We start from the raw sequence: 66,488 nt of genomic DNA, 5'->3' as shown, positions 1-66,488 counted from the left end.
TTGTTGTTGTTGTGGTTGTTGATAAGTAGCATCACTTTGATTCTCAACTGTTTTCCTCTTAGGATTGTGTGGTTTGGTGTCCACCATCTGGTTTCCCATCGGTGCCCACTACGAGGAAGTCGTCATGTCATTCGGCATCTCCCTCTACTCTGGTTGGATCGGGACTGTTTTCTGTCTGATTGGTGGCTTCATCCTCATGTGCTCATCAGACTCCTCCTCCTCCACCTCCTCTTCTCGCTCCTACCAGGAAAACAACCATTTTTACTACTCCAAACAAGGAGGTGGCAACCTGCCAGCTGCCACCTCCACCAATCACGCCAAAAGCGCCCACGTCTGAAACACGGAGAGGTTCTGAATGCTAGGGGGACGTGGAAGGGACTGTAGTTTTGTACATATGCACAAGAACGAACAAATTCTTCTTTTCATATCCAGTACAATTATATTATCATGCGAATCTATTCTGGAGGAGATGGAGTCACGCTCACATGTTAATTCTGGGTGGATTATGTGAAGGTTAATTACACGAAGTCTTGAATGAGCACACAGCACACATTTTTTTTTTAAATAAATCCTTGGGCTGAGGTTTGTTTTTGTCCGGAAGAGTTCACCTTGCAGCCACCTCGTGTCGGGTGTAGTGTGGACTCACCCTCCTATTACATCATTGTACAATCGTCTGAATAACAGCCGGCTGAGGTCCAGTGTCACACAAGGCCTTGATTACTGAGATATTTAATAATATTGCTATTTTTTTGTATCATGTACCAAAAGATAAAATCTTGTGAGCTTCTTTATTGATGAATATGTTTCTTTGTTTTTTTAAAAACCAAATAACATCATGTTTTATTGTTTTGATTTGAAGCAGGGTATGACAGTATTATACTTAGGTTTGTGTTCGCTATGTTTATATTGACTTTTGTAAAACTTTTGAGTGATAGACTTTTTACACTGCCCACAGATTGATGGGAGCATCAAAGGAAACATTGATTTCAGTAGAGTTTAAACCATCAGTCTTGTTTTCTGTTTTAGTGGCTCATGAATTGCTCAGTAGACTGTATAAAAAGAACTGGACGAACGCGCTGTGACATCATATCAGGTTTCCGGGGCTCTTGATGTCTCTATATTAGCAGGACGTGACTCAACCCAGCCCCGGTCAAGGGTTAGTCCCCTGGGAGAGTCCAGGCCAACCTGAAGAGAGCTGCGATGGGCTCAAGCAGATCCCTGTGACTCTGAATTATGATGTATGGATAATAGATAGATGGATGGATGATTATGCTCTTTTACCTCCGAAAATACAAAGCACAAAATAGATAAGATAAAGTGATGACAGCTGCAACATAGCTACCAACAAAAAGAGCACACAGTTAATTATGCATGAATTTGTGGTCTTATAGAAATTTTACCGGATGAGTTTGATATAAATTCACCCTCCTTACGGTTGTCATGAAAATTGAAGTTAAGCCATGTAGAACAAAACCCTTTTCTGAAACAGGCTATAAATATTGTTTTTCTTCCTGCTTTTAAGTTGGACATTTGAACATGGTTGTCACCGGACACTGACTTGTTTATAGAACCGTCCCCTATTGGTCAGTCCAGGAACTGCAACTATCCCGACTTCAACCCTGGCAACTGCTTTGAAACTGGATGTTACCGCTTGATTTGCACTGGAGCATCACATGGAGGAATTCAGATCTGTTGTCTGATATTCGTAGGCCAAAAATCAAAAATAACAATTTCTTTCAACTAACATCTGCTCTAGGTTTAAATGATTAACTGTATGACAACAAGAAAAAAAGGGAAAGAATTTTGCTGTTAGACAAACATCCTCTTATTGAATTGGTCTCAAAAATCAGGAGATTTATTAACTCAGACTCAGACCTGATGAGAACAGAAACAGCGTCAGCTATGAATATTTATTGTTTCACAGATGTCCTACTGTTTTATTTTCAACAATAAAGATGAATTAATTCACACTGGCCTTGTTTCAGCATCGTTTACCTTGATGGATTTATTTTCTTTTTGTCTTAGAAATGCAAAAAGGAAAATGACGTGGTTAATATCCGAGTAAATGGTAAACATTACCCCAGGACAAGCTCTGTGATGCGAATGACAAAACGAGTATGTTTCACAGTACATGTGGACATGAGTGTCTTTGTTAATGTGACTCTAAGCTGAAAACAGCAAGAAAACATGAGCTGTTGCAGAACTTGCATCTGTGACCTTGAAGCAGATAAGCACAGAAGACAGTGTCGCTAAGACTCATAAAGCCTCACAGTCTCCCTCGTCAACAGCACGTGCACAGCGTGCAACTGAGACAGAGATTGCTGTGCCCAACGTGTGCACTCCTCTGCAAAACCAAGGTCACTGAATCACACCGAAGATATTACAATTTGAAAAAAACAAAAAAAAACAAACAGTCTGTGCTACCTCGTTGTCCTCAGCTTATCTTCAAATAGACACAAAGACGCACAGTCATGCCGATCGTCACTCGGTTGCTGTATTTTCATACATCACTGTCACTTTCCGTGTTATATTCCTGGCGTGTTTGTGAGTGCAGGTGTGTAGTCGTGGCGGTGTGTGAATTCCCTGAAATGTGATGCTGTTCCAGGCACAGAGCCACGCAGTCCGCAGGAGGCCGGTGGGCGTGGAGCGAGCAAACAAGCTGCCCCATATTGATGAAAAGACTTGTACCGCTATGATACAGTATATAACATTATAACTTCTTTCATCTGGTTTGGGATGTTGTCATATACTGTAGACTAGCAACAATTCTATGATATTCAGTCTTTTCCAGCAATTATTATCTGATGAAACATTTCATTTTCAGTCCTAGAGTATCAACTGTCCGTCAGCCCGGTTTGTCTGTTTTCATTTCTACCCAGAATATCATTCAACACCACTCTGAGATCATCCATAAACATATTCCTCTATGTTGTTAAAAGAGAAAAAAAAGAAATGTAAATAATTTTACATCGATGCTTTGAGTTTAGAACGGAGAGTGAAAGTGATCAAAACACAGCTGTGACCCAGTTCTTTGAAATGATGTTGCCCCAGGAAGCGTTGCTTTGCTATTTCTGCCCTGCAGATTGTTGACTATACTTAGTGAAATATCAGCATGGGTTTTTTAATTAGATTAATTTAATATCTTAGACATTTTTAAGTGTTTTTTAGACTCCTCTTGGAGAGAGTGTAGTATATTTGCCAGAATAGAAAACAGCCAAAAGATGATTATCTTTAACAGGTCTCCTGGGGATCTGCTAATATAGCCAGTTCATGTCCACTAGTGGTCAGTTGAGGAACTGCAGCTTTCACAAGCATTGATTATTTTTGAATCAGTTATGAGTTGGATACATTTATAACAACATTCCTTTTTGTTTAAATGCAGCCATGAATAGATAATGGTTTGGTGTAAAAAGTGGCGTCTCTGTGGCGCTCTTCTGAGTACCGACTTATATAAGTGATTCAGGTGACAAAAATGATAAAACTAACAGCAATAAAAACACACCAGAGTTTAGAAATGGAGCAGGTAAACAATTTGGATGAATGGAAACATTTAGTTATAAATCGTGAGGGGTTTTGATTAGTTAACAGTCATTTGAACAAAAGCATGTTTTTTTTTATCATTTATTATATTTTTCCCCATCTCATAATCATTAATCATCTTTCACAACAAAATAGTACATTTTTTCATAAAAAAACAAACATAAAGGGTGAAACTAGCTAAATATAAATAAATTAATTAATAAATAAGGTCCCATTTGGCAAACCTCGACTCTTGACTTTTTGTGTCAGTAGTGTGTCATCATTTGCCCTGTGTCTATGCTTGCCTGCAAAGTGGATATTGCCATGGCAACCATCTCCAGCAAACGTGTTTGGAGTGTGACCAGATCCAGCTAAAGGTTTACAGCCCAAAAGATGCCCGCCCCCCCCCCAGTCCCCCTATAATTATAAGATCAGTGTTTATTTAGCTTAGCATTTTAGTGACTTAAATAGGTTTATGTTGAATTAAAATAATTCTATGGCTATGTCCCTCTACTGACGGAGGCGTTGCCACGGAGGAGCTTAATTGCCCACACACAGATTTGGCATGCACTTTATGCCGGATCCCCTCCACGATGCAACCCTAAAGCACATGGAGAGCCGGGACTTTCTGGCGCCGATAGCCACACTGCCGGAGCAGCCAATATGTTAATGGATCATGCCATGCAGTCAGAGAGGATATAGAAATCCTGCAAAAACAAACCAGAATAGCAAACAACCCCATCTTACATCTACTGCAAAGTCATTTGATGACATTACGTGTGAGGTGCACCTTCACAGCTTCTACACGACTGCATCCTTTAAACACATACAGTGTGATGCTACTGCAGGGTGCACTAGCCAAAACACCTGGGCACGGCTGAGACTTCACTAAAAGTCACCTCTGAACTTTTCCCATATCTATAACTATCTACCATATGATTTTAGCATGCCTTGCACTGTTAGGTCTGTATTTGCGGCTCACGAGTCAAGAAAGTGCTATGCGTTCAGTAGCTATATTGATGACAGATGGCTTTGGCGCTGCCAATGAATAAAAATTACACCCCTCTTTATATATTTACATGTTTTGGCTTTGTATGATTTTATCCGTGTAACGTTACAATTCCCTCCTGTGCAGCTGTCATTGATGTAAAATATCGGTATTGAGATCAAAACCATTTTTTAAACCAGGCTGTGAATGTTTGGATGTTTTTTCGCACAGACAAGAATAGACACACTTTTGGAACCCTGGTGGTTAGTTGAGGAACTGCAATAATCTAGCGTAACTCCCGATTTAACCTCAGACAAGCAAACCTGATAGGAGCCACGATAGGAGTCACTGCCCGATTACATTTGTCACCCCAGCATTAGATTCAACACCTGCTCGATGTTTAATGTTTGATTTAAGTGCAATTTCATGGAATTACCACGTTGAAGTAAAACTGCTTAGATGGTTTCAGTTTTGCTTCAGATAAGGGTGAAGCAGTTATTTACCAAAACTGACAGACTGCCCGAAAACCAGCCCAAATGTCACTCAACCGCCCAACTCTACTTTTACTGGGAAAATTAAGTTCCAAGCCGTCCACCTGGACTTGAATCCACCCAATCTGGCAACAACGTGTGTAAGTTTGTCGGTATGAGCGCAAATTTGCTTTATTGAAACTGAATGATCCACATTTTAATGTTATAAACAATAAATGTGAGCGGTGTACGTTGTAAACATTAAATGGTGAATTATCAGAACAACAGTGAAATGCTAGTAAAGTTTATCAAATCAACTGAAAAATGATTGTTTTTCAGCTCACATGCATTCTTATTCCTTAGATTTATATATTGCAGCCATAATTACCTTTTTTTTGTTGCTTTCGCCACCAAGGCCTCTTTCCTGAAATGATACATTTCATCTTTGCGTTTGACAATAATCTATGATGTTAACAGATGGAAAATATAAATATATAAAATATTTTTTTTGATAATGCCATTCCTGTTTTAATCCAGCCCCTTTGTATTAAACAAATCACTTGAAAATGTATTATTCATTTTTACTCCCCCCCATTACCTTATTATTTTTTAAATTTCTTGTTACTTGCAGCCCTATTCGTCCGAATTCCCAAATCATTACCCAAAATAAGAGCACTGCAGTCGCTATGCACTCAATTTATTAAACTAATTTACTCATCAGGCCAAAAACAAGCCATAAAATTACTTATCAACATTTTCACCATATCTTGTTAAAACTTAATAGGATCTGGGTGGGTAACAATACCATTATGTAACCGTGTATGCATGCGCTCACCAGTCTCAGACGTGAATAAATGCACAAGCCTTTGTTTGGTTTTGCAATAAATTACTTTCATTGTTGCATGGAAGCAATATCAACAACTCAGCAGAAAAAACAGTGCAACCAGGAGCAAAAAGAACCACACATATGGAAGAAACCTTTAAAAAACAAACAGATAAACCAACAATTTTACACAGCGTTGTGCCAAAATATACAGAAGAGAAAAGTGTTTGCAAGAGAAGCCAATCCCAACAAGTCCAACACACACCGACTGGACACTTGGCCACGGCGAACACACAGCACAGGAAGAACATGGCACGCTTTCTCAAAGATAAAATAAACAAATAGTAGCTGACTTTAAAAGCAATAGTGGCAATACTTGATTACATTTGCAGTCTAGCCTTTATAGAATTATAATAAAATAATTTTAGCATTTTTTTTTCTTTTCCTGTAGTGCTCCTAAACTTTCTAAATTCTCCCGGACATCTATGGCAACCATTTCAAACTCTTTCAAAGGAAAGGATTAAGGTTTATAAATCAGCTTTATCTTTGTAGAGAGACTAAGGTTGTTAAAAATATATTTTTAGGATTTTCTCCAGGCCTCCCACAGCTCATAAAGTGAAGACTAATAACCAGCTCAACAGAGCACATCCACCCAAGGAGGGTCTGCGGATGAAAAACAGCTGTAGAAAAATACTTCTCTTTAGTTCGTTCCTCCGTTAGTGCTTTTGACTGTCATGCGCAGGACAATTGCATCTGTATTCATGGGTCTAATACTTTCAGTTTTCAATGAAATACGAGCTTGGAAGTTTACTGAATGTTGACTCAAGTTACTCTAATAAAGGAAAATCTATCTTCTTGTGGTAGGGTAGCTTATTGACGGACCATCCCAAGAAAAACTGTTAGCGTCTTAAGTGCTCTTTTTGAAGAAACTACAGTCTTCTGCATGTGAGACGTAAACCAACATAGTGGACTTTGGCTTGCAGAGGTTGCGGTTGAGAGGATGGAAGCGAATTGTGGGTGTTTGAGGGAGGATGTGAGAGGAGTCGTTCCTCCTGTTTGGAATTGTGCTACATAGTCCTTTAAAGGGGAGCCCTGGCTCTCACACTTGAGTAAGGAGACTAATGAGGGAGAGAGACACAAAAACATTGAAATCAAAAACTCTTCTTCTAGTTCATATGATTCATTTTTTGTAAAATAACATTGTATCAAAGTGGAAGAAAAGCATTGGCTTAAAGGCAGGGTAAGTAATTTCAATTTCAGTCAAAGGAAGCACACTGGCCAGCACGAATCATCTGCAGTTCTTGGTACCGTATTATTATGTGTATTGGTCATTTATCTGGACGCCTTTGAGGAACATCTTTGAACTTTGAAGGTAGGTAATGCTTTGTTGAGGTGATTGAACTCTGAAGGGGTGGGGGTGGGGGGGACTAGGGACTAGGTTTAGCTTGGAACAGTTTTTCAGAATCAATGTGGTCAGGATTAATTTACGATAAATTTGGTTTAGTATTAGAGTCTGGGTTCATTAGGGCCAAGATGTAGGCTATAGGTTAACGGTGGGATAAGGAGATTAGATTTCTCTTGGTTATGTTTAGGCCTACCTCTTGGTTAAGGTTAGGACTAATATGATTACAACAAAAATTAATTTTATGGTTCTTTAGGGTGAATTGTAGTAGTTGTAGTGGTTGGGTTAAAAGTTTGGTCTGAGTAAAGCATAACGATGTTAGTTTTAAGCACACATCATGAGTAGCCCGCAGTAGGTTGATCAGATTGATTGATCAAGTCTCTGGATGGGGAGCCAGGGCCGGGTACCATTACCATGTTTCTTCCTTTTTATCTATTCACAATATACTGCAGGTAGCAGAAAGGAGGAGATGTTCAATGAATGTGACAAACAGCGTTCTGGGTTAAAAGTTACTTAGAATCGCTCACTCTATTTTGAAAAATCACAAACTGCAGCAATGTAGCAAACCAAGAACGTAGTCCTTGATATTTGGTATGGTTGAAGCTTAACAGTTGTAAAACATTTGTTACATCCTTCTAGAGCATAGAGGCCGAGACTCCCGGGTATAAGAACCAAGTCTGCATTTGGTTTTGGTTTAGTATCCATCATGTCCTGTTGCAATCAGTCACCACATGCAAGTGCCAACGTTTACAGTCAGGGGGCCTCGTGCATGACGGCATGCTACACATTAACCAGGCGGTCACATCGAAGCGCAGGTGTAGACCACAAGAACACATCAAAGCGCACACACCTGTACTGCACATGCATCCACGCTCTTTATTCATACACACGCACACACAGCGTCGTAAATGTATAAAATTGACTGTACAGTGGGGTTTCGCAGGCATAGTACTGATCTGAATCAGCCTTAAAGTTTTGGCTGAGCTGCGAATCCCAGGCATTTGAATATTTTGGCTGTTAGTAGGTGATATGGGTGAGTCAAGTATTTTAGCTGAGGATCACTAAATAGGACCTAAAGTGTGTGATGTACAATGTGCAAATGTTTTAGCACATGTGAATTCTGCAGAACCTCTCATCATGCTTAGTGCTGGCAGTTTTTAAAACATTTGTTAGGGTGATACTCATGTACAGCATTTATATTGTTAACTGGATTAATGACCAGTAGATAAAGCTGACTTACTGTAATTGGGCTAAAACACGATGTTGTCTATGAGCATCATATGTATTTTTATATTTTTCAAATGTAATTTTTGTAGGTGCTAGGGTCACTAGCATGCTATTCCGTGCTCTGACTTATCTTATCTCTAAGTCTTTCAAAATGCAACAATGAATTCTTGCCGATGTTGTTGAATTTCTTGGCAAAATAAACAAAGTGTTGCAAACTCTGCTGTGCACAACTTTATTTCAGGACTAAAACTAACTTTTTCATAAAGTGGGGATTGCCTTTATTAGTCAGGTTAAAAGGGACAGTGTTCATTCATGAGGACAGCTTTTGGCTACGTGTGATGATGTGTGAACTAATCCAAAGAAAACTGACGATGTAGCCAGTCTAGTGTTGAAGGTTGGGTAAAAGATTGTTTTTGTAAAACGTTCCTTTTCTTTTTGCTATATTACCTGAAATCCTCTTTACACACCTATAGCAAGCAATTCATTAAACGCTTGTAAGTCTAAACAAAAACTATCAATCACCTATGGACGTGATAAAAACATAGCCAATCATTATAAAGACCCATTTCTACTGAGCAGACTTGAAGTGGAAACGCTCACCTGAATTGAGTTGATCAATTCAGCTGAACTGTACCGGACCGCTCATTGGAAACGGGGCTTAAGTGACCCCAACAAAGTCCTTAAACCATTAGCTTGTCTGGCAAGCTCTTTTCTTCAGTGAACTGGTATTGTCCTTTGGTGTCATCTGGATGTATGGCTTTAGATCTTACTGTTTTTTCCCCTAACATCTCTACCCAGCCTTTAAGATACAGAAGTGGACACCTCGTTCGTTTTAAAAGGGAAAGTTTCTAACAGCACAAAAAGGAAAAAGGGATCACCTTTTGCTTCGTACAAACTGCTTTGGTTTTGTCTCCATCGTGTCTTGGAGGACAAGCGCATTCAGCTGTGATCGGGCAACAAACATTTCCCAGCTTCAGCTGGATTACTTTTACAAGTCACCCAAACAGAGACGTTGGCCTGTAATCTTAGTTGTTGCATTTCTTCCAGTTTAAGTTTTTCATAAAGCAAAGTGGATTCTAGCTTTACAGGAAGTTGTTTTATCGTATTTTCGTTATCATTCTTAAATTATTCAAAACTGTTTGGAGGAAGGTTGGACACAACGCTCCTGAAGAAGACCCTAGATAACTGAATACGGCCATCTGATGTCTACTTTAAGTTATTAAAAAAATGTAATTAAAATATTTAAAAAAACACCAAATTATATTTTCTGGTTGAGATTAGTTTGTTTTAAAAAGTCAAACTATAAGTAAAAAAAAAAAGAAGGAACATTTTGGCTCCTCCACAGCCTTTGATGTCGTCTCCAGCTTACGGTCATGAAAATCTGAGAACCTTCCAGATCACAAGAATGTTCCACCCAGTCGCCCAATATGAGCATAAACCCCTGTGACAAGAGGGAGTTGTATTAAGAGCGCGCATGCATGTCGCAAATAATTTTACTGAACCACACCAAAGGCGTCTTTTTTTTTTCCTTTTCTTTTTGTTGTAATGAGGATATTCTGGTAGGGGTAGAGGTACGTACAGTGGGAAGTTTGCGTGGCATCTTTAGATTTAGTGCATTAGACAAATAAGGCCTCCCTAGAGGGGACTGATGCAGCAACAGGGGGCACAAGGGAAACGTACAACAGCAACGATCAAGGTTAAAGCAGCACCAGAAGCTTTTAAAAAGGACCAACCCCTGACACTCAAACTTAAAAACGACATAATTGTGGGCTATTTGGTGTATGGAAAAATCCCATAGAGGTACCATGCACAATACCTTTTATGCCAAGAGGTTTCTATTACAAGTAAACTGTTGGCCCTGCATCAATAAAATGCAATCAATCCCACAGCTTCAGCAGGTTTACTTCACCACAACCACACATGCTCATGCTTCGATCTGAATGACTGTCACAAACACTTCAGGGTGCTGCAACAACTAGTAGCTACAAACAAGAAAACTGATGACACAGAGGGAAACCAAGGCTGCCGTGGGCCTGGGTGAGATATGAATGCTCTAGTTACGAATCAAAAAGGAGAGACAGAAGACACGCTTGGACGGATCGCTAGGTAGAGAGCAGATCGCTTTTAGAAATCCAGACTGAAAACCAATCCCTTGTCTATTACATGCGTCTCTGAGTGGCAACTCCATGACAAAATGACCCAATTGATGGGAAGAGGTGGGAGGTAGATGGCAAACGGATAAAAGGAAGAGTTAGCTTGGAAAAGCAAAAGGTGTGATCAAAGCCGAAAGAGATAAAGTGCAGAAAAATCAAAAGGAGTAAGAAAGGAGAACAATTGTACTATGAAAAAAATACATTTCCTTGAATGAACTGATAATAAAAATCAAATGAGACTCAAATATGACATTAAAACCCTGTAGGCTGTCAGCTGAAAGCTTAAATCTGTCCTGTTATCCGCTCTATTCCTCTATATCAGGGTACGCCAGTGAACATATATCAAATTGCACCACGAGTCGCTTTCCTGCAGGTGGACGGATTTTGGGCTTCATGCTGAGCAGAGTCGGGGAAATTTACGTATGCCTTATATACACATACAAAACAGTCTGAAGAACCCACTTTATACGCACAGAGACATAAGAATCAATGTAAATGTGGCGTTTGAGTGCACCTACAGTAGACCCCACCCCCCACCCCCATACACACACAGGCAAAACGAAAGTAGAAAACGGACAGAACCAGAAACCCACGTACATGTACAGTAGATGAAGGCACTATTGCAAGCAAAGTCCAAGTACTATTTGTCACAGAAAACACCAACATCCTTTTCCAAATCCACTTCTAAGTCCCTTGGGCTAGATGTTTAGATTGAAGAAAATCTTTTTAAATCTTTTTATTTATTTTATTTTTTTATGAAAAGATGTTTCACTGTGTTGCTCATAAAAAGATAGCAGAGAAAGTCAGACCCAGCAACGGGAAGTCATCTGGGTTTGGCATGCTGTCATCTAAGTTTCCCGTCTGTCTGTGTTGAAACAGGAAGACAGCTGTTGATCCATCTGGCCCATCATCGCCCTCATCACCCTCCTCTCTCCCGTGTAGCTATAAACAGTTAAAACGTTTCTCAGGACGTAATATCACTCGTTTCACAGCGCTACAATCCACAATTTATCTCTTGCTTCGTCTGCACTTTTCTAAGTGGCCTCTCTTTGCGTGGGATGTCAACGTGAGTGAACGGCAAGTGAATGTGTCGAGAAGCTCATGACCTTGATGACCGCGTTTGTGTGGGAGCGGCGTGCAGAGCTTTGTCGAATAAGGTAAAAAACAAGCTGTTCCCCTGCACAGAAACAATCTAGCCCAAGGGTTAGATACACGGACAAACACACACATGCAGGCATGCACACACACACAGTCATTCACACACTCACCCACACTGTTCCCCTCCCCTCCCCCAGGCAGCAGACAAGGCAGTACATTCAGGGTAACACAAAGTCCAGTCCCTTCAGAAATCCATCGGATCCTCCTCCGCAAGGCCATTGTTAGCTACGGTTCGGCGTCCACCCGTCGATGACATCCCATCACTTTCGGGTTTGGCCTTAGGGGGTGACGTCACCCCTGACTCCCCCGCCGGTGCAGCCCAGGTGTCGGTGGTGGGCGGGTAGAAATCGTCATCGAAGCCGCAGAAGCCCTCGTCCACACCCTGATCGTAGCGCTGGTAGGTGGAGGCGTGCACCTCGTTTTCTCTGGCGGTGATCTCCAAGGTACTGTGCCACATGCCGTAGCCGAAGTAGATGAGCACACCTGAGGAGACACACACCCATCAATCCACATACGCTCAGACATGCTCTATCTTGGTGTGGACACCGGTGTGAAGCGACCACAGCCCTAAAGACAAAAAAAACATTGCTGCTACTGAACTATGATTTCATTTGACATTTGTAGACTAGTTGTACTCAAAGAAAAAAGCAAGTGATCATGAAAAAGAAAGATGAGGAAAAAGGATTGACAGTGACCTTTTGTGGAGAAATGACTGACACCTCTGGACAGCTTCACTAGTTCAGTGGGTGCCACATGTGTGGAGCCCACGGTCCTTGTGTAACCGGCCCGAGTTAGTGTCCCAGCCTGTGGCCCTTTACTGTAGTCTTCCCCCTTCCCTCTCTTTGCATTACTGCAAAGATGTCTGCTATTTCCTGTCTCTCTTCTACCAATAGAGACAACTAGAGTCATGAAATATGAAAAAAAGCAAACAAAAGATTCATCGCAAAATGTAAAATGTGAGTTTTAAACCAAACACAATGAACTCCACATTGCCAACATTGTCCCAGCAACTCATGGTGCCTGTCCCAAGCCTGGGTAAATGGAGAGCATTGTGTTGAGGAGGGAAAATAATGTAAGACCTTTGCAAAATCAATACATTTAACACAACAATCAGTTGCGGTGACCCCACAATGGGAAAAACGCCAAGAAAGAAATATAAACTTAGAGTAAGAACCAAAAAAAGTTGCCTTTAAAGTAAAAAGTCAGTCTATTAATTTCTCACCAGAATATTACATTTTGTTTTATTTACACTATTTGATTATCGGATTTATATATTATAACAATGTAATAAGAACAATCTAACAAATAAAAGGCAACACTTCCAAAATAGAAGTTTTAAATGACACTGCATGATGCATTGCACATGTTTTATGCCATAGTAGTACCATTTTATAAATGCTCCCATTATTAAAAAAGCTCAAATGGGATTTCAGTTTAAAATAGAGAAGAGACCCTAGAAATTTTGCCACCACAGCTAAAACCAATATTAATCTTTTTTTTTTTTTTGTTTAGTCTTCATATATGCACCGAACAAAGAAGGAAGTAGAATTCTAAAGAGAAAGTCTTGTAATTTTTAACATTGGCATTATTTTCCTTTGTATTCAGGTGTAAAGTACTGTAATGCACATGGATCCTTGCAATAGGACCCTGCTGACCGAGAACGGCATAGACAGAAACTGATTTATTACTGTGTAGTATAATGGGACTGGCATTATAAGTGACAACACTGAGAAAATCCCCAAATGTTCCCTTAATGGCAAGATAAATACAGATGCACAGACAGATACTAGTCTGGCAGGAAAGACAATACTTCCTTTGTCTTCCACAACAAAAATAAGCTACGCAAGAATAATGAAATCAATCCCTCCATTACTCAACATAATCTGAGCCAAGTTATTGCTGGGTCTCACAACATGGGGCAGGTTTGCATAAGTGGGACTGCAGGATAAAATCTAAGAGGCTTCAGATGTTGAGTGCCCATTTACAGTGACTGTCCTGGTAGGATCCATTAAGTCTGATGCTACCACTATACAGTCCATTCCGTCCGGTGAAAGCAGTGTACCACTTTTGCAGTTTAATAACCAGTAATAAATAAAATAAAATGAAGACAGTAAGAGGACAAAAAAAATAAAGAAACATAAATTGCAACCCATCATCATAAGTAAAGGAGCTAAGAAAGATGCTGTGCATCCTTTTGCTGTTTCAATGCAATGCAATGCAATTCAATTCAATTCAATTGTATTTATATAGCGTTTATTACAACAGAAGTTGTCTCTAGGTGCTATCCAGAGACCCAGAACATGACCCCCGAGCAATTATTACATAAACATAACATAAACACTGACAGGTAAGAAACGCCCCTGCTGGGAGGAAAACCTTAAGCTAAACAGTGGCAAGGAAAAACTCCCCTTTAGGAGGGAAGAAACCTTGAGCAGGACCTGGCGCCATGATGGGGATGAAAGATAATAACACTCAAAGGGGACTACTACTCCCTCCAGCATATCCAGTCAGCTCTGAGTTAACACCACACCATCCCAGCAGTTTTTCAGGGCAAAATTGAAGTACTTACAGTAACTCAAGGCAGAGGCTTGTTTTGTCCCTGTAAAAGTTCTGAATAATTCTAATTGTGGGGCTGACTGACATCCTCTTAATGGTTGAAAATGTGACAGTTGAGTGTCCCACACCTTACACTACATAAGCAAGATTCAATTCAATTCAATTTTATTTATATAGCGTCTATTACAACAGAAATTGTCTCTAGGAGCTTTCCAGAGACCCAGAACATAAACCCCCGAGCAGTTATTACATAAACACTGGCAGGTAAAAACTCCCATAGTGGGAGAAAAACCTTAAGCCAAACAGTGGCAGGAAAACTTGTCAGTGGTTGACATTTCCCCCAGTTTGTGTTTCTGTTCTGCCCCGCCTGTCTTCCATCTGCCCTGATTGTTCACACCTGTGTCTCGTTACCCCCTTGTGTATATCTGGTCTTGTCTTTCCCTTGCGCCTTGTGGTTCCGTCCTGTTTCCTTCCTCCATATGTCGTGCCAAGTTTTCAGGTTTTGCGCTAGTGTTTTTAGTTAATCTTGCTCTGCAGCGTTTTTGGTTCTTGCCTTTTTTTTTTTAAATAAACCCTTTTTGCTTAACTCCTGCCTCTCGCTCTCCTGCATCTGGGTCCTCATCCAACCACTCCGTGACAAAACTCCCCTTTAGGAGTGAAGAAACCTTGAGAAGGACCTCGATCTTAAGGGGGGATCCTCCTGCTGTAGGCCAGAAGATGGTGACCATACTTAGAGCCAAAGTTTAAAGGTTCCTAGTAATGGAGACTTGCCACATTCAATGCCCTTTGAAATTATCCTGAATTCCCACATATGGTCAATTCAAATCCATCCAGAATGGCAAACATTCTATTCTGTAAGATAATATACTGAAACCTAGACATTTAGGGAAAGTGGTTACCTACCCACGAAGCACCAGACGGAAAATCGTATCCAGGTGATCACGGATAGCTTGAGCATGAGGTAGATATTGACCAGCATGGCGGAAGCAGGTACGAATGGCACGCAAGGTGCCATGTAGGGCAGCCGCTTTGGATTCTCAGGCTGTTGAATGATGATGATAACCAGAAGGGCAATGACGATGATGAAGAAGATTAATAGCAGCAACGCCCACCAACGACCTTCGCCTATACTGCTCGCTCCTGTGAAAAAAAGGAAGGAAGAATGAATGTATGAACTCATCATGCGATTAATCTGGAGTAAGGCTTTTCTGACTTGTTCTCACCAAAAATGATGAATGAGCAGAAAGCAAAGTTGAAGATGAAGAGCAGCAGCACACAAATAGTGACAGTTTTCCCTGTGGCTTGAGTTGGCCTGTCCATTTTTCCTGGGAGGCCCAGTCGAATCCTCAAGGTATAATAGCGTGGTCCAATCAGCTTCTTCAGCCGCCGGGACACCCCTCCCTCCGACTCCTCTGCTTCAATCCCAGTGGTCATATCTACCGTACCATAGTTGGGGTGGCTGGCAGTGTACGCGTTTTTATCTGGCTTTCCAATCAGCATTTCGTTGTCTCCCAGAGAAGGGAGGTTTTTGGCTCCGCAGGTGTTGGTGGGCGCGCCTCCGTACTCATCGGCTTCACTGGTTGGTGAGCAGGCGTCTTTCTCACACTCAGCCAGAACACCTTCCTTTCTCTTCTTGTTCTGCTCCTCAGAGAGGAAGTTCACGAAACCGTGGATGTCGCCTTCAGGTTGGTAACGCAAGAGTAGAACACACAGGCTGACCTGCAGAGCAGGACAGGAATGAGCATGACTTAGAAGCAGAAATACACCATCCTTCAATGCAAAAATATTTTTTTCTTTTGTTAATCTCACACCAAAAAATATATTTCAAGTCATACTGTAATACCTTAATTATTTAAGAAACGGGCCACATGTCATTACTTCCATAAGAGCTAATGATAATGAATCAGTTGCTAATGCTAATAAACTATTAGCTAATCACTTGTTTTTAATTTTCTAATCATTAGGGAAATGGTTAGGTATTTAAAAAAGGCGAAGAGCAACACAGGAATAGTGAGGAAAATTAACCATAGTAATGATAATTAATGATAAAAAAGAGCATTTAAAAAAAGAAGTTAATAATTTAATGAATCATTACACATTTAACTACTCAGGAAAATGCACTGCTTTGCTTGAAAAGGCACAAAATGTGGAAAAATTACCCAGGACAATATAGATAGCTATTCTTTTGTCCTATTGTTCAGCTTTTTCAGGGCTGATATGGAACCACTCATGAAAAAAGTGGTCATGACAATTAATTCACCGAAATCCAAAACTAGTCATCCCCTACTTAAAAAAATTAATCATTTTCTGCTCGTTATTAAAGTCAGTCTATGCAGCAGCACTTCTGACCACATGAAGGTTAAACCTGTCAACACCCCTGCGGTAAGACACAAGAAAGTACAACTGTAGTGGGAAAAAATGGTTATTGCAGCATGTTTTAGTTAGACCATTCCCATTTATTAACGCAGCATTAGCAGTTTGTCCTGTCAATCAGAATCAGCTTTATTTGCCAAGTACATGATCACATACATGGAATTCGTTGTCGGCCAATCGATAAACCACCATATAGTCCAAAAGGGGTAATGCTTAATAGTGTGGCTTTAATTCACCTCTAATTCATTCCTTGAGCCTTGGTCATTAGCAGTTTTCTAGGTTTTTTTTTTTTTTTTTTTTCCTTCACTTGGTTTGTAAACACTGATTATACTGTAGATCATTGTATTGCGCATATTGATTTGCTATTGGTTTTACTTCAAATGCTTTTATTGACAGAACTCTCTCCGTCTGTATATTTCAGCTAATTTTGTGGCCCTTATTTTAAAGGGCTTCTGTTAATTCACTACATAAGTGTATTCAATGTGTCTGGTGATTTGGCACTTGAGCAACCAGCTTGTTATTAAAGTCTGCACAAGTCCGTTAATGACTCATTCATTCGAATGGGGTTTGTTAGAGCAGAAACATTTGAAACATGCAAGGTACCCCAAGAACGGGGGGAGGGGGGAATTACGCACATGACCAAAATATATATGGGTTCACTTTGTTTGGGATTTACAATCAACAAAGTCAAATCTTGGCAGAAAGTCATGATAAAGAAGGTTTGCTATCGTAACTATGGAATTACTCAGATTTTAATCATGATATCAAATTTGGCTCCAGTCACAAGAACAAATGTCAACGTCCTCCTATTTGTACATAACAAAGTTATTTAGTCAAGTCATATTAAAAGGAGCATGAGGCTCCTTTTAAGAAATGAGACTCTCTAGCGCCACCCTTCACCACGACGGCCGTTGGGGGTACTGTAGCCAACAGCGAAACTGGCACGGGAGAACGGGGAGAACGCGCATGCAGCGTCATTTGATATCACATCCGCAGGACAGCGCGGGAAATTCGGCCCCACCATTGCAGCACATTTTGCAGCACACAGCCTGTTCAAGGCAACAGAGAGATACGCTAGAGGGCTCATTCTTTTTGGTTTGAAACGCTTCATCTGACATTATTACTAGAAAACTTAAAACGTATACGAATTTTTTTCATAAATCCTGCCTCAATCCTGCCTTATGCTCCTTTAAAGCCACGTCTGTGTTCGTGGCATAAACCCTTTAAGGGATGATTTAGGTCAACTAGCGTTTTGCTATGTTGGCTCGAACCATTTTTATTTAGTCTGAATTTTTTAATTTTATAATGTCAGTTTTATAATGATATATCTCTGGATATATCAACACATTCTGTAGTTCAGAAAAAGTCAGAGGATAACACTTTTATATAATTGTGCTTTCAAAGTTGAACAAAATTACAGTGACTAGATTGTTTTTTCCATTCTCTATCATCCTTTCTAGTAAAAGCACAAGGACAGTTTCAAATTGGGATAGAACTCATTCACATATAAAGAACATTGGTGCACCAGGTTTAATCCGACTGAAGTGTTCCACTTATATCACTGTTATGTGCCACTCACTAGTGTATAGGCCAGCAGGGTTCCTATGGACATCATCTCTATGAGGTCTCTGAGGCTGACCAGCAGGGACAGCAGGGCAGCCAGAAAGCCCGACACCACACAAGCTACAGCAGGGGTCTCTGTGTATGAAGACACATTGGCCAGGAACCTGAACACATGAAGATAAGATCAATGAAACATGTATTCCATTCATATAATATGACAAAACAAAAAGGAAACCGATTAGACTAACTTAAATAGAAGACCATCTCCTGCCATGGCATAGATGACCCTGGGCATGGGAAACAAGGACCCCAGGAGGGAAACAGTCAGTCCAGCAATGGACCCCACAGCCACGATATACTTGGCAAACATACAGCCATGTGCGGCGAACATCTCCATCAGTGGGGCATCGGCATCAATCTCATTGTATGGCACCATCAGGGTGAGTATGACAGAAACCTGGACAGGAGATGCATTTATTATTACATCTGCTTCTTAGCAATTTATATTTGCAAAAGTACTGTATTCAGCGTTCACAACAGGCTCATGAGTCATGTTTCTCCCAGCGTGTGTGTATTTTTTTATCCTTGCGTGAGAAACCATGCAGGGCCATCTGTCACAAATGCTGCGCTGCACCAGATTTGAATTGCATGACCATTACTTTGCTTTCACACACTGCATCTGCATTTTTGCTTGGTTTAAATTAATGGTGTAAGATATATCATATGTTAAGACCTTATCGTTTTATTTACTATGTCCTGGTGAATACCTCCTATGGCCACGTTAACAACTGGATTTGTTGATGACACAAGGGAGCTGACATCTGAACTTTTTGATTTAAAATGTTGATATTTTTATAATTGTTTTTTTTTTTTATTATTTATTTTGTACTAGTTGAATCCATAATCCTTTAATTCTGGTCCAAAATGTGTCCTATCAACTTATCTTCTTGTTGTCACATCATTCATCACACAGTCTTGACATACATGTGTACCCACGACAAGCTTCTCAGCCTATAAGCAGGTTGTCACCTGCTTGTATTGACAGAGCAGAGGGAAGATGAAGGGGGCGGATAACAACATGTCCAACACTTTCAGTCATGGGACTGCAGTTCAAGACCATAACACGTCAACACTTTCCTTACTTTTCTTGTTTCTTCTTATTCTTTCGTCTAGTACGCTTTTACCCTCTCTTACATTGATGTAGGATGTTTACTGTGTTTGCATGCGAACATTGAATTGTGGCGTAGCGTGTTCAGCTCAAGTTCTCAGCGTCTCCCTGCTGCTTTGCAGGATTCCTCTTTCATGACGCCAGCCAATTCCTTGTACTTTCATTGGCTGTAGCACATGCTAAAATTCCCCCATTGGCTCCAGATATTTGGCCTGTGAAGGTATCCGTCAGTAGTCCGAGATGATCCATTAGCGAGTTTCTTTGAGTACAAAATGGTAGCCAGTTTTTACCCACTGATTTGCCCCTCAGTCACTTGAGCTCAGCCTAAATGGCCCCTCTTGGCTTTACTGCCAACATGACTCACATGGAAGATGAATACCCCCTACAAAAGTGATTAATATCACCTCCAGTGGAACAAAGTGGTATTACAAGGCCTGTGAGATGTTCCCACTTTTTATAACAGTATTGTTAGAGGCTCTTTCTGTCACAGTTTCAGAGAATGCAGGACCCTGAGACTGAGGTGGCAGAAGTTTCGCGTTCTGTAAGTTTTGTAACTGCAATTTTAGTGTCTCTCACGGGGGATGATGTCCTTGTTAAGACTTGACGACATTGTTTTTTCTATAGATTATACATTCTAACTACATGAGTAATGTAACAGGAACATTTCTATTTAGTGTGTAACTTAGTGAGCTTTTCTTATTCAGTGTGTAGGCTTTAAGCTTTCATCGTTCTGTGTGACCTTTTTCTTGGTGCTGCAGTGTGCCCTGGAGCCTGGGAGACAGCTCCTTGTTGGGGGTATCCTTAGAGCAGGGCCCTTTTTCTGTTTTTAAAAGTACTCATTGTTTAGACTTTTTTGCTGAGTCTTCTCAAGTAAAAACAATCAACAGGAACAGTTAACTCAAAACTGTGACATCTTTAGATGTCTTTCTTGGAGTCTGGCTCGGGGCTGGAGACCCCCACTCATAGAAAAACAGAACTCCTCTTTTTGGGTATAAAAAGACTGCAGGAACAATTCTCAGTGTGCATTTTTTCTCTAACCTCTGTGGTCTCAGACAAATATACATTCATCAGAAAAATATTGTGCATGATATAATAAAGCTTGTATTGACATTCGATTCTGCTCTCTGGTTTTTCTCATGGTGCAGATAAAAGAACATGGAAATCTTTCATCCGTCAGCATGAAAAATCGGCCAAGCACAAGCGCCGGCTAGAGGCACAGAAACATGCACCGGTATAATCAGTCAGTGAATGCCACATAAGTGAAAATGAAAAATTAAAAGAAAATGTAAATGTTTCACTTGAAGACAATCAATGTGTATATAAACTGAAAATATGTAAAATAAATAAATGTGCTTTATTTTCCTTTTGTGTTTTCATTTAGGCTCTATTATAGAAATTACACTCATAGAAACATCCATTTCAGTGTCAACAAAAGTAGGTCTATCAGATTCTGAGCACCTAATTTTAGTTTGTAAGTGGTGACAGGTAGTTATTTTAGATTTTTTGCAAACCTTTCTTAAAATGTAAGGGATACTGGACCTCGGTTGGGCTGGTGGGACAGCTGGCAGCGACTGCTGAAAACATTCCCCTTATTTTTAAATCCAAAACTTGACAGGTATGCATGAAATGTGAACATGGAATCTAACTGCAGCAGGTAGAAGATCCTCACGGGAGCGGGAGAGTTATTCCAAGATGCCTATAGTGTGAGACTAATCAAAGAAAGATTCAGATGAAGAAAGCTTCAGAAAGTTTTGGAGCAGAAGTGAGCGACGATGAATGTGATGGAGAGAGACGGGGAAACAGTGACTTGGGTTTCAAAAAGAAGTTGCAGAGTTTGAAGTTGATGTAATGAATCTTCGCCACAGGCAATGCTGAGAAATCCCTCGTTGCTGATTGGTTGCTCTCACACAGCACCCATGGCAACAACCACCCAGCACACATTAAACAAACTTTAGGCTGTCTCTGCTGAATACATAAAGATCAGAGTTGAGATTCTAACCCACACAGTCAGATTGCAGAGGGAGGATTGTTATTTCTCTCTCACATTTGGGCCAGCTTCAGACTTTATGGTTCAGGGCCAAAGCTGAAGCTGAAGGCGTAATAATAATTGAAGTAACATTTTCCTATCACTGGAGTCATGGAGCCAAGTTAATATCTCATCTCACACCGTGCCAGATGATTTCTAAGAAAAATATTTGGTTTTTATACTGATACTCCTATGGCATCCATTATTCTACAGGGACAAAGATTATTTACATGCAGGGAACTTTCGAGATCCCAGCAAATTCATATCCAATGCTGACAGAAACTGTAGGCATTAAAGAAAAAAAAGTCTAAGTTACTGTACATCCCGCACTTTGGTCTTAGTAAGTGATTTTAGCATTGTTAGGAAATGTTTGTGACAATAAAATTATAAAATGACAGCCCACATGTATGGCTTGTTTGAAAGAGTGGCCAGGAGAAAAGGTCTCTCCAAAAACAGGACTTGTCTAATTTAGAAAGCAGACACGTTTGACTATAATGTAAAAGCAATGTTTGGTGGAAATCAAATAAAGCATATTAGCAGGAACACAAGATGCCACGTGCCAAGCACGGACGTGGAAGAATGATGATTTGCAATCACAGAACCTTGGGACCATGAGGATACTGAGTCCATTATGAACTCTTGTGTAAACAAAAGTATTCTAGAATAAAATATGTATTTATTTATGTATTTATTGTCATAAATGAACACAAACCACCTCTAGAATCGAATGCTTCTAAAGAAACACGTGTGAGGTTTCTGTGATTGAATATATCAAATATTTGTGCAGAGAAGGGTAACTCACGGAGACGTAGGCAGTGAGGCAGGTGATGAGAGAGGCAGTGATGGCATAGGGGATGGAGGTGTTGGGACTCTTGGCCTCTTCTCCTGTCGTTGCAATGATGTCAAACCCAATGAAGGCGTAGAAACAGGTGGCTGCTCCCTGCATCACCTGCAACGCATGAGATGCATGATTAATGGTGGCTCAAATATCACCACATTTGGGCTTTGATGTGTTTGGGTGTCTGTATTTACGCCTGCATACCCCTGACCAGCCGAAGGGCAAGAATCTCCCCTCATCCCAGTTCTCTCCACTAACAAAGAACAGTCCAGCGATCATCATGAACACCCACACGATGAGGTTGATGACGTTCAGCACATTGTTAAAGCCAACAGAGTTTTTGACTCCTAAAGCCACGATCACAGTCACCAGCAAGGCTATCAGAAGTGCCAGCAGATCTGGGTATGACTGCTCTCCTTTACCTAGAGAGGAAACAAACACATGCCCAAATATAGATAGACACACATATGTCTGTATGTGGAATATGTTTGCAGACGGTTGAGCCTAGAACGTTCATTATATTATAGTGATTATACTTTTAGCCCAGACAACATCAGTTTTTCAGTTTTTCACTGAACCTTGAGTTTATTTTTCTGAGTGTAACTCTGAGTGTAACTCTGAGTGTAACAATCTCAACTTCCAAGAATATGGATGAAAAAGTCTTTAGTTTGGACAAATTATTGCGACTTCTGGTAACGCTGTTGTGAAACTAGTCAAAAGACGACGAAGGCACCAGATGATCATTCAATGGATTATTTAAAGGCAAAGTCAATATGTAATGCAATTATGACTAAGTAGTCTTACAGTACAGCTACATCATGTTTATGAAGCCCAAACAGCTGGTAATTGATTTTGATGGCTTCGGATGATCGCCTATTTCACATCCAGTGATGCCAGAGGTGTACAAATGTGAAAAAGTGTTTTCATTACCCTTTTTTTTCGCTAAACTAGACTATCTAAAAAACCATCTGATGAAAGAATGAAAAGGTTTTTGCAATATTGGACAGTTTTTTTTTTTCATTCTAGGTGTTTCCATTACAGGCTTTTATTTGCAATATTTAGGTTTTTCTGCAACTCTAGTGGTAATGGAAACTCAACTAGCGAGATTTATTAGGCAAAATACCACAGATATAACAACAGCTTTTTTTTTTTTTTTACATATCATTGCTCTGTTCACACCAGGTCCTTCATCAGGTGGACTCAAACACACAAATTTAATCCACGCCTCTCTGCTGCTGCTATACACTACCTATTTCAGAGGAACAACTGGTGATGCATGATGTGAAGTTGGGGTGGTGGTAAAGCTGGGGAGATTGGAACATTTTAGACGATCTGCTGTGATCTCACTGTAGGTGTTTCCATTAAAGGGGGTTCCAGGTAGTTTGTCAGGAGCCAGATCATTGATGCGTGTCTCCATTACTAGGAACGGCCCTGCAAAAGAATCCTTCAGGAACCTCCGTTGAGCAAAGAATGTTCCTGTAGTTGGGGAGCTACTCAGATTGGCTTACAGGAACGGCCTGGCTAGGGTCTCTGTTGGTTTTCTACTAGCAGGAAATTATTTTCAGCCTTGCATTCTTCTTTTTCATCTTATTTTTATGCTACTTAGAGTTTAAAAACAGCAAAAAAAACTTTCAATAATGGAGAGGAAGTGGAAACACAGTTACAACTGCAACAAGAATGAACCCTTTTTTTGTCATTTGAAGTATGAAGTATTTCTAGAGACGTTTAACCCCACTTAATGCATTTGTTGCACCAGGACACAAACTGTGTATATTTGGAGACTAATGGGATATATTTTGAGCTAAATTCCACACTTTCGCTGAGGTGTGGGGGAACAATTCCACAGCAGGAAAAGGAAACATGAACTTTCCATGAGGACATGGAACAGCTGGCAAGCCATGTGACCATTAGTGCCCACGTTGTCAGGGCTCGGTGCTAGATTGGATCAGCTGGAAGGGCAGAGTCGGAGAGCGACACCCTGCTGTGATTGGTTGAGAAGTTTAGGGTACATTGGGTCATAAAGCAGAGCTGATCCTGTAATGCACCAACCGCCATCCGTGGCCAGCAGGAAGAATCTGACAAGGCAGTGTCACCCAGATGGACTCACTGTATACACGCATGTCAGCTATTACATTACACTATTAAAGCATTCTCTCCGTGACTGTGATGATGGGACGACTGCTGTTATTTTCAAATATGACTTCCAACATGAGCAGCAAAATGCGTCTAGTATGGTTTGGATAATTTCCCAGATAGTCTTCATATTTCATTGTCAATATTTTTATAATGCTCACCTTTCGAGACAAATACAAAGTCCTCTCTGTGATACGGCAGAGTGCATGTTTTCCACAATGAAAAATGTTAAATGGGCAGACGATTTTTGCACTCAAAGGCTAAAAGACAGGAAGAACAGAGTTTATTAACTCTGTTTTGGGTTTTTTGTTGAGTCAACAGATTTGAAGTTTTGTTATCCCACCTAAGAAACTCTGTCTGACTCTGACCTTTCTGATAAAAGTAAGCAAGGAAGAACACAGATGATATCTCTCCACAGGTCACTTGGGTGAATTTTTGCCTTATAATAATCTATCTTGACAACTGACCAGGATGCAAAAAACTGTAAAAAAAAAAAAAAAGAAAAAAAAAAAAAAAAAAAGAAAATTGAAATACCTCAATTACTTCAGATCATAATCCAGTGAAACCAAATCTAAGATTAAAGCAAATGGTTTAAAATACCAGTTCTTTCAAGGAGCTTGTCGGACCTCTGCAAAATTTTAGTTCTCCACTAGAGTCAAACCCATAAAAAATTCAAATCAGGACTTGTAAAAGTATTTCAGGCACTTACCAAAGCCCTTTAGTGTGCCGATGTGTGAAATCATGAAGTTGCTGATGCTGTGATTGGCCAGAGAGTCCGCCATGCTGCTGAGAGCCGACGCCCCTGCCGCAGTGCCAATTAGATACTCCAGAATTAAGTTCCAGCCGATGAAAAAAGCCACGCACTCGCCCACGGTCACGTAGCTGTATGTGTAGGCCGAACCTGTCGTCTTAGGCACGCGTACGCCAAACTCAGCATAGCACACTCCTTTGGGACAGAGAAGGAGACCAGAACAGTGTAGGCACACGTGCATAAAGAAACAATATTTTCCTATCAATACAGACTTATTCTTTTAAAAGACACTCTGTCTTAAATCCAGGTAAATGCAACCTCGGATGAACAGCATCTTATGGTATATTAGCCGGTGTGATTATTTATTTTGCAAAATCTAAGCCAAAATGCAGAAACATGATTATGAAAAACGGTTTACTTTTACTGCTTCTGTACAAACAGAGAGAATACGGAGCAGAGGACGCTGCTAATCAACTTGATTAACTGATTATCAGAATTCTGTAGAAGCTGATGTTCTTTTAGTACATTTCTGCTCTAGTGCATTCAGGTGTTTGTTAACAAAAATGCCAAGGATGAAGTGCATCAGCAATGATATCAGAGAAGCAAATGCTGCTTTCCATAATCCTGTTAAGAGTTAAAAGGCCATTTCCAACTAGTGTTGTATTCACAAAAGAAAACATTGAAGAAAGTTTTTTTCTAGGGGATAAGGTCAAATTTCATAGGACCCACCACATCAAGGATATCATAGAATTACTATTAAAACACTACATAGCATCATCAACGTCATTGCAACTCCTCAGCAAACATGGATTAAACATATGATAATTTTGAATGACCAATTCACATTATGAGGAACATATGAAAAATAAATCTCGAGTTGCTGAATGAAGTTCTGGTGTCATATAAAATGAGCCAGGATTTAAGCTAGGAACACTGATCAATGTCTGTTGTTGGTTTCACAGTAAAAACGTGTTGATCCAAGGTGTTATTTGTATTTCTGGGGCCAAATATTGATATGGCAATATACCGTTATACTTTCCCGGCCAATTCGATATCGATATTCAAAATTTGAATAGTGATTTTTTTTTTTTTTAAATAATATGTTATTTCAGACGGGTTGTAAATACAGTACAACTTTATTGTATACACGGGTTTAAATAATATTTTTAATGTTAATTTCATATTATGTAAATAATATGAAAAACACATGGAAATATCTTGGAGCTTTAGCTTGTATAGTTACAATAAAACGACATGGATAATTCAAATTACATTGTTTTGACTCAGTTTGTCCCATGAATTACCACTATAATCTGATATAGGTCAATCTTTTTACAGTTTTCAGTGAACTATGTATAAAATCACAATGCATTGCAAAATTTGGATATCGCAAAATCGTATCGCGACTGGGGTATTGTGATGTGTATCGTATCCTGCGGTTCTTGGCAATAACCACCCTTATCTTGGATGTTTTGAAAAGTCACTTATGAATCATCGTGTAAAGCACACCCCTGTCCAGCTGTGATTGGTTTGGTATGTTCTCTACCGTGGGAAATGACTGTGAATAGTAGGTTCTCTTTGGGCTTGATTTCCAACCATAGGATATGTGCACCTTGGGCTTATTGGGTCGACTACAAACTATTCTGTACACCAAAGGATCCTACAGTCAAATGTGGGAGCTTCTGTCTGAATGCACAGCAGCTAATCTACAGACTGGCAGACAATCAAACTAATCAATATGTTATAATGTTTCGCTTAGTCAGAGTCAAGACTTACACCTCAGGGAAATATTACGGATGATCATTAACAAAGCTATGTTGAAAAAAATAATCTATAGAATAAGAAGACTGTAAGGGACTAATTATGCCAATTATGTTTGTGCTAAAGGGTCTACAAACTCATGAATCATGGGGTGTACTTAACTTTTCACACTGCTTCTGCATTTTGTTAAATACTTAATGATGCTGTGTATTATGAGCCATGCTGTTATTCATCTGAGGTCGTATTTTACCGATTTTAATACGTAGTAACAATCAGTGTGAATTTAAGTATGTCTGGATGTAAAATATGAAAAAAATTAAGAGGGTGTAGTTGTTTTATTTCATTTTACTGCATCATTTATTGGAATGGTGTGTCCCAGTAGTAAGAGGCTGTGTTAAAGGTATCGATGGAAGCGTTGAGGTTACACTAAAATATCCTCTGAGTGCCTCTCTACTGCCTCTAAATTCATTGCCATGCCCGTATAATGTGTTTGCCCTTGTAATAATTGCACACTTATTAAAAAGCTCTTCATATAAATCACATTTTGTAATGATGATATGGATGAAAGCAACCTTTATACTCAAACCGCACTCATGTATGTGTGATCGTGTAAGAAATGGTGAAAGGCTGCTTCAAACAAGACCTACTGCATACATGTATGTATGTGCATGCGCTCCAGTCTTACCTGAGAGTATGGAGGCCACAGCGGCGATAATGAATGACACAATGACTCCCGGACCGGCCATTTCCTTGGCAACGAGCCCAGAGACCACATACATCCCCGTCCCGACGCAGCTGCCCACGCCCAGCGACACCAGGTCCACGGTGGACAACACCCGAGCCAACTTGGTCCCATGTGAGCTGGTGCCCGTCGTGGCCGAATCCAACATGGACTCCACAGGTTTGGTCCTCAGGACACGGGTCGCAAAAGTGTTCCATGTTGCGCCCCACTGTACCCTGCGAGGGTCCAGTTTCACAGCCAGACCGCTCATTATGAAGTTTAACGATGCAAAATTCTCAGGGAAGAGCGCAAGATAGAGGTTTTCTGATGTTTTTAAGATCTACACTGGCTTGGTCGGGGAACAAATGGTCTGGAATACTGGACGTGGAATTATTCCTTATGCATTTGATTGAAGAAGACCTGTTGTAATCCTTCTGTTTGGGCCTCTGTTTCCAGTTCAGTGGAACACCATGTTAGTTTTTCCCGACATGGTGAGAGAAAAAGTCACCTGAAAGACAAAGGAGGGAAGGTTAAGATTTGCAGCATCTCACAGCACATTTCATAACTCGCCTGGCATGGTGCTTGTGTTTGACACCACATGCCAATGCAAAGAAGCCAAAAGACTGAGCTGTACATCAAGTTGGAACACCAATTAAGCCCTCTTCAATGATGGAGCAGCTAATTAGCAAGCCTCTCCCTGCAGCCTTGTTGCTATAGAAGCCAAACTCATTAGAGACTGCCATGGGAGCTCAATCATTTCCTTTTGTTTGTACGGGGAAGAGAGGAATATGTCCGGGCTCGTTGAAGGCCACTGAACTGCGGCAAAAATGCTGGTAAAATGCTTCTGTCATCAAATAAACATCCAGATAAACAATGAGCACAATTAACATTCGACAGCTGAACATTTGCTGAAATCAGGACAAATTACCGGCAAGTGGGTATGAAAATGCTGACGAACACCACACTGCAGGCACACGATAGAAGATGGAACGCAAGAAACTTGTGCTCCAAAGAAGTATTAGCACTCAGCCGAGGCCTTGACCCAACATGACTATATACTGTACCTGGGAGCAGCGATAACCCACATGTATCTGGGGTGTTCAGGTTAGTCAGTCGTGGCTAAAGTTAGTCATAGTTGGTTAGTCATGAATTATTATGAATAAAAGGCTCATGTCAGGAGAATACTTTCAGCATCCCTGTATTCATTAATTACTACAAACATACAGTACATACTGTACAACATACAGTTAGGTCCAGGTGGATTGGGACAATGACAGAGCTTTTATTCTCTTGAATAGTGTTTGTATCAAGTCTTCGTATTTGGAGGAAGTGATATTATTGTATATATTACCATGATTTTTAAAAAGTGAATACAATTATTTGCAGTCACAAACTGCCTGAAGTCTGAAGCACATGGACGTCAGAGCTTCCCTGCGGCTTCCTTCAGTTGTTGCATGCTTGTGGGTCTCTGTTGATCTGAGATTGAAAAATATTCAATTTCTTTACCTCCAAAAAAGTCTTAAAGGGGACCTATTATGAAAAACACATTTTTTTCTTGCTTTAACATATATAAAGTGGTCTCCCCTCAGCCTGCCAACTCAGAGAAGGAGGAAAGCAACCAAATTCTGCAGTGTCTGTACAGCCGCCCGGATGAGCCATCCAGTGTGACGTGGCTTCTACGAGCCGTTCAGATGCGATTTACATAGGTTGGCCTCCGATGCGTGAAACCACGCCCACAACTAACTCCGCTGGCCGGAGCTTCCGCCATTTTTTTGTAGTGGTGTATCTCGTCATTCAGGCAGCCAATCAGCACAGAGCCTCATTATCATAGCCTCCCCGCCCAATCAGAATAGATAATGAGGTTAGAGAATGGGAAGATAAAGACATGACTCAGAGGCTGAATTTCAATTTTTTTTAGCAAAAACAATCAAAATCTTGTTTTTAAGATATTCAAGGCCTGTTTAAAATAGGTATTAGATGCCATAATAGGTCCCCTTTAAGTTGCTTTCACAGTATGTTTAGGGTCATTATCGACCTGCACCGCAAAGCATTTCCTTATAAGTCCTGGGGCCTCATCTATAAAGCTTGCTTGCGCAGAAAAAGCGCCTGAAAGTTGCGGAAGCCGCCTTCTACGCAAAATCTCGGATCTAAAAAGAAAAAACTAACCGAAAAATCTGCGTATCTTTACGGCAACTCGGACCCTCCCGTAAGAATTTACTTAAGACACGGGGAACTGGCGACGCAGGCTGTGAGGTGGTGAAATGAAGCCAGATTCATGTCATACTCTTAATAATGTCATCACATATCACAAAATATATCAGACTAATAAAATAGTGCTGATAACGGAGCAGGCGGCGGGGGGGGGAGCGGGGAGGGGGATGGCTGCCGCCCCGAGCCCACTACTCCACGCCGAAGAGGAAAAAAGAAAGTGTTCTGATTAAAATAAGGAAAGTTGGACTATATAACAATTGCGTTCATAAGGATAAAGTTTTAAAAAAAATTAAAGAAATAGTCTCTTCTCCCCGTGTGTGTCTGCCTGTCATGCACGGGTACTACGTGCGCTCATGTTGTTACAGCCGGAATTATGGTTCTGCGTCACACCAACGCAGAGCCTACGCCGTAGGGTCCGGCGTATGGTGCGCGTCGCCGCGTACCCTACGCCGTAGGCTCTGCGTTGGTGTGACGCGGAACCATAAATCAGCCTAGAGCAGCTCTGAGGAGAGACGGGAGGGAGGAGGGGGAGCGGGGGTTGCCCGGCCGCCGTCCCGAGTGTCTTGATGATTTGCTGATCCTACCGTTAGTTTTTAAACTGTAAAAAGTGGGGGGGACAAATACATGATTTTGAAAAGACAGGGGGACGTGTGTCCCCCTGTTGCGCCGGGGAACTCACGGCGTTTAGCGCAGCAACGGCGTGCTGCCACTCACTCGCTTTATTTTATTGTTTAGCCTACTATTTATATACTTATTCTAACTTTTACTGTGACCACCAAATAATTTGGTTTTCCTGTCCTCCACATCATATCTAGGTCTCCGTGAAAGTCAGTGTCACGGTGGCTGCTACTTCTCATTCATTCTGACGCCAAACCATGGATCTGCGCCAAACAGGCTGCAGAAAGCCACTGCGCATGCTCAGCAGGCTCATCCATATGCATTTCTGGGCGTGATAGGAGGCGGATTCAGCTACGCAACCTTCCAGCTGGACTGCGTGGAAAATCTGCGTGCACATGGTTTTATTGATCCGGATTTTTTTTTGCGCACGGCATTTTCGGCTTTTGAGAGTACGTGCACTTTTAGTATGACTCCTACGCACTCCATTTTAAATGAGGCCCCTGGTCACCTCAGAATTTATCTAGCTTCTTCTGTCAGAAACCGGGGGCTGCACCGTTCATTTGTTATATTGACATCCAGGCATCAATATAACCAGATCCATTTTTTTCTTTCAGTTTTTTTTTAAATTGACACACTCACTGGCTGCCGAATGCTTCAGTTCATTTAGGGGTCAAATTTCTCCTTCTTCTTCACTCTTCCGTATTCCACCAGCATTTTTGCAGCAATTTTGAGACAAACCCGCACAAAATGACAGACGAGACGTCGTAGAGACGTCGTAGAGATGTCATAGAGATGTCGTTGAGATGTCGTTGAGATGTCGTTGAGATGTCGTAGAGACGTTGTTGAAACGTCGTGGAGATGTCGTAGAGATGTCTTGGAGACGTCGTAGAGACGTCGTAGAGACACTATTGGGCACAATGGCACCCGTTCAAAATTTCTTACGAAAATTTTTGTTTTATCTGTAAAACTTGCTGGAGACCTCAGCAGTGTGCTACATTTTATACTGAATGATGACAAAACGGTTCATTATTGACCGTAATTCACCACTATTAAGGAAGATTTTGGTACAGAACTTACACAAGTCAAAAAAAAGAAGAAGCTATAATTCCTAAATGATAAAAGCCCTGATTTCAAGAACTATCTTAAAATGTAACTTTTCATTATTTTTTGTGGTGGTGTATAAGGTCAAAAATCACACAAACTCTGTCATTTTCCAAATATGTTGGCACCGGTGGGAGACATAAATCAAACTTGCCATTAGTGTTTTTGTATTATTGAATTATGAACATGTAAAGTAACTACTACAATGTAATACAAAATAAATGTATATGAAGCAGTTGAAATTACAAAAGCAAGTTTTTCACTAATAAATAAACAGAAAGTATGAATGACAAAGAAAGTATGAATGACATTGTCCATCATATTGTTGCTTTGGAAAAATTAAATGTTGTTCATTGATAGAAACACTCATTCAAAATTTTCCTTTAATTTAGAATTTTCTACACCTGTTTAAATATATAAACACAAAAAAATATTTCATCATGTTTGTACATAATTCAGCAAACAAGAAGCCCATAGTCAAAGCAGAACACCCATCACGAGTGTGCACTGCGCTGCTTCACAACAATGAAACATGCTCATTGTTGGAGTGTGTGTGATGACGGTGCGAGCAGAGATGCTGTTGAAAAGAGGTCTATTATATTCTTCAGGTTTAGTGCAGTCCAACCTGCACCCGCACTCGCTCTTAGCAGCGCCGAAGCAGCACTCACCATTCATCTCCTCTGAGAGGGGAACATACGTTACTGATCAAACACGCACTTCCACGGTACACCCACGTCACCCTTCAGCTACGATGACTGCAATTATCTAGCTGCTTAGTTTGAGACAAAAGGGGGCTGAATAGTGTATCTACACTGGGCAAGAGCAACTGCATAGGTATAAAAATCTCAAAAGGGGACGTAATTCAAGCGTGAGTAGAGTGGGAGCTCTTTAACCACGACAAGGCCAAGTTCAGTCAGTCTTTACAGACCTACATGGAAATATTCTAACCCCCAGTACGTAGGATCTGAACCCATGGTGGAAGCTGGGAAGGTGTTTGGATTGAGATGGACATCAGAAGGTATCTGAGAGACAAGTACCTGAAGCTCCTTATAGACGACGCCCCGCAGACATCTGACCATTACCCCAGCAGAGCCTGTAATGACTTTAATATATAGTTTATCTGCCCTTTTCAGCTTTTTACTTTTCTTTCAACGCTTTATACGCTTTTGGAGAGTTTTTGAGGGAATTTTGTGATTATTCAATCTGTAGAGCATTTACGAAGTCATGCAATGTTGTTGGAAAGCCTGGCCTGCAAATGTCATTTCAGTTCATCGCAAAGGTGATTAATGGGGTTGAAGTCAAGCCTCTGTGCATGTGAGTGATAGAAAAGGTCCTTCCACAAACTGAAAAATTGCATTGTTGAAACAGCAGATGAAAACGTAATAATATATCATAAATGAGATTTACACTGACTGCTGGTTATACATTCATCTATTTTTTTTCTCTGCATCATGATATTCTCAGCTACGTTTGATGTGCAGGGACCTTCACCTGCCCTGCGGTGACTGCAGGTCATTTAAAGAGTCACAAGCAACAAACAATAGCTGGCAGAGTTTGAGCTGGAGAACTGGCTTCACGTAGGACTGGTTACTGAAATAGTATTTAAGGTTGGGGAGATTTGTCTGAAAAACATGACAAATAAATGAACACTGATAAGAATGAGCAGTTATATATTAGTCAGAACAATTCACTCTTTACTCCCTAAACAGCTTACAACGACAACATAGTTGTTCAATCCTGTACAGTATCATTTGAGGGATTAGCAATCCTATCCAACCTCCGATTTACCAAAATGCTGATTTATGGCTTCAAACTTGAATTGCACACTGATGAGGGACAAATAGACAAAAAAAAAAATCACAACAGCGAGAAAAATGTTGCTGACTCAGGTGTTTCACAATAAACTGCTTCCTGTTCTGTCTGCCAGAGACGCTCGCCAGGTCTTGTTTTCATTGGGATCAGGGCCATGCAATGCAGGCGGGTTGCCAGGTTGGTTCAGAAGAGCGCTCATCTTCATTAAGTCCACGTATAAAATCAATGAGTGCCCAGTCTGGCGAACACAGACGAGCTTCGTCATCGCCGATCAGACACAGGGATAGATTTCTCATTTTGAGGAGCAGCTCCAATCCTAAAGCTGAACAAGAGTTATGATGACAACTATTGATGATCACAATTGATCCTTAAATGGCTATATAAAATGTTGAAAGTGAAATGTAATCATTTTTAGATAAAAATAAACACTTCTTTTGAACCTTCCTCATGGAAACCTACAAAAAATGGGAGCAAAAACATAACTGCAGTTCTTCAACTGACCACTGGAGGCTGACTTAAAAAAAGTGGTGTAATCTCTGCCAACCACCCCATGTTACATGGTCCAGCTGTTCAGGTCATCAGAGTGGCAGTGGACTCCCCTATGAGAGTCTGAAAATTAAGTTTAGCTAAGAAACCATGCATCAGTAACATGATTGCAGCTATCATAGCTATCATAGCTGGATCCCAGCTCCTCCCTCCGAGCCACCCTCCAGGTAGACTACCCTTTCGGATGAACTAATTCTGACTTTGCCCAGACCTCCACTGAGACCTCGCAAAACTACAACAGCTAACTTATGGTAACTGCACCAAGGTGGGAGTGTTTGTTTCACCTGTGTGTAACATGAAATTCTGCAAAACAAGGACAAAGAGCCTTCAAAGGTCACTTTTCAGGAAACCCTATCAACGGGTGGCATCACAGGGGTTTGTCCAGTTCTTCTTATCCAGTTTATGGTGCAGACCTTCCTAACGAGCTCACGGTGACGCATTCATTTTGTAAGCATATGTAAAGGAGAGGGAAACCATATAAAACATGTAGGATGATGGTCCTCAAGACTTGGACTTTATAGATGTTCTGATGCATAGACACAGAGCCTCACTGTTTTGGAAATACGGTACATAAGTACCTTTGAATAATTGGTGTCCTCTCTCACTATGAAGGCTAAAGGCTGGATTATGTTTCTGCGTTAAATCGACAGCAAGCGTGCGCCGCAGGTTGCGCCGCAATGAGCACCCCACAGCGCACGCCACGCCATGCCTGACGCGCACACCCCACAAATTGTAACTACGCATCGAGAGGTCACAGACCCAACGCAGACCGAGAGGGCTGTGATTGGTTTGCTTGGTAGCAACGCATTTCCGGTTCGTGAAGCAGTAGTGAACTTTCACCGCTCTTTTCCTCGTGTGTGTGATTTTTCTTTGTTTTGGTTTTTTGCACAATAGTTGTCCTTATCTCTTTGATTCACTGTGACCGGAAAAGTCGGATAAACCATTCCGGAAAATAACACACCCCCCTAGCGCTCACGGGGGGTATTGCACCGCGGCGAAATGGAGTGACGGAGAAGTCCAAAGGATTCAGGACGGCGTCACGGCAGCGGCGTGTGTTCTGCGTTGGTGTAGGGCAGAACCATAATCAGGGCTTAAAGGGGAAATCTAATGGGGTGCTAGGCTATCAGACCCAGAAAGAGGCCACATATGGGAAAATTCCCATTATACTGCTTTTTCAAATCACTATGAGATTTCTGAGGTCCATGTTGTTTTTGATGGCCCCCTTTTAGTAGTTTTATTAAATCACGATTCCCCAAATACAACGGTAATTTAAGAACTTCACAAAACTCCAGTTCAAGAAACAATTAACCATGTTAAGTGTGAATGTTTGTCCATTGCTTGCATTTGTGCAATACTACATTAATTAAGCTCAATTTCACCTCGGTAGGTTTAACTGAAAGTAATTACTTTGCACTCAGCACTGATTGTTCAATGTTATAAAAAGACATCAAGATATCAAGATATCAAGATATCAAGATAAGATATCAAGCTTCGGATGTACCCGGGTGATGTTGAGAAGCCTTAATAGCTCACTAGTCTTTGAAAAATGTCCCCATGGAAGAAAAACTAAAGTGCCAGATATTTTGGAGGAGATTGAAGTGAAGGAATTGGTGAGTGAGATATTGGTTGGAAGTAGAAATAGATTTGGATCTTGATGGAATCCCAGTTTCACAGTTAAATCCACTTTTGAACCAGACTTTTGACCAAACCATTCAGTATAACTTTTTGAAGGCGATCATGTGCTCAGGCAGAGTGCTTCTGTTAGAAAATCCATAGCTGAATCACTGCCATCGCAATCATCCCTTCCACCTCTTGTATCTCGGTGTGAGAGTGACTCCTCTGCAGATAAGAGAGCTGTCAGAACATCCATCCTTGTGCCTAATCAGCCATGACTAAGCCTAACTCTGTGTCCACCTCTGCTGTGTCTGAAGCGCGAGGTGGATAACCGGATTGACTTTACAGTAAGAGCTGCATTGACTTAATAAAGATAAGAGCTCTTGTGAGCGTTCAAAACCAACCTGGCAACCAGCTTACACCGCATGGCCCTGGCTCGAACAAGAACTAGGCCTGGCACGGCGCCACGGCCCCATCCTCATTTCCTGCAGACAGAAGTCAGCACAGTTTTCAGGAGAACACCTGAGTCAGGAAATTTGTCTCTCTTTTTTTTTCTCCCTCCAAACCAATCGACAATCACACAATCACTTCTTCCTGCCTCAGTGTCTCTAGTATTTTGCAACACACTGGGACAAGTTCTATCTGGATTTTCTTTACACTATGTTTTTATGTGCTAAATTGCCAAATGGCATGCTAAAGAAAATAATACTAGATAAGTTAATAGATCAGCAGGCACAAAAACAGATTTGATTTGGCATAATTCATTTAAGTGTGTGCACAGCTGAACGTCAGTTCCTCTCATTGTTAAGGTTTATGAGGTTTGTCTCTGTAAAGTGCTTAGAGCCCCCGCCAGCCTGCACTCAAATCTCTGTAATGCAATGCCACCAGTCACCATAATATATTCATGTGCATCAGCTAATTGCATTTACGTCAAAATTATTTAGGGCCCGTATTTGTCAATCATTATCTTTAATTAGATGGAAAAAACCTCACAGGACAATTACTGGGCCTTTGGACCAACTTCATGTGCACAGCCATTTTATTTAAAATCCTTGAAGATCAACCTTGTTTATCTTTGCGGATCATGAGGCAGCACTTGCCACTTCCTCCAGCTCTTACGAAGGGGTGCCAAGATATTCTGGGGCCAGCTGAGAGATCTAATCTCTCCGGCATGTTCTGGGTCGACCTTGAGGGCTTCCTCCAATCTGGACATTCCCCAGACATCTCCCCAGGGAAGCATCCATGAGGCATCCCGACCAGGTGCCTGAGCCACCTCAACTGGCTCTTCTGTCACTCCCTTCAGAGTGACAGAAATTTTAACCCTATATCACTGAGAGACACAGGAAACTCATTATAGCTGCTTATATCCACAACTTCACTCAATTCAATTTAGTTCAGCTTTATTCATATAGCGTCAAACCATGACAAGCATCATCTCAAGGCACTTCAACTATAGAGGGTCTGCATTGACGTCACTTCCCCCACTGGACCACGCCCCCTTACTCGCACGGAGTGGCAAAAACGGCTGCAACTAGTCGGGGAAACTGTGACGGGATAAGAGCCGACTTAAATTAAAGACAATTGGACTTGACAGTGATCCGTACAGTTACCCGAAAAACCAGTGGTCCATGGACATTAAAGGAGCTGTATGTAAGAGCAATAATAAAACGAATCATAAAATGACCCCGATATGTCAACAGACATTTAAAAATCATGTTCATTTCAAATACTTATGTCACTGACAACAGCACTCAAGCCAGGATATTCCAGTTTAAAAAGAGGAGTTGCAGCCCTCAACTGATGTTTATGTTGTCATTTTTTGTTTTGGCCTGAAGCTCCACCCTCCACCTATCTCCCAATCACCAAGTCAGTATTGTTTCTGAAGCTCCACCCTCCACCTATCTCCCAATCACCAAGTCAGTATTGTTTCTGAAGCTCCACCCTCCACCTATCTCCCAATCACCAAGTCAGTATTGTTTCGGCATCCGGGTTGCCAGCTCGGCTCTAATTATCGCAGCCATGGCAGCCTACGTTCCTGCTGCATTCTGCAGCCTACCTGGCAACCTCTGGTCGGGGGGAGGAGGGGGAGGGTACACGCCGCTCAACAATATTTTGAAAGTGACTGCAGTACCAGTTTTGGACATTTCTTACAGACGGCTCCTTTAATATTTGGCCGCGAATCAAGTTTCCTGATATTTATATGTGCTTCTACGCCGGGGAAATACACGAAGCAAAGCTTGAAGGCTTACAAAAGTCTTGACGCTTGGTCCTACTTCAAGGCAGGATTTGTTGGCGAAATTAAAGTGATGAGGACACTGAACTTTATGATTTGACCGTTTAACGTTAGCTACCCAAAAATCCAACATTACCTGATACAAAATGGGAACCGCAAATCCACGTTTCGGTGCCTGGAATCCAGTTTTTTCTGCAAATTGCAGCGATCCATTTGTCTCTCTTAAGCGAATTTTTCGGCAGTCTGTAAAACGATAACTCCGATTTCTTGCTAAATCTATGAGTACACTTGATCGCACAACAACTCTTTCCCAGTTTAGATGTTTTCCTGTGCTCAAACTGAAAGTCTATGCTGCCACTCAGTCTTTCTGCCACTAAGTGGTCGTAACCCGCTGTGAAGTCGCATCTGTGACATCATGCGCATTCCCTCTACACAGTTCAACCCATTCCAAATTAGTGCAAAGCTATGGTTCTTGTTAGGTCAGAGAGTTGGACAGAAACAGGCCAAGCACAAATCAGTTTCTAGTCCTGAGGCTGCTAAACTTGATACATTGGCACCAGTAGCGGAAAGACTTTCACGAATATGCACTCTAATAGAAAACAATCATTGGTGAAGAAGTTCAGGAAGTCATCATTGCTGGTAGTTGAAGGAACACACGGCTCAACAGAGCTAGGACTCTTAGCCAACCTAGTCTTGTCTTGTGGCTCAGCGCCCTCTGCAGCAAAATAAGACATGTGAGGAATCTGCATTGCAGATGTTAGACGGATTCCCTCATTTGTAAATAAGAAAAAAAGACACCTCACTCCCATACTGTGAAAGAAAATCGTAATTTCCTTTAAATACACAGCCAAATAGTTTCATTTCATTGTACAACCTTTTCTGTCTCAATAAGTTACACACACCATTGTGTACACATCAACCCAACAACCGATGATGTCACAGCATTACTAATCCATCCAAAACACAACATGAGTTTCAGGATCTGAAACTGAATAATCGAATGTGACAAAGAGTAGGACATTTTCAATAATATATTTCTCATCACTGCTATTATAAACTGACAATCCCCTAACATGTCCAAATGTCCCTTAAACATGTCCATTTGGGTCACTCATATATTTTCAGTCAGTCTTACCCCGTCTGAATCATTCAAACAATGACAAAAGTGTATGGAAAGCAATGATGAAAGAGAAATCAAGTAAATCTCAGTCAGTCACATGCTTCCCAAGAACAGAGACATCACAGAACTTGGACTATGAGAACATCCAGACCTGGGAGAAAAGAATGATGCCATTTATTTTCTGGAAGTGGTGGACGCGAGAACACATTTCTCCGGGGGGAGGGGGTCCCTGAACTAAGAATTGTTAAAGTTGTTTCTTTTATGTAATAATTAAAAAGACTAACATTTGCATATTAAATTGTTCATATAAATATCCTCTCCCTTAATTGTGGTCTGAAGTCCTTCTTCCATCACTGATGCAGGGATATCCACTTCCAGAGAGTTCCTTGCATCCTTGTAAGGATGTTCTATTGACATGAGCTGTGTGCTTTGCAGGCTGACACATTCAGCAGAGGGTTGTTGTCAGCGAAGGTCAGACTTCATTATAGTTTATTTGTTTCTGTCATCCATCCATTTTCTGTTTGTGCTGCATCCTGTTTGGGGTCAGGGGGGCGCTGGAACCTATCCCAGCTGTCACCAGGCGGGATGCAGGGCAGACACCGGACAGGCCACCAGTACAGCGTTGCTGTCAGGAGATGTCAGTCATTAACATTTTTCTTTAAGACATTTAAATAGTTTAGTTTTCTTTTTAAAGGCAGCCTTTGAATGCAAAGTTATTCTTCAGCTCTTTCTTGTCGACGGACATGCTCGAGTTCATTTCTGGGAACCTTGAACCTCATCTCCTGTCCACACACATACACACCCTGGAAAAGCTCCGTTTAAGGACAGCTTGCATGGATCAGTGGCCTTTCACTGTGCAAACAAAGTTATTATGAATATTTCAGCGTATTTCAGATACTTGAGGGAGAAATGATGGTTTGACTGACATGCAGTAATCAAACGTTGTCTGACTTCTGATCCTCTATTTATACCAAACTGATAGAGACACACGGGAAACATACAGTAACTTCACTACAAAACATTGTATGTTGTAAAACAACATCTATGGAATTAATATAGAAGCAAGTAATTGCATTTTTGTTGTACTCTTTAAACTTCCATCATTTTTGTCTCATCGCGTTGTTCAAGACCCCATTTGGAGATTGCTTATCCCAATAACAAATTCCACTATTGTCCTCCTGTTATACAAGTCCATCCATCTGTCGTTATCTGCTTGTTCCATCGCCTAGCAACAATTCAGAGACACAAGTGTCCTCTGGAGCCCATCCCAGCTCCCCTTCAACAAGAGGCAGGAGTGCAGCCTGCGCGAGTCACCGGGTTGATATTCTTCACAGAAATGTGGACTTCAGTACATTTGGATAACGCAAGGGTTGTGATTATGTTTATGGGTAATTAACTTTTGCATCCAAATGCAGATCAAGTTGAGCCAGGATTACAACCACTTCCTTCAACTTTTTCTTTTTTCACAATATGACCACAAGATCTGGTTGTAGAAGACGAGCCAATTGCACACAGTAATAATCAGTTTTTCCAACATTTTGTTGATAAACAAGATTTTCTGGCAGCTATCAGCCCGCCCCCATGCATGATTTCATTGGCGAGCACCAGGGTGTGTAGCTGCCACTTATGTTAATGGAAGAAATGTTGGACTTTTCTCTACTTCTGACAAAAGGGGCAACATCCGATTTCCTCTTTGAGCAAAGAAGGAACAATAGTTTCTCGGATGACCACTAGAAGCTGGCTAACGAAGTGAAAAACAGGATTTTTGTCTCCATAGCAACATTTCACATCCATGACAACTGTACACAGGCGGTGCGTCCGAAATGCCATACTAAACAGTATATACTCAAAAAGTATACTTTAGTTCGGCAAACTTTTGAGTAAATATCAGTAGTATGCATTAATTCGGACGTACTACTCAGAGCCACAAGGCACTTCCTGCTGTTGGGAGGGAGAGTTGTTACCATGGTAACAACTCCTGTCAGAGCAGCAGTAGCAGCACCGCTCTGCTCTTTCCCGTTTATCCTGGCCCAAACAAGATGACATTATATAATATTATTATATAGGAATATTATAATATTAATATTATATAATAATATTATTATACTTAATATTATACTTATGACATATACGTATCTGCACAGCACTTAGCAACCAAACACCGCTGCATTGCATTGTGGGAAGTTTCTGCTTAGCTAGTGTCCAATACATTTCTCCGGAATGAGTATGGATAGCGCACACTATTGTGTACGTACTAATGTTTTGGACGCACCAAAAAATCTCACATACTGTTTTTGCATACTCATTAGGGTGTAAGTATGGGATTTCGGACGCAGCCAGGGTGATTTTTGTATAATCATGGGTGGGGGTTTTTTTGTCAACAATTTTGATTGTCGTTTTTTCACAAATATATTTATTGGTTGAAAGATGGTTTCATTCTGAAATGGACGGGGGGGAAAAAAAGAAAAGAAATAAAAAGTAATGCAAAGTTGATAAAACACTAAGCACACAAACTTTTAATTTAGTTCTATACATACCATACTCAGGGTCACCGTGAGAATATGTGTTCCAGTCCTCCTTAACAGGACATTACAGTAAACATTAAGGTTAAGATTAATCAGATCATGAACCCCATAATTATTAAACAGCTCTTATTTAGCGCTCAGCTTTGAAATTTTGCATGAGGCTGTTTAAATTATGTGCTAATTAAAAATAAAAGGATGGACACTTTACTGCCAGTTGCTGTGGTGTTGCATCGGTTGCTGACAGAAGTCTTTAATTAAATTTGTTGGTGACTATCTTTTATTATTGATTTTTGTCAAGAACGTAAATTAATCATTGCAGCCTTTAATATAAGACCAAAATGAGAATGAAGAATAAGAAAGGATAAATGTGAAAAAGCTGTCTCTAGATTTTAAGACCTCTATCGATAGAAATTAATTTGTTAATTCTCTGTTGATGGATATTTTTCACTGCAGGTTTCAATCATCAGATTAATGATGTTATGTTTTTGAATTTGCAGGGCAGCTGTAACTAACGATATATGTACAAAAAACGTTTCTGTTGTCACTTTGCCTCAGGTAAATCCTGCCGACCTGCCAAGTTTCCAAGGTGGAATCTGTGGGCACTGATTGCAGGGAACATGCCACCTGCTCTGCATGACTGGCCTGTCAGCCAAGCCTGTTTACTCACAGCTCAGGCTGCCACATCCTCATCCATCTTCCCCTAATGCAGCACAGCAGAGGCCTGAAGCTTAAGGCAAACTGAAGCAGGGCTCCAGACTGCAAGATAAATAAAAACAACAATGCCATTCCCTGGGGCTCCGTGCCTAACCAGCCATGTCAATGACATCTCTGTCTCTGTGGCCCCGAAGGGCCAAAAGAACAACGGGGCCATCTAACACACAGAGGCCTACCACAAGTGAAGACTTAATGCTCATATAAACCTCATTTGAAGACCTGTGGTCAAAAGCTCAGCATTGTAGCTTCTTCGAGAAACTCAAATATAAAAAAATAATTAATAATTAAAGCTGCAAGCAGCGATGAACGGGCCCTCGCGCATGCAATTTTCACCAATAAAGGTCAAGGACTCAAAACCGAGTCTGATGAGACCATCCACGACTCTTTATGTCAAACCATTGAAAGGTTATGGCAGAAAATAGGAACTATCAAATATCGACCAATCAGAAGAAGTGGCGGGGATAATTTGCACCAATTATGTTCAAGGACTCAAAACCGAGTCAGATGACACCACCCACGACTCTTTATGTCAAACCATTCAAAAGTTATGGCAGAAAGCAGGAACTATCAAATATGGACCAATCAGATGAAGGGGGGACGCGCTTTTTGGCGTCTATCGTCGCCACGGTAACGCTTTTGACTGAGAAAAGAAATGCGTGTCGTCGCAGGATAGAAACGCACATTTTGATGTATAACACACCTGGGTGCACGTTACGGTTCGGACCGTATTGACTGCCGAGGGAATGGCATAAATTGCACCAAAATTACACGATTAAGTCAAAATGACCGACTTCCTGTATGGTTTCGGCCATGGCGCCAAGAGACTTTTCTTTAAGTTGCGACATGATACAGGTGTGTGCCGATTTTCGTGGATGTACGTCAAACCGTATTGTGGGGCTTGAGGCACAAAGTTTTTTAGGGGGCGCTGTTGAGCCATTAGGCTACGCCCACCATTAAATATCAAATTTTTCGCCAGGCCTGGCTTGCGTGCAAAATTTGGTGACTTTTGGGGCACGTTTAGGGGGGCAAGAAGGCCCTCATTTCGTTGGAAAAATTAGGAAAAAAAAAATACAGATACAATAGGGCCTTCGGACTGTAAGTGCTCGGACCCTAGTGATAGCAATGATAATATCGTCAGTGACGACCAAGTCCCTGCTCCGGAGAGTAATGTACTTTTTTATTATCGTCATGGACACCGACATTGCATCTGTCATAGACCATCTCTTTATCATCACACTCTCTTGCCCCCTCCGCTGCCTTTTCCATTTCAATCACCCACCTCTCCACGCCCACTCCGTTTCTGACAGTGCACGGAGTTGTTTGCCAGCAGACGGGTTCCCGTTGTGCTCACTTCTCACTGTGTTCAAACACCCCTCTGGCAGAGGGTATTTCTTTATGTTTCATCAACTCCACCTTCATGTGTCACTCTGCGTGTCACTTTAGGTGACTCTGTTCCCCTTCGCTTTCAACGGTTTCTTTTTTTAGAACTGAGCAGCCGAGCAGCACGGCTCTTCAAATGTTCAATGTTTACGGTTAGGCAGAGTTTTCCCGGAGTTGTTTCTCTCCTGCAGCGTTGCAGGGTCACCGGAGCTCTATCAGGTCACTATCACTAGGAAAGAAACCACTTGGGATAGATGGACAGAATTAAATGCTACCAATTGAACACATCACTTCAATGCAGTGGTGGACAGTAACGGAGTAAATTTACTTGAGTACTGTACTTAAGTACATATCCAGAGGATTTGTACTTTACTTGAGTATTAGATTTCTTTGGTACTTATTACTCTTACTTGAATAGATTTCCAAGACAAATATTTTTACTTTTACTCGAGTAAATTTCTAGGAAGGCTGAAAAGTACTTGTTACTTTCAGGTCTGCTCTTTTTTCTTCTTCCCTAAAATCCTATTGGACACAAGCTGTTTTTGTCAAAGGAGGAGACCTATCACAGTGCACGCTCTCCACTGGGATGTACGTAAAGCGGAAATACGTCAAGCCTCCTCAAAACGATACCGCCAAAGTAGCCTGCGTTTGTCAAAACAGAGCCGCAACAATGGCTACGCCTGTGTCAGGAGAAGAAAGACAGAGTCTGATAATGAGCCGGACTCGGAGCAGGGACTTTCACAAAATCCTTGGCCGTATCTTAACTCAATGTTTGAGTTCGACCGAGTAAAAAATGAGGGCACAGACAAACCACAGACATTTATTTTCAAATGTTTATTGTGTCTGTCGAAGCAGAACTACCTCTCTGCTTTCAACAACTCAACATCCAATTCTCAGAAACAAGAGTTAAAAGATCCTTAAATTAATTTAGAAAAAATATAGTAATTTACTGATGTGGAAAATAAGAAATTTACTCTTACTCTTACTCTTACTTTTACTTAAAGTAAATTTAAAAGCATTTACTTTTGGATACTTAAGTACCTTTAAAAGCAAGTACTTTTCTACTCTTACTCGAGTAAAATTTTGACTGAGCTACTTTTACTTGTAACGGAGTAGATTTTGACCAGTAGTATTTGTACTCTTACTCAAGTACTGGGGTCGAGCACTCTGTCCACCTCTGCTTCAATGTAGTCCTTTAGTAAAACTTGCCAAATCTTTAAAGTAGCCTATCTGAATATTGGTATTGGCTGCAGAGGACCAGTAACTGGGGCCTTGAGATTCCTGGGAGGCTGTCAGTCCTTGGGCTGATGCTGAGCTATGATGCTAACTAGCATTAGCTCACGTTCATTCCAATCAGATCTGTACATCTGTACAATGTAACCAGAAATCCTCTTACGCAAAGAGGAAGCCATATATCCACTCTGCAGAGCAACAGGATGTCCTCGGTGCATGAGGTCATCTGAGAACAGTGGACACATGATTTGTCACACGGTGAGCCCATATATCAGCTGCTCATGGTTAAAAAAAAAAGGGTTCCACGTTCTGTATTTAATGTTATCAGAGAACGGATCGACAGCCAGCATCTGTGATGGTTTACTTGACCAGCCTGCAGTCCAGATCAGTCTCCCACCGAAGCCGTGTGGGTCATTAAAGAGCAACCGGGGACTATTGTTAATTGAATATACTTTTTACCAATTATAACTATTTTGACACTGACACAAGCATGAATGAAGTTAAATATAGTACTTTGGACATTTTAAAGAGATGCATACATTAATCTTCAGGTTGACAGACTTTTTGCAAAGCATCACAGAGATGCAGCGGACCAGATTGTTGGTTTTAAAAGCCTATAAATATCGCAGCATGCTTTTCAGGCATTACAATCATGATCCCAAAACTACCGCTCTTACGGTAACTTTAAGTTCAGGTCAAGCTCTGAGTATCAGTTTATATGATGTGAAATTCAATGCACGTTTTCACTGGAAAATGCTCAGATTTAAAAGGAAAGAACGTACAACAATGACAAGTGAGGCGATAGCTCATGAAAATCTAATGACGAACCTCAGAGGAAGCAACTCAAGTCACGAACTCAAAACGGTAATCTGATTACATGATGGTGATAAAGATCAAGGCCTTCCACCTCCCACCCTCTAACCTTCTCTCTCTCCTTTTCATCTGTTTCTCTTTTCATTTAGCCTGCTTTTTTCTCTGCCTTTACTGCCTGCTGACACAAAACCCTCAGGTGTGTGTGTGTGTATGTGTGTGTCTGTTGCATGCAGTGCGTTGTATGTCTGCGAGTGTGAGGCTCTGATTATATTAGCCTTTATGCACAGCCAGGCTCTCTGACGTCAGTGCGTCTCATGGAGCAGGGAAGGTGGGGGCCGGTAAGCCATTCATAAATACAGGAGCTCGCATGTGCCTTTTTCCCGCAGCATGCTGCATGAGTCATTTTATAGTAAAAACTTAATGAGGACATGATTAAATCAAAGGCATTGATTGTCAGGAAAGGGAAGAAAATAACATTGATTTGATTCATCCAAACAGGTACATAAAAATCTTTTAAAAAGCCACATCATTTCCTTCCAGTGTCTAATCTTCAATCTTTTTTGTGTGCAAACACAATCAAGCTGCTGGCAAACAGGAAGCTGATTAAAAATGAGAGCGAAGCCAGCAGCCTTTCTGATTTCATGCCGTCAAAGTGAAACGGTGTGACTTTATACTTTCAAAATAGCGTTGTTATCATCATTTTAAACTGCTTTTCAGAAACTCTGGGGCGGGTCAGGATCTTAATACTTAACTTCTTGTCTCCTCTTGGACCGAGCAACATGACTGAGGGGTTCTAGCAGTCTGAACAAATCTATCTGCAACATCAGCCCTGTATTTCAGAATAATAGTTTTTGGTGTCACACTGAAGTAATATTACCGACTCTGTCCAAGCCCCCCCCCCCCCCCCCCCCCCCGGTTAAACCAAAACTAGGAAAATTTAATTTTCCTTCAGAAGAGATTTTTTTATATTGCAATAATACAGGAGCAGACAGTTATCCTGGCTTTAAAAAAATGCTTGTTATTGTATTAAATGCTAAAAATATCCAATAATCTAATACAAGGGGGATCCTTTTGATTGACAATTGGCTCAAACTATGTCTAGCCATCATCACTTCCTCATTAATTGTCGTAGTATGCAAAGCTACAGGTTGCGCTCGGGGTAATATTTCTTGAAACGCACTTTTTTGCATTAAAAGAAAATTGTGGCATTAAACGCTATTTGCATTAACGCATATAATATTAGTCGGTCTTTTTAATGTGTAACCCTGTAATTTTTTTCTTTTTACTTATGTAATTGCTATTTTTTCAGTGTACTTACCGCTGTTCAACAATCAGTCAATACTCTAAATTCTTGAAAACACCAAATGAAATAATCTAACGGGAGCAGTCAGGTGAGTGACAAGAATGATACTGTAATTGTCAAGCGTTGACTGATTTCATGGACACATTCACTTTGCTAGGTTGTACATGCAGAGGGAAATTATTAAAAGAAAGCTTCTGAATAATGCATGCTTCAGGGACACCCATTCGCATCAGTCATTTGTCATTTCTGGATCAGCTGAGAGTCTCTCCCTCTCCTCCTGTCTCCTCGCTGCAGCGAGTGTGCTGTTATAGTTTTGCTCAGCCGCTTTGGCTCAGTTCGTACTTCCTCTTCAAAACAACGAAGTCCCCGAACGATGAACCACCAGTAAACACAATTTGCACAGGTGTCGCTGATCAAACCTAATGAGCAAATTCTCAACAGCCATTCAACGCACAATAGGCCGCTCAATTACCCAGATCTTCCAGATGTGCGTGTTTTTGTTTTCCCCCTAAACGGGCTGCATCTATGAGGTGGTATGTTTGACGCCCGCTAAGCTGGAACATTACCTGCCACATGACAGATGAGAAACCACCAGAGTTGGCAGGATGTCCACTAAGATAAAAAAAACTTTAAAATGTTGTATTATTTGAGGAGAAATGATTAGTTGGGGGTGGGTCTTCAGTTTTACAGCGAAGGCTCTGACTCACATTTGGCATGTTTTGGATCAGTTCCTAAAGAGAAAACATTACCTCACTTTCATTCTGATCACATCTATCAATCCATCCTCTTCTCTGTTGATGCCAGTGAGGCGGCGGAAATTTAAAAATGAATAATGTCAACGCTAAATCGAGGACACGAGCAGCTCTGAAGGACAGGGACCGTCGAGGTGAAGCTAAATCACAGCCGTGCAGTCCCCCTGGGCTTCGTCCCGGCTGGTTCCCGCCTCTTTCGGGCGTGCCAGGGAGGAGTAGCTGCCGAGGTCACGGCAGGATCTATGGCTTCAAATGTCATTTCAGTGGTGACATCAGAGATGACGAGGCCTTGCAGTCCTCCATCACATCACTGGCTAACCCTTAAGGTTAACTCTTCAGTCACAGCAGTCGTATTTCATAAAATGTGAATGACTAAGCATGTTTGGTTGTCACATCACCAGTCGATCCAGTGCAAAGCACCCATCCATCCATCCATCCATCCATCCATCCATCCACCCATCCATCCATCCATCCATCCATCCATCCATCCATCCATAAACTCCTGCAACGGGGTATCCCCAGACCCATCTAGAGATATAATCTATCCAGCGTATCCTGGCTCTTTCCCAGGGCCTCCTCCCAGTTGGACACGCCCGAAACACCTTCCTAGAGGGGCATCATCGCCAGGTGCCCAAACCACCTCAACTAGCTTCTCTCGAGGTGGAGGAGAACACTCCAAGTCCCCCCCGGATGATGGAACCCTATCTCTTAGGAGGAGTCCACCCAATGGAAGAAACTCATTTCAGACGCCTGTGTCCGTGACATTATGATGATTCGTGACCACAGGTGAAGGTGGGAACATGGGTCGACCAGTAAACGGCAAGGCTTGCATCCTGGCTCAACTCTTTCTTCATAACAGTCCGGTGAGTAGTCCACATTTCCGCAGACGGCGCATCAATCCGCCTATAGATGTCCCGCTCTGTTCTCCCCTCCCCTGTGAATAACATCCCGAGATATTTAAGATTTTCCACTCAAGGAAGCTTTGACAGCCCTAATAACAACACACTGGCAACCAGAAGGAGTCTTTTTACATGCTTTTTGGACACATAAAAGGTTACATTTACCTCAGTCTGTAGAGACCTTATCCACACCATCGAGTGGAATGACATTTTTGAATCTTGAGGCTAAAAAATAGCTCTTTCGATGTAGCTCTATCACCACAAGTGCTATCATCAATTACCACTTTGATGCACATGAATAATTCTCTCTTAAAAATTCTTTGATCCACATCGTTTTGATTGCTGGTGAAAGGTTACACACCCTATCCTCTAATAACAGACCCATGGAGATGCTTTAGCTCCAGGATGTTCCTTTAAGAGCTCCTCAGAAGGAAGGCAGCGACTGCACCTCCAGCTTCTTTGAACATGTGACCCTGTCCTCTAATGTGAGACCTGCATGTCTCCGGGGCGGCGTGAGCGCACGTCTGAGGGATATGCAGGGAGACAAGCTGCTAAATTTGTCAGTTATGTAATCATCTGTTTCTGTCTTATAGTGCGGTTTCACCAACCCCATAATTTCCTCATCATGGTCTTAATCCTTCTCTTTTTCCTCCTTGGAGTCCATTGTCCTTCGGAGAACCTACCAGCTTTGAACGACCTTCCTCGTCTTTATTGATTTGCAGTTTAAGGCTTTATAAAAATGAAGTTCTTAATTCACAGTTTGAAAGTATAATTTCTTTCAATATTGTTAATCTGCAAATAAGAAAAAAAAAAGAGAGAACATCCGTGTTTTACATGTTCCATCTTCAAGCCAAGACATCCGGTAAGCACACACAGCAGTAGGTAAACATGAAATCAAGCTTCATGTCCCAAAAGCAGTCTTTCATTTAACAAACAGGCACCTGTTGAGTATTGACAGCCCCACTGAGCTTCTGTTAACAAGCTCACGTCTATTTCCAGACATCATCGGAAATGAGTATTTCAACAACAAAAAAAAAAATGAGAAGAGGGGGGAAAAACAGAGAGTAAAGACCTTATGGCAAATGAAAAGAGAGATGGAGAAAGAGGGCGAGATCTGGCCATGTCATTAGGGATTAGCCCAGATCTAGAGCCCGAGGCTTTCAGGGTCTGAGTGAGCTTGTCCTCACATAGACACCAACACACCAACACAAAACACACACCCAGTGCAGTGTGATGCCTCAGAAATAGATAGATAGATAGATAGATAGATAGATAGATAGATAGATAGATAGATAGATAGATAGATAGATAGATAGATAGATAGATAGATAGATAGATAGATAGATAGATAGATAGATAGATAGATAGATACACTGTAGATAGATAACCTTCCTTCCTAGTCGCCCTCAGGATAAAGAGAACACATTTTATTCCTTCTCTTCTTTCTTTGACACTCCTATGCACCCATCATAGCAAAAAAACAACATCAAACAAAAATAGGAAAAATATTGTCCACCTTTAATTACACATCCCACCCTTATAAGTTGCGTCCCAGCCACCCTCCTGCTCTTCCTGTACTCATCTCATCCTCCCAGCCCTCCTTAGGAAGCAGCTGCAGCTCTAGTCCTTGGGGAGCAGCGACACCCGCCCTAAACTCTGTCATCCCCTCTCCTTATCAAAGAAACACCTCATTGAGGTGGGGTAGACGCACAGGAGGTGTGAAAACCCCCTCCGATCCGCCAAAAAGTCTCCTTCACGGGGACGCTTCCGCAGCGCTGTGCGCCATCGTTCACAAAAAAAAGAGGATCGCACAAAGGAAGAAGAAAACAAAACAAAAAACAGGGAGAACGGGGGGGAAATTAAATGCAATTTGGGGAGATAGTGATGATATCAAGTTTGGAATAAGGGCAGGGTGAGGCGGGGAGGAAAGTGGAATGAAAGGACTCACTGTGCCGCGGCTGGATTAGAGGATGCCCATGTCGGATGCTGCAGTCGCTCGCCAACATCAGCAGCAGCATCTCCGGGCTGCGCGGTGCATCAGCGGGAGGGAGGGGAGAAGAGGGAGGGAGGGGGGAGGAGGAGGAGGGTGAGGCCGAGCCGATGATGTCAAAAGATTTAAATGATTTAGAAGCCCGCTGCACGACATGTGACCGTCGACACACTCAGCGTTGTATTCATCCGGGTTGTTTCCTGGACGGTCGGGACACGGAGCTGCAGGGACGTCGCTGCGCGGCCGACCCCCGCCGATCCACCCCGATCCACTCCGATCAGACCACGACGCGAGGATCACCGCCGCAACACGCTCTATATCCCTTTAATTCCACGCACGGCGCGGCACTGTAGCACACACTCACCAGTAAACATGGAAAAAAGCACATCTTAACTTGTAACATATAATAGAGTTAGGCAGGGAAAAAATAAATAAATAAAAAATACACATATACACACACACACACACACACACACACACACACACATATATATCATATATATATATATATCATATATATATATATATATATATATATATATATATATATATATATATATATATATATATATATATATATATATATATTAATTTGTATAATAGAGTTAGGCAGGGAAAAAATAAATAAATAAAAAATATACATATATATACACACACACACATATGCATGCATATGCATGAAAAAAAAAGATATATATATATATATATATATATATATATATATATATATATATATATATATATATATATATATATATATATATATATATATATTTTTTTTTTTTTTTTTAATTTATTTATTTTTTTTTTTTTCTTTTGCAATAATATGTTATATGAGTTCTCTCTTACCACCAATAGCAAACAATTAATTAAATGCTTTCAGTTAAGATCAAACAATAGTGATCAGCTGCAAAAAGCTGAAGGGTGTAAAAGCACCAACTGATCAATGTGTGTAAAAAGACCACACCGGCAAGGCATCAGACCGGTGGGCTGTTCGTCAAATTCAGTGAGCTGTCTTTGGTTTGGTGGTGGGACATTTTTGGGTGAGACTATGAGAATACTGTACAAATGCACTCTTTCAAATGTTTCTTTGCAGCCAATTTGGGAGTAGCTGGATGGTCCCTCCACGTATCCTTAACCTCCACATGGGGCGTACCCTCAAAGGTACAGCAGATTCAGCATGATGGGAAGATGATCAGAAATAAAGATGACAAAGCTGATCCTTTTTTGAACAAATTCTTTAATGACAAACCTGCATAATTGTACTCGGATCTGGAGCTTTTTATTTCTTTTTTTTCCCATGATGCCCTATTGAATACAACATGTTCAACATGGAAATGAGTATTTTAACATTTCTGTATTGGCTTTATAAGAGTTCCAGCATTGCTGGCTCAAAAGGGTACTTCTCCTGCTCGTTAATCAGTGGTTTTATATTCCCCTCAGCATGTACAGTCATTTAGTTATTTGGTTTATTTCTCATTCATGAAAGACACAGAAATACAGTCAGTTTGGTGCACACATTACGTGGCAAGAAATCCTTGTCCTAAATGTAAGGTGAGGGATCGAACGACTCAATTTAATGGACATTTTCTCGTCGTGTGACATATTTCACAGATGTGGCGATATTGAAGAACGACCTTCGTGGCAACATTAAAGGGAAATGCACCCACCATCCATACCCAAAGGCAGGGGCAGTGAGAGTCATGAAAAGGCTTGCTGCTTAATTATTAATCCTGTGTTGGTCTCTGATCAAAAATTTAGCAGATGTCTACATCTTTTGTCATAGATAGCCTATTTATGTCAGCTGCATTGTGTGTATCTGTGCATGTTGAATAAGCTGTGATCCAGATCACTGGGAGGAATAAAGTAGTCGGCTTAAAGGAAAATGCTGCCGTGTGTTTCATTAAACCAGGAGAACTATGTTAAACTGGATATGCTTACGTTTCAAACACACACCCTGTTAAACGAAAACAAATAGGCTTAGGCACCCAGGTGCAAGTAATGATGCGTAGGCTATTTACACCCTGCTACCAATATCAGTGTGTGCTATTTGCACCCATGTGTTATTATTGATTGACAGGTATTCACACCACTTTTGATAAACTTAATTTAATCTCTTGAAAATATCTTGCAATGACATAAGAGAAAAAATTGTTCATACAAAAGTGTGAGAGCAGACGTTTGCCTGGCTCTGTTGTTTGACATGGTTCCAATTTTAGAGTGGTGCACAAGCGCATGGGCAACACATTTGTTTTCATATGTCAACAGGGTGGGAATAGCTCAGCTGGTGGGGGCTGGCTATTTGTACCCTGGTGCAAATAGTCACTCTGAAAAAATAATAGTGAAACAATGGAATTAATAATAATGGATCTCTAAGGACACTCAAAGCGCTCACAATGGGTCCATTATTTATTTACTCCCTATTCATACTTGGTGATGGTAAACTACACGTGTAGCCACAGCTGCCCTGTAACTAGCGGCCTCTCCGACCACCACCAGGAAATTAATACAACATTCACACACCAGAGATGCCCTAACTGGAGGCAAGGAGGATGAAGTGTCTCACCCAAAGACCCAACGACAGATGACTGGGAGCATGGTTCGATACACCAACGCTTGGATCATTGGACGACCTGCTCTACCACCTGAGCCACTGTCAGCCCTGCCGGATTTATATAAAAATTAAGAAAAAAAAACTGTTAATCAACATGGAAAAGTGATCAAGTTCAATTAATAAAGATCCAAATCCAATTTAAATAAATGTATATTTTTGCCTCCGTATTATATTCAAGCGGAGACATTCAGCTTTAATTTAAGAGGCTTCACGAAAATATTGAATTCCGCCATAAAGGAATTACTGCAACAAAATACCTCCATATTCAGAAGCTGTGAAAGGGAAGTTTAGTGGTTTGGTGTGGTCCATTCTTTAATTACATCAAGGTAAATAAAACCGATAAAAGGTGTTTATTGAGTTGGCATTTAGCAGCTGTTTGACTGGATCTACGAGGAGATCTCATGGAGGTCATCAATAGTTCATCGATATGTTGATACAACCGTAGGTCTTGCCAAATCAGTTTGGTGCATTCTTAAAAAGAAGGAAAGCTCATCAAAATGCCCAGGAGACCATAGAACACCAAGTAGATGATCAAAGAGTCCTGTCCTTGGTGATGAAACACGCCTTCGCAACATTTAGAAAAAGAAATATTTGTATCCCCTGATTTTTTCCCATTTTATCAACCAGTGCTCCTACCTGAGTCAGTCTTGGGCATTGCCATCCTCTACCAACCCCGGGAGGGCCCTGCACTGAGCTCAGGTCTCCTTCTTAACCTGAGGAGTGAGCAGGCCGCTTCTTTTCACCAGACAGGGTGGGGTTTCTCTGGCCGGACGTAGCGCGTGGAAGGATCACGTTATTCCGGCCAGATCCTCCCCACCCCATCTGGGCCCCGGTTGGCCAGAGGGAGCATGTATAGTCCAGGATTGTGTGAATGTTTTTGTGAGGGTAGCTCACATTAGCTACCCAAGGGAACACGGGGAGAACATGCAAACTCCACACAGAAAGGCCCTTTCGCCAACCCCACTCAGGGTGTGCGTGCTGAAGTCATGGGGGAACTAACACGCACTTCAGCACCCACAGTGTCCCCGGCAAGGACCTTCTATCTGTGAAGCGGCTGCGCTACCATCTGCGCCACCGTGCCCCCTGCCTTCACAACATTAACAGAGGTCAAGAACAGTCTGGAGAAGGTAGATGTATCATTGTCAAAATGTACAGTCAAGAGGAGCCTTCATGAATGTAAATACAGAGAGTTTAAAACATGGAGCAAAATCCTGGAAGCGTTCAGGAAGCAGAACAATTAAAATTTGCTAGAAACCATCTAAGAAAAAAAAAGCCTCCTGTGTTCTGGAATCAACATCATCTTGTATCAGAATAATGGGAAGAGAAAAGTATAGAGAAGGAAAGTGGAAATGACTTATTTAAAGTTACCAAGAACGATGTCAGAGAGCTCCAAAGTTATATTGCTTTATTATAAACTGTACAGCTGAGCATCACAAAGCTGAACAGAGTAAGCATGGAGAGACTGATGAAAAGGAGGGGAACACAGTCTAAAACACTGCTTTGAATAGGAGATGAATCTATGGATCGTACGGGACACCAGGTCCTCTTGGACTGCGGTCCTTGCATTTAAGACCCCCCTAAAACCAATCCTAATCGTAAAACCCCTAATAAGGAGTTGTTTTTCAGGTTTCAGGGTACGCTGCAGAAAAAATTACACATTGAATAAGAATAGCTTAGTAAGTAAATAAGGAAAGGGACAGCCAATCCAAACTTTTCCTTGTCATGTGTTAGACAGGGTGGAGGTAGTATTATGGTATGGGGACATGTGGCTGCCAGCAGAATAATGTCACTGGTTTACATTACTAACATAACTGCTGACAGAAGCAGAAAGATTGATTTTGAGTAGTATGCTGTACTCACCCTTTACATTTAAGCAAATGCTACAACACCGGCGCCAGGATGCTACACAGTGCAGATGTTTAATGACCCTAAACATACTGTGAAAGCAGCTGATGACTTGTTGAAGGCCAGGAAATGGAATATTGTTTAATTTTCACATTTGTGACCTCATGTCAGCATATTGGAGCCATTTTTTTGTTAGTGAGGACAAAACTGAGGGCAGACAGACCTGTAAATAAGACAGAAACGGAAGGTGGCAGCAAATTTAAGCATCTCCAAGGAGGAAATTTGGTGACGTAAATGTGCTCCTGACTTCAAAGTATCAAGTAATCAAGTAATTGACTGCAAATTATGATGGGTGTTTTTTTTTTCAAATATAAAAAAAATGTGGTGATATTGACAATTATGTCACTGAAAATGAAGGTAGTTAGTTGAAGGTAATTTTTTTGGAAAGGGGTGTGAGAAGGTACAAGTACATGCACTCCCCTGCACACGACACCATGGTGGTAGCCCGTCGTCCCGTCCCTGCCGCTTCTCCCTACGCTGTTAAATGTCACCTACCCTGCAGTCCAGCTGCTTTGTGAGCGTGGGAGTCTCTGCAAGTGGAAAGGAGAGATGAGTCACTGTCACTGCGCCCTAAGTGGCGAGACAGCTGCGAGATCTAAGTAGCACTACCCATAATTCAACACTGTGTGATGAGGTCGCTGGTCTACAGGGCAGGAGTGACCCCTTATGTCTGTCAGATCCAAATCCTGCAGCGATGCAGACAATAACATCCACGTCCTGCTCCTTCCTGCCAGATTAGAGCCACATAAATGCCGTTATTGCACATGCGGCGGTGACTTTTAGTCATCTACACAAAGACTTAAAGCAGTCATAAACTTCAGCCAGAAATGTGTACAGTGATGAAGAAATAAATAAGTGCTGTTACAGTTTTTGCCTTTTGCAATTTCATAGATTTATAGAGTGTCATATTTTCAACCTACAACTAACCAGGCTGCTCATATTTCATTGTAATAAATTTCCCACATTCACATGCTATATAAACTCTATATCTAGCTCAGTAGTCTCTCCTCCATCCATGTCAGCCTGCACGACTCTGCTCTAACAAGCATGTTTTATTCAGCACCCTCTCTGGAAGCAGTCGTCCTCTTAGTGGCGCTAAGAAACGAGAGTCTTTGGAGAAAGAAGTCCACATAAAAAATAAAATAAAAAGGAAAGAAAAGAGTGCAGACACTGAATGGAAAGTGAAAGTGAGACGAAAGGGATGTTGGTGACTTAAGAGAACGATAAGACAGAAGAACAGCAATAGAGGGTCATTTTAAGGGCTACGTGGAGGACAGTACACCACAGCGAGTGATGTCTGGGCTGCTTTATTTTTCATTTTTTGAGGAGCTGGGATTTGATGTTGCTCAAGGACACTGCAGTCTCGTCTTCCTCTGAGCCCCTCTCCAGCATGCAGGAGCAGAGTTACAGAATTGTATCCAAAGTTGCATTTCATCATTCACCCAACATGGAAACGAAATCGCTTTTCACCATCAGCTTAAAAGATTACTTCTTGTCAGCTTCACATTCAATTAAAGAAAGTCAATAAAAGAAACCCTTAATGCAATCAAGGCTCAAGCTGAAGATGAGCCGAATTGACAGTCTCAGAGAGTGTCAAGGGAGATTTCAACTTGGGCCATTTCCGCTCCGGTGATTGGGTATCGATAGGCACAAAACTCGACAAACTACAGAACTATGACTGGCAGCATATCACTAAACATAATTTAGCTAAAGAGGTTTGCAGCTCGACATTTCAATGTGTTATTGAACCAGCCAACATCATTTACTGGAGTCTCATTGCAGAAAAACTCTCGCTCTTAAAGGAAGAGTCCGATGTTGAAACAACCCTGGATCCATTATTACACGGTACTGGGTGTAAACATTCATTAGGGACCAAAATTACTTTTGCCATTAATATATTAATTAGTATATAACTACTGGTTCTCCTTATGCAGCTCTTGTTTACGTGATATCAGAAGTCTAGACAGACTTTTTATTGTATACTTACAGTGTTAACCCTGTGCACACTATCATTTGAGTGTAAAGGCATTTTTGAGTCTTGTCAGAGGCTTAAAGTAATAACTTATTGACAGAGTCTGAGTCTCAGCATAGAGGGGGCGGAGCATTCTCAATGGGCCCTCATGATAATTACTTTACCATTCAACAACTTAAAGATAACGGACACCTCATCCTACCCAGAAAACAACACAAATACTCACGTTTACTGTGCCAAGCAAGCCTAGGTGCCTCAGGAAGCCATGGAAAGCCACAAACCAGTTCACAAACACACACACACACACACACACACACACACACACACACACACACACACACACACACACACACACACACACACACACACACACACACACACACACACACACACACACACACACACGCCACACAGCCTGACAGCTGTCAATCTGAGAGCATCGCTGTCCTTGGTGCTGAAAGCTGAGACAGACAGTGACTCACAGGGTCTGAGCCAAACCATCTTTAATACAACTTATATATAATATAAAATGTAAACTACAATTACACAATCTATTCAGATAGAATATAGACACAATTATCTATAATGCCATTAATGAGATGTATAGAAAATAGACATGGCGGTCTAAACACAACAAAACGCATAGCCTATTAAAAATGTATCAACTGCACACAATATGCATTCAAATAGAAAATAGACTCGGCGGTCTATTACAGTTGACAACAACCCAAGGCACATTAAAGTAGACAGGTCAGGTCAAGGCAATAACAACATACTGATCATTATTTATGTACTCACAGATCGCTGTCTCTGCACATGTTGCCGCTGCCCCAATTCACAGACTCCATACTCCAGAACATCATCCTCGGCTCCAACAATATATTCCAAGTAACGTGGAAAACAAGGTAACAGTTCAGAACTTTGTACATGCTGTGTGGTCTTCTTAAAGGAGCATGAGGCTCCTTTTAAGAAATGAGACTCATTAGCGCCACCCTTCGCCACGACGGCCGTCGGCGGTACTGCAGCCAACAGGGAAACCGGCATGGGAGAACGGGGAGAACGTGCATGCAGCGTCATGTGACGTCACATCCGCAGCCCAGCGCAGGAAATTCGGGCCCGGAATTGCAGCACATTTTGCAGCACACAGCCTGTTCAAGGCAAAGGAGAGATACACTAGAGCAGGGGTAGGCAACCCTGGTCCTCGAGTGCCACTGTCCTACATGTCTTAGATGTTACCCTGCTTCAGCACACCATGATACAAGGAGCTGTGTCATCAACAGAACTATCCAGACCTTGATGACAAGCTAATGAGCACCGTTAATTAAAATCAGGTGTGTCGAAGCCGGGAAACATCTAAGACATGCAGGACAGTGGCACTCGAGGACCAGGGTTGCCTACCCCTGCACTAGAGGAATCATTCTTTTGGGTTTGGAACGCTTCATCTGACATTATTACTAGAAAACTTAAAACATATACACATTTTTTTTTATAAATCCTGCCTCAATCCTGCCTCATGCTCCTTTAAAGTTTTACCCTCCTCTCCTTCATGGCAGCGAACATGCCAACCACTTTCTCCTTATCAATGTCAATGTCCCGCTCAACACTCAGCAAAGTGAGGTTTGACAGTCTGGCCTCATCCATGCACCAACGTAAACAGCTTTTAATGAGCTTCAGGCGGCTTTATAAACTTTTTTCACTTCCCTCCAAAATGCCGCAGTCTCACATACAACAACAGACTAGTTAGTTCAAGTGTGAAAAAATTAAACAAGTTAAGTTACAGACAATCAGCGTTGGCTCACAGCCCTGATGCGTTCAGGACAGTTGTAAAGTAAGAATTAGCCTACACTGGCCACACAATGCACATATTATCATTATTATAGCCTACAATTTACGATTATAGATGAACGTATCACACAAAACAGGGCTCTATCATTGGGCCCTATGAGCTTGTGGGCCCGGTGGCGACCGCCCCATTGACCCCCTCTGGCTTATTGGGCATAGATGTATTGCTGGATAACATTAAAAAAAAACACAAAATGTTTATAATATGATATATGATTAAAATTGTCTCAAACTGCAATATACCCACTTTTCAGGCTGTCTAGTTTTATCACCCAGTGCTGTTACCTAAGTAACAGTCCTGGGCATTGCTCTCCTCTGCCAACCCAGGGAGGGCCCTACACTGAGCTCAGGTCTCCTCCTTAGCCTGAGGAGTGACGGACCGCTTCTTTTCACCAGACAGGGTGAGGATTCTCTGACCGGACGTAGCGCGTGGAAGGATCACGTTATTCCGGCCAGATCCTCCCCACTCTGGGCCCCGGTTGGCCAGAGGGGGCATGTATAGCCCAGGACTGTGTGCATGTTTTTGTGAGGGTAGCTCATATTAGCTATACCAAGGGAACACGGGGAGAACATACAAACTCCACACAGAAAGGCCCTTTCACCAACTCCACCCAGGGTGTGGGCACTGAAGTCATGGGAGAACTAACACGCACTTCAGCGCCCACAGCGTCCCCGGCGGGACGCGGGAATCGAATCCAGGACCTTCTAGCTGTGAGACGGCTGCACTACCTGCTGCGCCACCGTGCCCCCCTAAGAGGTGTTTTTTTTTGCAGATGCAGGTCCTGCTTGTGTGAACTGAAAGTTTCGAGAAAAAAAAGAGGTGTTTTTTTTCTCGAAACTTTCAGTTCACACAAGCAGGACCTGCATCTGCAGACGGCCCACTGGATGGCTCGTGCAGATCAACCCAGACCACACGTCCATTCAGTTCAAGAAGAAAATGAAGTAAATTGTCTCTGGTGCCTGTCTTTAAGAAGGAAGTGAGCGGGGAGCAGGGGGAAGGGGACGACACATGGGGAAGTTCACAGGGGCACACATAAAACAGACAGCAATCGATCAGACCCAGAGTTTCTGAGTCACGATTAAACCGTAACAGCTCCATAGTTGATCAAAAGTGCACTTTTAAGGGACCTTTATTTGCCATTTTGCTGCAAACACGTTCCATTCTAACTCAAATATGTTTCGATTCACATGGTTTTGGTCGCTCGTGAAAGTTCACACTCCTCGCTATCTAACAATAGAGCCAGAGTTGTTTTAGCTCTGGAATGTTCCCTTGAATCCTGGCAGCCGCCGTCAGAACAGCACAGATCTTACAGTTGGAGTTCAAAGCTTTTTAAAACAAACAATAGTCTCTGGATGTGCTTCTCCAACCTGTAGGAACAAACTGTTCAGACAGACAACTTTCAAATACTGAAGAACTGAGTTGAGTCAGAAAAGGGAGGGGTGCTCATCAAAAAAGCAGTAACATAGTCCAACCTCCTCTCTCCTCATCCCCTTTAAACTCTGGACACTGTGGCCCAAATAAACATGGATGACCATCAAATGTTCATGCCTGAGCCAAATAGTAGATTAATTTAATATGGCACAAAGCCCTGGCATAGACAAACACATCAACGCTAGTCATTCCCTTGTGCCTCGTGCTGTAATCACCCACCCAAATGATCAGGTCTGATTAGAATCAACATGACTTCTGTTTTGAGTAAAGTCACGTAAACTGTTGCTCTGAGCCAATAACGCGAGCACTTCAAAGTCTGACACAACTGAGGGTAACTAAACATGTATATTTCAGGCCCTCATTTTTATAATGACAAGCGTAACGGTTGCTGCAGATGGTTGACTCTGTGCTGGAACTACTCCGTCCCTTTCCATCCGTCCATCAGCCCTGGAAGGCATCCAGTGTCAGGGTTGGAGGAAATGTTGGACCCTTAATGCAGGAGAGTATGAGCCAGGAAAGATAGTTCCACAATGCAGAGCCATGGAAAGCTGGCAGGTAAAGGTAACGTAGTGCACCAAGCCTGTATTTAATCCCATTAATATGATCTAAATAAATGACCTTCCGAATATAGTACGGTATTTTGGGGACTATTAGGCACAATATCAATGAACGGGTCTATTTACATACACAAGGCGCACCGGGTTATAAGGCGCACGATAACACATATATAAAGAAAACAAAAACGTCTGGTAAGACTATTTAGTCAACTCATTCACAATAACTCAGAATATTGTTCAGTTGTAACTAATACAGAAAAATACTCTCACATTTTCAATCATTACTTTTCCACAAATCCACCAATAAAAAGTGGAGGAGGTAAGTGTCGTTCTACGTCCTGTTCTCTGATTGGTTCATCCTTGCCAGTGATAGCGGACCCTGAAGTTAGTGTGAGGTTGGAACAACGTTGTATTCCAACATTTGATTATAATTGGATTATAATATAGATTTGAAAATGAGGTTTACGCTAAAAACCTAACGTCTGCTTGATGTCAAATTATAGTAAGGTAACATGGACTAGATGTTGGATGATGGTTGCTTTCCACTTCTAGATAATTAGTTATCTAATGTTGTCTGACGTTGCAACCCATATCCAACCAAGGGCGGACTTTAATGTGTCAGGCTAATGATCCAACCATCAATCAAGGTTTCCTCGCTACCAAAGTCGCACTTAAACATTTTGAGTGCAGCGTACCATATGGATATGGCCCCGAGGTCAGTAAGGACGACGAAATGCATACATAAGGCGCACCTGATTATAGTGCGCACTGCCAATTTTTGAACAAAATGAAGGATTATAGGTGTGCCTTATAATGCGCAAAATGATACGACCCTGGGACCCTTAATTCAGGCAGGCAATCTCTGCAGTGCGTGCACCTGCTTATCCTCCCCTCTGAATGGTTCGTTCCAATTACTCAATTTGTTCCTTGACCTATTTAAGGGAGCATGAAGTACTTAGAACAACTTAGACGCCTTCGGATGTCTCAACCTAGTTTGCTGTCAATCCCACCTTCCCCCCCCGACTTCCACTTGTGTGCTCCGATTCAAAAGGGTGGGGTTTAGTCCTGTAAGCCTGATAAACTTTTCTTGAATGAAGCCTGAATACCAAAGCCAAATATGTGTTACAATAAAGTGTTTTATACTTACTGTGAGAGTTGTCTGACTGAAATACGTTAATACCATTGAGGCTGAATTATGGTTCTGCGTTAAACCTACGCCGTAGGGTACGCAGCTACGCGGGAGTCTCTCCGTAGCCTACGCCGTAGCCTGACCTGCACCTCCCAAAAGATGTAACTACGCGCCGAGGCGACGCAGACCCAACACAGGCCGAGAGGGCTGTGATTGGTTTGATTGTTAGCAACGCATTTCCGGTTCCGGTTCGTGAAGCAGTCGTGAACTTTCAGCGCTCTTTTTTTCATGTCTGTGTGATTTTTTTTTGTTTTGGTTTTTTGCACAATAGTTGTCCTTATCTCTTTTATTCACTGTGACCGGAAAAGCCAGAGGCTCCGAAGGGTTCACAACGGCGTCACGGCAACGGCGTAGGCTCTGCGTTGGTTTAACGCAGAACCATAATTCAGGCTTTAGACTGTAAGTGCATGTCTGTTAGTATGCAAACAGACTTAATGATTTCTGCAATGAAATAGTTCAGTGTCAATTAAAAAGCCAATCTTTACTTTTCATCTTATTTCAACGTATTTAGGGAAGCAACCTTATTATCCAAGAAACACGTTAAATTGACCCGAATGTCAAAGGTTCTGCCATGTAACTACAGCAAATGTCTTGAAATATCTCACCCATGGAGAAAAAAGACTGTGTTGCACATTGTGCTGTCTTATCTGGCTAACTGATCTCAAATGACAAAAACAAACAAGCCAGAGCAAACCTCGTTAAGCCGTTAAAATTCAATTGTGCCCAGTTTTGGTTAGCGGAGGGAAAGACCCGGAGGGGCTCACTCGGCAGCTAATTGGCAGCGCTGTGAGTAAATGCCATGCTTTCTGCAGTCTCTTTGAGGCACTGCAGCTCCAGCCCCATGATCCTTTGCAGCTCTTTAGAGGTTAACCATCTCCACAGGTTTTCCCCACACGCGGGGGATATTAACGACGGCCTCCGCCGGTGCTCGGGCGCAGAATTCGTCACACACATGGACATATTAATAATAAAATAAACAGCTTCAAGCGAACCGCACAAGGGTCGTGACTGGATCCAGACCGGTTTAACGGTACACAAGAGTACATTTATCTCCATGAAGTCCAAAACCTCACCCCTTGTGTTGAGGGGTGTGTGTGTGTGTGTGTGTGTGTGTGTGTGTGTGTGTGTGTGAGAGAGAGAGGGGGGGGGGGGGGGGGGTATCAGTGGTCAGACTCATTTTCATTTCCTTTAACATCCTGAAACGCAGATGATCGGCGATATCGTGACACTAAAAGGGTTGCCATGGCAACTGTGTAAAGAGTGCATTTGAATTTGAGTTAAGAATAAGTGCATCCATGGGATGTTTGTCTTTTAAAACACTTATTTGTAAACTATATAATCATATTTGGGCCCAGAAATGAATGTTAACATGTTACAATCAGTTTTATACAGTGCATACTTAAAATAAAGAATGTCCTCTGACTTTAATCTTCACAACATCTGTAAAAGACAAAAACATGGTTCATTAAACTGTATTTAAGAGCAATTACAATAATAAGGGTGAATGTACTTCAAGTATACTGTGGTCCAGTCATACTCTCGATGACCTCACAGCATTTCCTAGACCAAACAGCTTTTATTTTTTCATTCAGTGAATATCTTTTTTACACACTCAGATGAAAGTGTGGGCAGCAGCGTGGGGCTCAGTGACTCACCCAAGGACACGTCGACATTTGAACTATGGAGGCCAAGAATAGAAGTGACAAACATCTTACCAGATCATTACATCCAACACAGCGGCACTCGCATCGGCTTCACCAACCTAGATATACATGTATCTACAATTCTATCAAGACAGTCATTTATTGTAATCGTTATCTGAAATCACACAGTGTTTACCAGGTATGAAACGCTGTTCATACCTTGCAAAAATGTGGTGCTGCTCGAGATCTGGTCGAAGGAGGCAACTCAAACAACGTATGAAGCTCACATACAGTACATGTCTCAGTACAATTACTACCCACACCCCCAGCATGCACCTGGACGGTGGTCGTTGATGCTTCAAGTATCAAGACGGGGAGTTATGTCATTGCTAATCACTCCCCAAAATCTTCAGGTAAATATCATCTGTGGGGACTGTGTTGTCCTCCAACCAGAAGCTTGATCCTCATGCCACATGTCGAAGTGTCCAAGACACTGGACTCCACGCTGGAACACGTAGCCTCTAAGGGGTCAGTTGTGTCAGGAAGTGCATCCAACATAAGAAACCCATGTCGAATCGATACACGGTATGGTCCATCATGGTAACCCCCTATGAAAAGAAAAACAGGAAAAAGCTGACGATCCACCTGAATGAACTTGAAAGATGGAATGTTTTGTAAACCACGAGGCACAAAATTCTGCTATGGCTTAGTTTCGCTTGTGTTACGTTTCCAGATTAAGCTCTTCATGCAGGAACGCTTGTTACGATGGTGAAAGAAGAAGATAGAAGAAAATAGAAAATTGGACAAATCCCGTTGTTTCATCTGATCAAACTTTCCATCATGCGGTTTTGGATCTGACTGCAGCTGCAGGAAATATAACATTTCAGGATCCAGTAACAGATCCAATTACATTCTGTCTTCCGAGAGCCCGACGGTGCGAGACTGAGCGTGATCGTCTGGAAGCAGCGATAGGCCCGAGCGTACGAGTCGATGTGTGCAGGACATTTTTATATCATTTCATATCGAGTAATGACTTAATGTGGACACTCTGGTCATGGGTGCAGCCATGAGAAGATCTACAGCCGAAAAGTAAATAAAGGAAATATTTTAACTTCCACAATGAAGTGTTTTATTATTTACAATTAAATATAACTGGAGGGCTGTGTTTGACCTTCGCGTGTACACGGCGTGTAATAGCATGCAGATATGCTGCAGTCCTGGTTATAAACTTCAGTCCAAAGAGTCCTTTCAGAGATAATAACCAGTAATTAATGCCTAGATGTTGTTGAAATCAGCCACTCTGCTTCCCTGCACCCTTTCCTTTCATTATTTTCATTAATATGTCCCTGTTTTGTTCCCTTTTCTGAACCTCTCCCCCATTTCATACTGTGCATCACCATGGAGATGGATGTGAGGAAGGGAGGAGGGCTTCTACGGCGAGACCGTTCTGATGCCTTTCCATCGTCCGGTTTTATTATCTCTTGTAACTCTCCCTCTGTCTTTCTATTCTTTTTTTTTTTGTCTCCAGTGTCTCAGTGTCGTACTTCTTCACCAGCCACGTTGTCATATCAGGCGTCTCTGTTCGGCCCCCTTCCACCCGACCCTCTCTCCGTCCAAGGCCAACGTGGCTCACTGCGTGTTTACTCTGGGTGACGACACAGCGTCTCCTACAGCCATCATGTGCACACAGAATCACATGCACTGACTTTTCTGTTTGTTGTGATTAAAGCTGCACAAACTGCACAGTCAAATGTTTCTATACATTTTTAAATCTTCACATCTTTTCATGTCATTACTGGGATATTTCATATCTAAAACTCAACTATTTTCTACCAGTGCGTCTATCAGTGGCCCACACTTAACCTTTGACCTTTACCGTGACCATAGGTGTACAAAGACCATGCCTCATACTTTTTTTATTCCTTGTAGGAACTAATCATAGGAAGATATGAAAGTTTTTTTTTGTTTTTTTTTTAGGTTAATTTGGCTGTATTTGTGAACGAGCACAAGGACTAGCTATCAAAAGCGCAGCCCTGAAAGAGTTTTTATGCACATTTTTATTACCCTTACTTTTGCTGATAATGTTTACAATTTTGGCTTCGATTGATCCTGTTTCCAGCAGCAAGGGGGGCGATATATAATTATAAAACAAAGAAACAACTGGCAAATAACAGCTGAATAACGGACAACATCTATATTTATGAAGTCATGATAGTTCGCCGTGTCTTATCATCCTCAGCTAGTGGGGCAGAATCACCTTATCTGTTCATCGTTTTATATCAGTTGGTTTCATATCCTGTGTTGACCAGTGTTGCAGTTGGATTCCACCACACTTGTACCCCAGTTTTCTGCTAGGAATCTTGGTGGCATGTTAGACAGCCAGCTGACCTTTAAGGACCTCTTCCGTCACTCCTTCATCCAGCACTACACTCCCTCTACCTTCACTCCTTCATCCAGAGCTGCACTCCCTCTACCTTCACTCCTTCATCCAGAGCTGCACTCCCTCTACCTTCACTCCTTCATCCAGAGCTGCACTCCCTCTCCCCAGCTCCGCTCAGCCAGTGAAAGACGCCTGGTGCTTCCACCACAACGTTGTTCCCCGATGATGGAACGACCAGCCAAACTCTGTCCGATCTGCAGGGTCTGTAGCTACTTTTAAAAGCAAGATAAAGACTCAGCTCTTTAAGGAGCACTTCTGTATCCAGTAAGAGAATTAGACGATTTGTCCAGCTCTCTGCATGACTCAGCACTGAGAAAGCTGCATGCACTTCTGCCAAGATGATCTTATGATGGGGAATATAAGACCTAGTTTTGCTGAATAAAGGGACTGTTGTGTTTGG

At 41.7% G+C, this 66,488-nt stretch overlaps 2 protein-coding genes across 2 annotated transcripts in view; one reads left to right on the top strand and one right to left on the bottom strand.

Moving 5' to 3' along the window:
* Nucleotides 1-1,970, top strand: part of cldn11a (claudin 11a) — a 6,344-nt gene extending 4,374 nt beyond the window's left edge. Inside the window, exon 3 of the mRNA XM_061743088.1 lies at nt 63-1,970. Within this exon, the coding sequence (XP_061599072.1) occupies nt 63-337 (275 nt within the window). The 3' untranslated portion in view covers nt 338-1,970. The remainder of the gene's footprint in view (nt 1-62) is intronic.
* Nucleotides 1,971-5,856: 3,886 nt separating this feature from the next.
* slc7a14a (solute carrier family 7 member 14a) lies at nt 5,857-50,536 on the bottom strand. The gene is made up of 10 exons (XM_061743196.1): nt 50,453-50,536; nt 27,595-28,138; nt 25,107-25,343; nt 22,469-22,686; nt 22,229-22,375; nt 18,481-18,689; nt 18,249-18,396; nt 15,520-16,015; nt 15,200-15,436; nt 5,857-12,223 (listed from the first exon to the last, which is right to left on the bottom strand). Exons 2-10 carry the CDS (start codon nt 27,899-27,901, stop codon nt 11,925-11,927), a joined length of 2,298 nt encoding a protein of 765 aa, XP_061599180.1. The 5' UTR covers nt 27,902-28,138; nt 50,453-50,536; the 3' UTR covers nt 5,857-11,924.
* Nucleotides 50,537-66,488: the final 15,952 nt, after the last annotated feature.

This window comes from Cololabis saira, chromosome 16 (genome assembly GCF_033807715.1).
Source record: "Cololabis saira isolate AMF1-May2022 chromosome 16, fColSai1.1, whole genome shotgun sequence".
Classification (NCBI taxonomy): domain Eukaryota; kingdom Metazoa; phylum Chordata; class Actinopteri; order Beloniformes; family Belonidae; genus Cololabis; species Cololabis saira.
This window is presented reverse-complemented; position numbering and strand designations above follow the sequence as displayed.

Coding starts and splice junctions, on each gene's coding strand:
- slc7a14a (XM_061743196.1), bottom strand. CDS start 27,901: ATGAGCGGTCTGGCTGTGAAACTGGACCCTCGCAGGGTACAGTGGGGC. Junction 25,344..27,594: donor TGTGGCCTCCATACTCTCAG/GTAAGACTGGAG, acceptor TCTGTCCCAAAG/GAGTGTGCTATGCTGAGTTT. Junction 18,690..22,228: donor GCCTCACTGCCTACGTCTCC/GTGAGTTACCCT, acceptor TCTCCTGTCCAG/GTTTCTGTCATACTCACCCT.